Raw genomic sequence first — 72,089 nt, 5'->3', positions numbered from 1 at the left:
ACTGGATATACGCAATGCTTAGTAACCGACATCTGCACTTATCGTTAAGTCAATTAAAAATAAGAAAACTGAGTGTCTGCGTAAAACCGGACCTAGGTGAAATTGTTCATCATCCTTTAGAAAATCATTTGGTATCAATGTTAACCTTCCGGCAGACGAGCTAGTACTCAGAGTGCGCATCACTCAGAAAATCAACCATAAGGCTTTACACAGCATTCGCAAATATTTGGTCTCTTGGTTGCGTGTTTTGTAATGATAAAACATACTTTCGTACATTGGGAAAACAAAAAATCAGAAACAAGAAATTTGTAAGTAAAAATAAGCATTGAAGGAGCTCATCGTAGAAAACATCTCATAACTCAATTACTGTGACAGATATAATATCACGTCTGCAAAATATATAAAAATACTTTCCTCTACAACTTTGTTGAAGAGCGACATGCGCTGTCTCTTTTGATTCACAAGTCAAATTTTTTATAGCTTAGAATGATTTTTATTTAAAATAATATTGACAAAAGATGGCGCTTATTACACACACAAATATTGTAGAGTATATGAAATCAATTTTGACTCCAATAAATTAAGTGTCTCAAAACGCTGTTTTGAGTGACTGTGAATCCCGGGTAATGAGAAAGCTGACCCTTTAGCTAGGGCCGTAGCTATTTTATTTATTTATTTAATTATTAAGGCTTTAACCTTAAGGATCATTCGCATTTTTTGAAAATTACAGTCATTTCAAAAATACTAATTCAATTAACAATTCAAAATAGAAAACAAAATAAATAATCGAATATTATTTCTGTTCACTCTCCTGGGCGCACTGCTTTGTGCTTCTTCTATTAATTTTTCTTTCTTGATGCACCATCAGCAATGGTCAGGTTTACCATGTCATCGCCGCTAGAACTTTGATTTTCGTTATTACATGTTTGGTGCTATTTGTATTTTCGAGTGACTCTGGTACAGTTGTCGTCTTTCTTGTTCATTACTTCGCTCGGTATGTTAACTATTGGCTTGAGGATATCGTGGAATATTGTTTGTCCGGCATTTATTTTTTGGCTGGCTCTTTGTGGTGTATCAAAATATGTCGAAGACTGTTTAGTGGGGTTGGTTGTAGTTGAACCATTTTCTTTAGTTATTTTGAAGTTGATCGTGTCGTTTGTGACGGATTCCACTTTTTCATACTTCGACGTGAATCTTTTAATATAACCCGTACTAGTACGAGGTGCCAAATCATGTAGACGAATTTCAGTTAGATCAAGGTCCTTATACTTGATTTTGATCTTTTCAAATTCGGCGTCGTCTTGTATATTGTTCTTCTCTACGTAAAGTTCTGCCTCGGCAAAAGAGTTGAACGTTATTAGTACTATTTGTCTCGTTTGATGTAGCTGTATGTGTGAAACTTCTGTAAGAACAAGTTCCATTTTTTATATTTTTTTTTAAAACTCAATCGCAATTTTGTTCTACTGTGATGAGCGAATTTTATTTCGTAGTTCTCTCATTTAGCTCGCAGTTGGGGGTAACGGAACTTTGCTGTACAGGTTAAAACTGCACAACCTGGATTTTTTTTAGTATTGCTCATCAGAGGACTCACGAAAGTTGGCAAACTACGTGAAGCAATGGGGAACTAGGGAGGTGGTTCAAGGGAATGGATGTGAGTTATGATTTCATTGGTATGATGTCCCGACTTATGGAAAATCACTACATGCTGGATGCGCATCTCCGACCTATTGGGTTCGTGGATAGTCGTATGGTATGTCGCGATGTCTACTATATGCCCTTTATCTACTTGTTCTTGAAGCCACTTGAGTGCAGGTTTAGATCTCTTTGTTTTCTCTCTATCTATTATTCAAAAGTTGCAAGATGTCCGCCATTGCAAAGCTTACACCAACAGCGAAGAAGGACAGACGGGCGTTCCGGCTCACGGTTTCCAGGAAGTTTTCATGAGGTTTCAAGCTTGTTTTATTCTTTTCTTCTTATCCATCGTTGTTTGTGCTCTCTTCCAGGCCCCTGAATAATTTCGAATTCATCTCGTCAGTAACTAGCACCAACTCGGTGTCTAGTTAGACGATGTATAAAAACTAGTATCCAAATCAGCACTATTTATCTAGTGTTAATTTGGCTACTAGTTATGTAGTGCTATTTTGAGTACAAGTTTAGATACACCGTCTAGTTAGACACTCAGTTAGTGCTAGTTACTGACGAGATGAATTCGAAACACAAAGAACATCAAGCTTAACTTAAGTTAGGCCTTGTGCCCATAATGCGCAAAACCTTCTCTTGGATTCGGCGGAAAATTGAAGTAATATTTGATAACTTTTTGTAGCAAAATGACATACGAACTTTACGAACTTTGCTTTTGATCTTTTATTCATTATTTAAGAACTAGATTCAAACATCAGTTAGGGTGGTTCTTATTCTAACAAGAACAAAAAATAACTTTTTAATCATTCTAGTTAGAGCCGAACGACCTTCAGCGAAGTTGTAGAACGACAAATTTTGGAAAAGTTTGTTAAAGACTTGTAAGCTCTGTTTTCATTTTACAAAAAAAATAATATCGATGGTTAGGGTGTTTCTTACAAAAACTGTTTTATTCAAATAACTTTTGAAGTATTTATGCAAAACTGTAGTAGTTAGTCTTCAGACAACTTAAAGATTGTTTTAAGGCGAATAATTTGTTTCACATATCTTATTATTTTCGCTGAAAAGTTATGAGCACTTTTTCGCTAAAAATGGCGTTCTTTGAAATAACAATATCTCTCATTGAGGCAAACAAAAGATAATTCTTTCTCACCTGTAAACAAGGTCAGGATTAGATTTACAATTGAGGGAACACGATATTTTTTTAAAATTTCATAAAATTGATTTAAAAAAAGCTATTTTTGATATATTAAGTACCTATATATTTTGAATAATAGAAGCTAGAGTTATGAGGTGTTAGAAGAAAATGTTCGTCTTTAAAAACTCTGAAAATCATTTGAAGGATAGGTTGTAAAAAATGAAAACTAAAAATGTTATACTAAAAATTTGGTTTTTCACGAAATGACCCTTTGTAATATACTTTAATTACTTTCACGGTGAACAATATAAATATATAGTTTCGTTTTCATGATAAAATATTGCACAATACCTTTCTCTTATTTAAATAGTGGGTAGGGCGGTTCTAATTTTTTTAAATTCAGGGAATTAACTTTTTAATGGTTGGAGATAGAGTTTCGCTATCTTCCAGAAATTTCGCAGCAAATAAAATTTTATAGAAAATAAAATTTTAAAAACTTTGTCGAAGACACTGGAACTCTATGTCGTATATTTTTCATTTTACTAGAAATTTATCAAAAAGCAGGGTGTTTCTTAAAAATGTTTTTCTTTATATAACTTTTGAAGTTTTGATTTTTCATTATGATCACTAGAGAAATACTTTCAGATATTTTGAAGAACAAATGGTCTCAATATACCGAACCTCTAGCTTCTCTCGTTAGAAAGTTATGTATACTTTTTACTAAAAATAAAATCTTCAGCAAATTTGTCGAAAATGTGTTGTTCTACTTTTTTTTTTATTATTTCGCTAATAGAGGTTTTAACCTTAAGGTCATTCGCCTCATCGGGTTAGAAAAATCTCTTATGAAAAATTTCTAACCTTATGAGCGGGGTCGGGACTTGAACCCAGGTGCGCTGCGTACAAGGCAATCGATTTACCAACTAGGCTACGCCCACCCCTCATTCTACAACTTCATCGAAGACAGTCAAGCTCCATCTCGAACCGTGTAATAGTTCAATTTCAAATTCTTTTTTTCCTTTTTTATTTCGACTATGTTAGTCACATTTATCTTTTTTATATTTTAACGACATTCAATTATCTAGTTTTCCTATCTGTTTACTTCACATCCTTGCTCTCACTTGAGTACTATGGCTCTAAGTTTCATAACTTTCCCTACCCAGTAATCTCTAGCTAATAGAATGTCGTTAAAATATACAATCAAATATTACTAAAATTAGTCCCACCCTGGCTTCTGTTTAAACTAAAAGAAGGGCCCTTGCGAAGTAAAACAACTTTGCCAATCGTATTGTAAGGCCAATTCATTTAATTTAAAAAAGTTTAAATTCCCGCTAAATTTCAATACAATTGGATTTATTTTCATTAAAAATTATCGAAATTAAGAGTGAAAGTTAAGGCCCTGCACTTAACAAAGTAGGACGATGTTTCGCGCGCAGAGGCCGATGAGATCCGTCATTTTGAAGCCGCCATTTTGAATTTTCGAAACAAAAAATCATTTTCTATTTATCGATAAATACCGAATAGTAGATCAAAAGCAGAAGTTCCTCATGTCACATGTCTTCATTTTTCCACGAAAAATTCTCAAATATTGCTTAATTTTCCATTCAATCCAGAAGAAGGTCCCCTTAATCCAATTTTTCCTTTTGGAAATTTATTGCACAATTCAATACAAGACTTATGTGAAAAAGAAGTATCCAAGCTTTCGTTTTGCTTCAGTAATACTGATTTTTATAAAATAATATGTCCAATAAAACCATCGCGTTGAAATCTACCATCTGCCTAAACAGTTCTATACTTTGTTTAATTTGGACGATATGTGGGTTTGAAAGCTTGCTATTGCTATTTTATTTGATATCTCATTAGATCCAATATCTCCAACGACCTACCCCAACATGCGTACAACAAACGGCCGGCCACAGTCAGCGCAGTAGATCTTGACGACGACGACGGAGCGAAATGAAAGCTACAGCTCGGCAAACAACTTGAGCTCCCCGCGAGATCCAGCCAACCTGACACCCCGGGTCGAGTGGAATATGTGCACTGTTGCACTTTGAGGTACACTGTCGAGTGCTTTCATCGGAGTGTATAGGGTTTCACATCCAATCCAACAACCTAGATGGCATCATCGTCTCCGCTGTGGCTGGATAACGTGACACGGTGGTGCTGCCCGGGGGGAAACCGGGGTTGGTCAAATCAAGAGGTTTCGCTATAGTGCCGTTGGTGGTGGGTGGAGTAATGGGGGGGGGGGTAGAACAACTATGTTACCTTTTGTGCCCCTTTTGCCTATTCATAGACTGCGATGGCGGGGGTGTGGGAGCACATTGGATTGAGGGGTATGTATAGAGGAAAACTAAACCCGGTCGACTGTTGCTAGGCAGAAGGCAAGCAGTCGGAAAAAATAATGGAAAACATCTGATGGTATGGAGCGAGCGTGACTTGTTTGGCTAGGCTAATTTCAAGTTACGTGAGGAGAAAACTCGAATCGCATGCGTTGGGTTGGTGGTCACGATTTTAAAACCTAAAGGAGTTCAACATGTCAAATAGGTACGAGAGAAATTCAACGGGTATGGAAGTGATGAATTAGATTGCTTGTTTGGTTGAGTTTCCATTACATAGTTTCAAAACCGTTGCTCATGGGTCCAATATCGAAGATACGTTTGTAATTTTTGAGTACTTTATTATATTGCTTGATATTCTGTTGATGTTTCGAAAGTGTTCACGAAAATTTAAAAGCGTATTTTGAGAAATCCCTTTTAAAAGTATATTACGGACATTTATTATGTTGTTTTAGGAAAATAAAACATCCATTCTGTATATAATTTGAAAATAAGACAAGCAAAATCAAACAACATGAACCTGGCGTGCGTTTGTATAATACTACCCACGCGCTGCTTGAATGAGGCCTCATCACCAGTCCGTCAGCTGATTGCTGCAACACATGACACGTGAGCCATGCCAAACCACTAGACAGCAAGCCGATGCAAGTAGAGGGAGAGAGAGAGAGTCTAAATTATGCACACGCTGGCCCAAGGCAACCCCAAGGCCTGATGAAGGCAGTAAGAGCATGTACCTACCTACATGTACATATGTCAACTGCAGACACGGACAAAGGAAAACCAAACGCAGCGCGCTATCGAACGAGTACTGGACCGGGTCCCCGAGATGATGATAAACGAAGCTCGCCAGCGCAGTGGGACGCCGGTTTCCAATTTCTCGCAGCTCAAAGCCAAAATCGGACACTTCAATCAACCGGCGAAATGGGCATCAACTGGAAGTCAATCTGGGCGAGATATTGATCGTTTCGGTCAGACCTGTACTGCTTTCCCATCCCCCCATTGGGGTCGTGTCGTTTTGGGGCCGGGTTCGGGTCCGGCTTCGGTGTCAATTGCACGCGGATGGCACACATTGTATGCGGTTGCCAGTGGCCTGAACGACGTCAAGCGGGGAAGGCTCTAACGAAGGCGATCATCTGCGCTCGGGCTTAAGTTTATGGGGTCGACGACTTTGTGGCGCACGTGATGCAAAAAAAAATAGAAAAGAAGTAACAAACGAACGGCGAGGTGTTATAGGAGAAAAGATGCCCCGAGGGCTCGTTGTGAACTGCGTTAATGGAAATAGAGAAAAAGAAGCCTTTGAAGGGTGGCAACGATGACAGGGGGTTCACAAATAGATTGCTGAGAACTAGATTTATGCATATTTAGTGCGAAAATTGCAATAAATTCAATCGAAATATTTTTACACTTGGGCCAATGACGTAATGACAGAATTTGCTCATATGATTATAAACAATTTTACAGCTATCCTAAAACTGGGAGGGATGGAGGTCAATTAGAGTATTTTTTTTTGATTAGTAATATAGTTTAGCTGTATGGACATGAGCCAAGACATCACACGAATTAAATCCCGAGCCACATCCATTCCTCTAAACCAAGATTTCGTTGATACCTTCGGGATAATATAAAATATTGCCATCGTCCTAACTCTCCATTGCTTCACGATGTCTGCCCATTTTCTAGCGTCTTCTGACAAGAAATACTGAAAAATCCAGTGAAACAGATTGATCTTTCGAAATTATCACATTCCAATGCGCCCGCCGTAGCTCTCTTCTCGTTAGCGGCGACTGATGCCGAATGCAACCGTTTTTTGTCCAGTATTTTGACAGGCTGCAGCATAAGATCATTGAAATAGACAAACCCCGTGTTTCAGGAGATCTAAGCATTTCAAATCATATTAATAAACTATGCCAGCGAATTGCAAACTACTCCATCGATTTTGACCCTGTTTGCTGGTATGTAGACTCTGTGATCCTTCGTAGAAGCCCCATAGCTAGCAATATCATAAGCCTATTTCAAACTATTTACCACCATCCTAAGCTTATCAGGGTGAATTTTCGATATTTCTGCCACGGCCGAATATCGACGTCAGGACGCTAGAAATGCCCAACAGATTTACTTGCTTTTGTCTTTGGTCCGGAAGCAGATCACAAAGGGCCCGATTGAAAAGCATGGGTTTAGTGTTAGTGGGGCAGTCGATTTTGTTTCGACATCAATCTCACATTGATGCGAATCGTTGTCAGGCGAAGTCATTTTTGTATGAGTCTAGAGTACAGTGCAGGATGCTAAGAGAGATGGAATGAGGAAGCTAATATAAAAGTGGTATTCAACTTTGTTTAGGGTATCTGGGCTGCTCGCAAGGCAAAGAGTCTTTTCTACTGCTAGAAAAACAGTTTGGGACCGTGAAGCAAAAATTCAACGGCTGCATTAATATGAACGACGAATCGTATGCCAAATTTGACGTTGAACAGCTTCAGGTGATCACTGAGATATTTTCAAGAAATATAAATTTGTTTTTGCGGACAAGTTTGCCGCTAAACTGATGATCTGGAAGAGAAATTAGAGATGTGATCAGAAGACTTCGATTTTCATCACAACCAGTAATATGAACGGGTAGCTATAGATCAACAAATGTCTGAAAAAAGTCTTTCTTTCCCCCGTCGGTTTCGACCTTGTTTGCTGGTAAGTAGACTCTGTGCTTCTTCGTGGAAGCCTAGCATGTGCCTACTTCAGACTATTTACAATTACCCTAAGCTTATTAGGGCGAATTTTCGATATTTCTGTCACTGCCGAATAACGAACCGTCAGGACGCTAGAAATTTCCAACCAATTTTTTTTTGTCTTTGGCCCAGAAGAAGATCACAACGGGCCCGATTGAGAAGCCAGAATATAGTTTCAGTCGAGCAGTCGTTTTTATTTCGACATCCATCTCACCTTGTCAAGGGAATTCATTTTTGCACGAGCCTAGAGCCCAGTGCAAGATGATATGCAGGAGAGCCGGAATGAGAAGGCTTATTTAAAAGAAGTATTTAACTTTGTTTCGTAATATCTAGGCTACTCGCAAAGCAAGTAGTCTTTTCTACTACTCGAACAACAGTTTAGGATCATAAAGCAAAACATTTCAGCAAAAGAGCGGGCCTGAAGAAGATTTGACTAAATGCATTAATATGAACGATGAATATGTCAAATCTGACTTTAATCAGCTTCACCGGATCCCGGATATATTTCCAAGAAATATAAATTTGTTTGTGCGCACAAGATTGCTGGTAAGCTGATGATCTGACAGGGAAACTGCAGATATGACTGTAAAACTACGATTTTCGCAGCAGCTATAGATCAACAAATATCTCAAAAAATTGCCGTTCATTTGGTCCTTCCGCAGTTCCGCCAAGTCTGGTCAAATTTGTCGAGTCGCCGCAACAGTAAGAATGCGCAACACTTGTACCTCGATCGATAATGATAAATCATTGAGAGAGCCCGAAATTTATCGGGGCATCATCGAAGTTAAACTGAAGAAGAGTGGAAAAATAGCAAAGTATGCTATTTCAAAGACAGACACTGAAAAAAGTAGCCGGTGAGGTTGACCAGCAGTTTATGCATGATTTAAATTCACAAAGCTCGAATTTTCATTCTAGAAGAATAAAAATCGTAAAAGCTGTATTGTATCTTTAACCTTCCGGCAGTCGCGCTAGTGCACTCATACGCTGCTCTGAAAATCTAGCGAAATCGTGTACGGGCACTAGCGCCAATCGTTCAGTGGGCCATAAGCGCGATTTTCGGAGGGTTAAACTACAATAATTACGTAATATTTTCTTCTAACAACGTTTTATTCTATACAAAGCAGATTGGGAGATATCTCCGATTTTTGTGAAAAAAAAAATTGGATGAACCAATTGGTCATGCGGGCACAAGACCTGACGTAGAAAAGTTGCATTTGAATGTTTCGTGTTTCACTCGTCAGTAACTGACATCAACTTGCTGCCAGTTAGAGGATATATCCAAACTAACACCAAATTTGCGCCAGATAGACACTAAATCCAAACAGTTCACACAACATGTGTGAACGCCCAAAAACAGCAGATGTCTCGGTTAACCAAGCAAAGAAGCTGTGGGACGCTGACGAGTATAGCGAAATGAACTTTCTCTTGGCATGAGAGTTCGTTTTTCTATACTCGGCAGCAACGCAGAGGTTCTGTGCTTGGTTAACCGAGACATTATTCGGTACCAGCCAGTTGCTTTAGGCGTTCACACATGCTGTGTTAACTGTTTGGATATAGTGTCTAATTGACGCAAATTTATTATTAGTTTGAATAAGTAGTCTAACTGGCCGCAAGTTGGTGGCAGCTACTGACGAGTGGGATACGAAACATTCAAATACTACTTTTCCAGTGTCTATGTTTTGGCTTTGGGCTTTAAGCTCGGATAATTTTGTTAGTGATGCTAATATTTTTCTCTTGGGGGTTTCCATGCACAGTTTTCATTAATGTGTAAAATATTCACATAACTGACAGGCTGCAGTTTGCAGGTCATATGTGCGCAGTGTGGTCTGTGCATAGGGAGTGCCGTGTTCTAGGGTCTCCAAGGAAGGTGTAGGGCGTTTTACCATAAGAACACCGTTGAAAATTCTGGAAAGAAATTGCTCCAAGCGTCACTTTTAATGGAAATCACTTCGCTGTACTGCGTTGCGACATGAAACTGAGGATTGCGCTATAGGGATATCACGAGACAAATCAAGTAATTTAACGTCGATTGCATTCTTTATGGCTCAAAGCGTTAGCTGAGCTGAGCCGTGAATCTTTTAATATTTACAGCGAGTAAATAAAAAACAAATAAATAGAGATCCTGCATCGCCAGTTGTTGCTTGGGGATCACTTTATCCGCTTTCTGTCGATTCAACGTTTTCGTCCATGCTGTCCTCGCTATTTACCAATTTTGCGCTAAATCGTATTCAGAGTTGGCAGCACTCTCTCAGATTTTAGTGAAACTTTCTGTACATGAAGATTTTGTCACAGAAAGCTACTTTGCATACTTTGTTTTTCCAAAAATGACCGAGACTGTCTTTTGAAAAGGGTCAAACTTTTTGGACCAATTTTTTCAAATGACTATAGTATAAAAATGACAAATCCTACAAAAAATACTGTAGGAGTGATTTCCACAAAATTAGTCAAATTTTTGAATAAAAATATTGAAAAAATTCTTCATCGACTCCTACACTAAAAAAAAGATTTAAAAAATTTAAAGTCGATTTAAATCGATTTACAAAAAAAAAACAATCTTTGATTTGGATGAAATTTTGTTCCAAGATAGGTAATTATGTTCTCTAGTTACCGTCGAAAATTCATGTTGGGCACTTTTAAAAAAAGAAAAGTTATTTGAATAAAAAACTGATTTTTTTCAGTGTATTTTTATCGAAAACTAAACCAATGAAAGTCACTATCATCTCAGAATACAATAAAGCTCAGCTTATGAAAAGATATTACCTAATTTGGCAACTAAGTATTTTTTTTAATAATCAAGAATACCGTTGAAAAGAATTTGTCATTAAACAAATATTCCATTATTACTTCTTTATTTTCTTGTTTAGATCGTGTAGGAGTCGATGAAGATTTTTTAAAATATTTTTATTCAAACATTTGACTGATTTTGTGAAAATCACTCCTACAACATTTTTTTTGTAGGATTTGTCATTTTAAGACTATAGCCATTTGAAAAAAAAGTTTGATCCTTTTCAAAAGACAGTCTAGGTCATTTTTGGAAAAACAAAGTATGCAAAGTGACTTTTTGTGACAACTTTTTGTTGTGATGCCAACATTTGTTCGAGTTGGTGCGAAATTCGTCATTTTATATTGTGGACTTGCTGATTTTTTATATAAAGTTGTTCTACGCAATACACTGTGATATCCGTGCTTTTGTCATTTATTTATGACTGGTGGTACTGGTTGTTTATTTAGAGGCAGTAAGCGCACCACAGCAATCGGAAACGCTGTGCGTGGGTTCTGTTGTTCCAGCGTTCGTTGGTGCCTGAGCAGTAATTACATTTATTTGGGATTTAGTTGATGGTGATGAGGGCTGTGTGTTGGGTTTGCTTGCAGTTGCTGTTGTTTTGGTAGAGGTTTTTGTGCATGGTTTTTCGTAGTATGTCTTCTTGCTACATAACTGACAAGTAGGGGTCTGTCCTTCATATGTGCACAGCGTGATTTAAGATTTGATAATGTCTTCTATTTCGCATTAAAAGGTTTGAGTAGTAAGAAATAGACTTAGGCTCTCGCTTTCTCACAACACGAACGCCATTGGAAATGCTTGAGAAAAAAAATCTCCGGCCTTTAAACTGTGCTATTCCGGCATGATGGTTGTAGTAAGCTGATTGCTAATACGCGGAGACAGATCGTGCAGACGCTCATCAATCTTATCTTCGTCCATATAAACGGATATGGATGGCCAGGATTTTGAATGTGATTAAGACTGCATTGCGTGTGTGGTGAAATTCAATGACGATAACTCCCGTAAGCTTAAGCTGCATTTGCACCTTTAATTCATGTTCCACTCCGTGACTACAAGGATGGGTTGGCAGGTCCTCTGAAATGTGACAGGATGTATTTTAGATATCCAGATTATTCGATATTGTACCGCCATTTTCCCGTCTCCTTGGATGTCCAGTGTCCACCGTATGCGCATATTCCTCGATTGATTGCAACCAGCGAGAGTGGGGCCTGCCCCGCAGTCGATCACATCGTTCAGGTTCTCTACTGAGCATAATTTTACCTGGTTTCTGATTCGGAATTCGCGCTACACGTTCACCATACTGCAGGCTGTCGTGTTTTATCTGCTTTCCGATGAAAGCATGTTTGTATATTCCATACAGTTCGCGGTTCATGGGCCTGCGCCGTTCTCCTTTTTTACAGAATGGCGTAGTTTTGAACGCAGCATTCACATCGACCACTCGATAGTCTGCTCATTCAAGTGTCATACCTTATGGCAATAAAGAGCAACAGGGAGTGTCGATATGCACAGGTAGAGCAGGTGGATAACACGGCGACTTACAGGGCAAATCCAAATCAACGTAGTGTAACGGTTGCAGGTAAGTATGAGATTTTTTTTATCACGGGTAGTCAACAGGGTTCGGCCAATCGACGAGTTGGCGCAGAAACACGGGTAAGCAGACTCCTTTCTATACTATTTTATTTGCTGAATGTTATTCACCTTAAATCACTCATTAACTTTTACTACTGAATTTAATTTAATTTGCCGTTTAAAATTCACGTACTCGTAATGAACTGCTCATTGGTTAAACTGTTGATCGGGTTGATGTCTTGAAAACTGCTGACGACTGAGAGGAGCGCACACGAACGGCGCCTCTTGTTATAGGTCATTTCCGGAAGTAGGTGCTACTTTTACACACATTTTTTGTTATGCACAAAAAGCGATATGTAAAGTTCTGTGCGAAAATGTAGTTTAGCGGACTAACCAAACCGTAGCAAATTATATTGTCAGCCGCAACTAATTTTTTTACTTAGCGTTCTAAGCTATATGAATTCGTCTATAACCTCGTACCGTCTCTCTATCGATTACGATCTTGGAACCAACACCGTTTGGACTGTCTCGCGCTCCATCAGCTGCTATGTACTATGTCTTGTCAGAGTTTATAGCTAGTCCGACCAGAGGTGGGTAAGAAAACCAACCGGTACATACATACACTGGTATTGTTCTCAAAATCTCAACACGTGTAAACGAGTGATGCACATCGTATTCGGTTTGGATTTCGTGCACACGGTAAACGAAAGAAAAACCTCCACCAACTCTCAGTTTACAAAACCAAACCGAGCCACTCAGCAGCGTTTACATGTGTGTACGAATTTCAACTTGTGTTGATGTATTCTCAGCAGCGGTTTCGGTTTGGCTTTAGAAAACCGGGCCTGGTTTTTTTCTGTACACGGTGCTTCGGTTGAAAGAAGAAGCAGTAAACTCGTCTGCAGTGCTGCCGAATAGACAACTGAATTGAGTTCAATTAGTTGTTGAGAGTCAATGGGGTAATATCGAAATGGCTGGTTCAACAATTGTTTAAATTGAAATTAAAGAAGACAATGAAATCAGCGATGTCAATAAAATAACAAAAACAATAAAATCAATTAAATTAATGAAATCAATAAAATTAATAATTAATCAATAATTAAATCAATTAAAAATGACTTGAATCACTTGAAACTTCACATTAACACTCAATGCATTCAAAGTGGCCTGTATTTATATCGCCAATAGTCGTATCAATGAGATCTAATCCACGTCTGGTTGCGCTGGTTAGGCGATTCTCGAATAATCTCGAGCACACACTCGCATTTTGTATACATATATCCTTATTATTACTGCTACGGCGGATCGTATTGATACATCTATCCTTGCACAGAGGCAATTGCGTGTATGTGTGTGTTATTTACATATGGTAAGCAACTCAGACGCAAGTGGGGGGAAACTCACGATTAGGTTCTTATTTACTGAGTGCTGGTAATACGTACTTCTGTTATTTTTGCTGTTACTGTACATCGTTTTGAAACATATAGAAGGTTTGGTCGCGTACATTCGAGTTTAGAGAAAACTACCACTAAATTATTCAATTACAAAAAAACTTAATTCATTGAGAACAGCAACCAACTAACGAATAGCAAAAACACTTTCATTTTATAGACCGCCATTAAAAACTAAGTTTCTTTAAGGAATAAATATTTCCGGCGATACCAGTCGATGTGTGTATGTAAATCTACTGCAGAACAATTAAATTTTTAAAAAATGTTGCGCAATAATTTGAATAAAAAAATTTTTTCACATTGTGTTCAATCCCGAAGTTGTCTGTCTCATTACAACAAAACATGTAAAACGACCTTCAATCATTAATGTGGATATTGGTCCACAATATAACCATGCTAGTTGTTAAATCATCATGAATAGGCCGCCATTTTGAATTTCTAATTTACTACGCAATTCAAGTTTCGTTTCCTTGGAAATATATGCCTATTTAAATATGCATGCTTTTAAATGCTAAATCTTCGTGAAAATAGCACCATATTGGGATGCAAAATGACGACGGACGACGAATAACAATTTTTAATCTTTACACAACTTTTCGATATCAAAAATACCCTTGTTTCATGATATTTTTTACCATTAAAACGTTATTGAATACCAGTAGTATTGAATAAAGCTCGCCATTTCAGATTTTAAATGACGGCAGACATCAATTTGCGATCTTTTGACATATTTTTTTATTTAAAATGTCCATGTCGCGTGATTCTAGGTGACAGAATATCTTAAATATACCGTCATCTTAAATTTTGATCTGCTATCATAGGTATAAAAATAGCGGAGGCTATTAAATTTCCTTTTATTTTCGATTTTTGGGCAGTTTCCCATACCAAACATACCCATATTGAAAACTTCCTGATGATAAATCATTATGAAAATGTCGCAATATTGAGTTAGGGACGATCCATAAATGACGTAGCATTTTTTTGAGTGATTTTTAACACCTCCCTCCCCCATCGTAGTATTTCGTCACAAACCTCTAAATACCCCCCCCCCCTCTGGTAATTACGTTGCTTGACGGTAATTCTCCCCCCCTTGTCACCGAAAAATTTAAAAAAAATAAAAAACGATGTTAGTTATTCTCCTTTAAAAAAGCTACGTAGCATGACATGATCCCCTGCCCCCCTGTCGTCACACATCATCACAAAATACAAAACTCCCCCCTCCCCCATATAATGCTACGTCATTTATTGATGATCCCTTAAGGAACACCATTCATGACCACGAACATAATTTATTTGAACAGAAATATGTCTGAAGACATTTTTTCAATTACCGAAAAGATACCTTATATTATAAAGAAATTTGTTTAGAATTCTTAATAAAAATACTAGCAGCACTAGCACAGCCGATAAACATCAACCCGAATACATAACCGCAACACAACCGAAGTTTGGTTTCGTTATTCTCGTGTTTCCTTCCCATACTCGTGCACCGGTAAACGAAAATCAAAACCAAACCGCGGTGCTGTGTAAACGAAACTCGGTTTGGTTTTCGTGTCTCGTATAAACACAACCAGCGATAAGACCGCACACAATGTAAAGGAAACATAAACACTTGTGAAAATTTCGTTTACCGTACCGGTACTCAACCGGTATTTTCCCACCTCTGAGTCCGACTCTCATAGTCTCACTTTTAAAAGACACAAATGCCTCTTCCACTATTCTGCGATCAACACCAATTACGTCGATGTCGTCCGCGAAGCCAAGAAGCATGTAAGATATCGCAATGATGGTTCAGTTCATGCGCATCAAGTCTTCGTACCGCACCTTCGAGCGTTTTTCACAGCAATTGGTTAGAGAGTGCATGGTCCTGCTTCAATTCATCTAACGTCACAAACGATTAGAACATCTTTCCGGCTAGTTTGACGCTTCATTTTAACTCATAAAATAAAAATCAGTTGAAGCAATTTCTCCATAAAAATCAGTTGAAGCAATTTTATCGAAAAACCTTATCCGAAATAATAAAACCAAAGAGAACCAAGAAAAACTAGTGACATTCGTGAAATCGTAACTTTTATTCTATGTTGTTAAGAAAATGTATTATTTTTCGGGATGCAATTTTTCTTATAACTTGAAATGAAAAAGATTGAAAAGCGGTTTCAAGCCATGATTTTAGGTTCAGGTAGAAGAAGTTCAAATCTGAAGAGAACGAACCTACAATGCAATGACTTTGTAAAGATTGCAAAGATACCGATTTCTCTCGCACACATGTTTTGCGCTCTGATGCGTTCGACTCTAAATCTTCAAAAATACTTTAAGTTGTACTGACTTTTCGATTTTGGTCATGTTCTTCTTACTAAATGACCATCAATTACGTTCAAAACGATGTCTTTAGTTTATCTTTACGACAACTACAGTCATTATAAAAAATAAAAAGAAGCGACTTGAAAGTTTAAAATGGTCCGTAAAAATAAAAGAAAAAAAAAATTGTAAAAAAACATAAGCGATCTATAGAGATGATTAAATAAACCATTACAAGAGGGAAATGACTAAAAGCTTCTTTATCCGAATCGAGCTGGGTTAAAAATCTGTATTGAGCAAAAATCTACTATTTCCAATACAAAAGAACCCCTCGTTCCATTAGCGGGTCATCAGCTGGCCGGAGGCCAGCAGTAGGTGAAAATGACTAAGCAGACACGAAGAAGAGCCAGCAGCAACGAAGAGTGATATTGCATCACAATATCCGGGACACTTTCTACCGGGGTGAGGTTGTTGCTGACTTCTACCTCCACCCCACCACACCACCATCGTCCACAGTTACCTGGCTCCGAGGCTGTCTATTCGGCACACGCCTGCCGCAATATAAATGTGCGACTGAACCGCGTAATCATCCAACCACCGCACGAGCTGACCGGCCGGCTCTTGGCCGGACCGGGTGGGCAGAAAAGAGCGCGCGCGGAGAATGAACCCAAACTTCGCTCGGAACATGGCAGGGGTAGGGTGGGAACTGAAAGCGGAGGAAAAAAGGCAGTATATGTACAGCTCTTCTCTGTTGGCTCATAAAGCAAGCGAATGGATAACAACAACCGGGTAAACAACGGAATCAATTATTCAACTCTCAGCTGTAATTTAGCGAAAACTGTTCGCGTATAGGGTAATGTTGGATAAGTATCTACACACCATCGCGGACGCGCCCACCTTCCCGATGCCCCGCACTGCAACCGAACGTGTAGGGTACGATCGAGGTGCGGACAACAAAAGCGGAGAAAGAGTTCCCTGCTCGGGAAACGAGGTTATTGAACCACAACCTTAATAGACGTAACTTAAAAAGGTGATGAGTATGTTTTATTCGCTGGCGAAGAACCGCTCTTCGGTGTCTATTGTTTTGCCAACTCGCGGCTAGGAAGTGGCCGCCGCTACCGCGATGCTGATGATGATGATGATGATGATAAAAATCCCAAAAGCCTACGCGATCAATTGTACTTTATGTGTTTCACCCGCCCGGAAAGCTGGCCCCAAGAGGTTTTGATTAAGCCGTGTTTGTTCAGGTAAAGTGGATTTTAGAGTTCCTTTGTACTGTCGAGTAACACCTGAGATGCGCTGAAAGATGCCGACTAGCCCTTGACCTGAACGGGTTTTTTTTCGGGTGTGTTCCGCAGCTCCGAACAGTTTCGCTTTGTCGGTCTCTTTCGTTGTGCAACGTAGGCACGGAAATCGTTGATGATCTTATTAATAGTTTGAAAATTGACGTTAACCCATGAAATATCGACATCAGCCAAAGTTAAGTACCTTTCATCCACGTGGCAAACCCCGTGGGAGAAATATATATATATATATATATATATATATATTTTTTCATTCAACTCACCGAAATATATTACAGTTCTCAAAATGTTGGTTATTACATTCTACCATCTACTCGAGCTTCCATAAATATAACTTGTGTTGATCTTCTACTTTTTATATTAGATTTCGTTTCATTTCGTACCTGCCCCGAAACATCCCACCGCAATATCGTATGCTGCTAACAGCAGAGTCGCGTATACCTTTGACTCCTCAACTCTAACCCAAACGCCGCGCCCGGAGAGATACGGGAATCATTCCGTTACAAATCCTCCGAGATTGATTCGTTTCGATTTTTCGACTCAAGCGAACAAATAATAATAAGAAGCTGTGGTTGAGGGGAAAAACTTCATCAATCGTATCACGGCTCAGACATCAAATTTGAAAGGTTGTGGAAATTGTGTGACAAAACAAACGGAGGGGCGTGGAGATGGTACCAAGGGACCGCTGCCGGTTTCCATCGCCGAAACGACAGGTGAATCTCGTTTGACGCGGTGGTACATGATGGGTATTTCGCCGGTAAACAGTCGTCGTTGTCGGCAGCGGTGGTGACGGCGGAAAAAAAAGTGAAACACAATTTCTATCACAAATTTGATTTTCGAAGAATATTTTCGCTTTGATCAGCATGGCGTATCGGGTGCTGCCTACGGAGAGCGCGCTGCGCCACCATCCAGCGAATTGATATTGGAAAATTTCCACGGCCGAATTGGAATCGTCAATGTTGACAGCTTCGGGATGGGTGAGCCGTTCTGGGAAAGTGGCACATTCTCGGTTTAGCGACAGATTGCTAGGATGATGGAACCCGGTCGAGTGAGACGGATGAGTTTTCATTTTTTTTTGTCGTTCGACCCGCACTGGAAATGAGAGAGGCTTCTAGGAAATCGGTTCCAGTAACTGGTTGGATTGATTGAATATTAAAAATATGTCCCGGACACGTGTCATCCGCGTGATTCGTTGCAAATTCACTTTCGCTGAGTTTTATTGGATCGTGTTACAAATTAGCATGGCAGACGGCAGGCTTATCTGGTAAAGATCTGTAATCTATATTTTCAAAAAAAACTAGATGCAACGAACTAAGGGGCTAGAACACAAATTTTCGAAATGTACATAATTCTTGTTTCTATACTGTAAGTCAGTGTCCTGCGCTCTTACGTTTCACGCTAAACATCGCTTAACTCAAGCAACAAAGGTAATTCTAGGTGCTTTTTTCGCGACATTTTAACACAATACCATTTTCATTGCGACCTAATTTTTGTACGAGGGATGTATTCGCCAAAAAAAACCTTATTTAAACTAAGTGCTTTTTGTAATCGTATAATAAATAATCGTAAAACAGACAATAAAACCGTACAGAAGAACTGAAAACCCGGATAAAAATAATAACTTGTAAGATCAATCAGAGTAAGAACTGATAAAAAATCGGATCTACTACTATGTGGGTTTATTTAACTACACCGCACTCTTGTATTATATTTATTTATTTATTTATTTATTTATTTATTTATTTATTCATTTATTTATTTATTTATTTATTTATTTATTCATTTATTTATTTTTTATTTATTTATTTATTTATTTATTTATTTTTCTATTTTTTTATTTATTTATTTATTTATTTAATTGCAGGCTTTAATCAACTTGGTCATTTGCCTATTGTATTGTAAATTTTACTGCTTAGAAGTAACGTATATAGTAGCAATAAAACAAATTGGCGTGATTAAGATGTTGCTTTCAACGGAATGTCGATTGCTGTTAAATGACAGATTGTTAATCAACCAAACAGCTATCTATACATCTTTGTTTTAGTGTATGTTCGCATGAGTAACTTAATGTTGAAATCAGTAGCAGCGTTTTGGCCGCTCTGTATGATTGCTATATGATGTTTATGGAAATGTACGCACAACGCAATGAAGCAGCAGTATGGATCAATATGGAAGTGCGACTTAAATGTTGCGACTGGTTGCTTCTTTAAGTCAGTAAGCTGTGATCAACGTTTCGATTTCATTGCATCAGTATGTGTTAGTCAGGGGAAATGTTCGAACCGAATCTGTGTTCAAATACGTTGCGGACATTTGGGCTTTAAAATGCCTTTCGGTAAGGACAAGCAAAGCATCTTGTTCGATTATTTGATGTTCGGAACTATACGAAAGAAGCTTTTGCGTAATATACGTCGAACGCGAGGTAAGCTGTTAACTCGTGTCACTATTTTTTTTTTAAACATTTGTTCGGAGCTTCGAAAGGATGTTCGGTGAACACAGAAACAAAGATTACCTCGTCTATTTGAGAATCACGAACACCAAAGCATTCTTATGTCGATTCAGTCTTGCGAGGCCCGCTAAAATAGGTACCATATGCCAACCATTGCACCAAACGTTTAAAAATCATTTTCAATATGGTTCGTTCAACAATAAATTAACTATTTCCTGGTATAATATCGAACATAATCATTATCATTTTTCCATTCGTGATCATACAAACAAATGAGTAAGGTAGTATAATAGTTGAATTATTATGATGGTATATATCAATAGTATTCCCAATATGGTGAATATTATATGAATAGTTTGGAAATGGTTCCGAAGCTTTCTGGAATGGTATTTATTTATTAGGGGCGGGGGGGATTCCGCTAACATGTTCACCTATTTCAGTTTTCTTTGATCAATTACCCACCATCTGATCATCTGTTAAACAATACCTAATCTTAATATTTAGATATATAAAGCTCATGCAGTAAAGGGAGGCTACAGGGGGATACTGGTGACAGTTGGTAGCGTATGTCAGCTGGTTTGGCTGAAACGTGACAATTTTTTACTGAAGAAAATAATTAAATTTAATATTAAAATTGATGTAATTCATGTCAGAGGCGGAGAATAAATTTTAAAGTGAAATTAGGCCGACAAAATGAAGCTAAATGTAGTATGTTCACTGCATTGATCAAATATTAAATTGTAGACAGAGCCGTAGCTTGCGGTTGGCTAAGTTGGCCCCCGAAAAGGGCGCCAACCTTGGGGGCTAAAATCTGGATCTACTTTATAAAATAAGTGAGGTTAAGTCATAAAATAAGTTAGGATTGGAGTATCATTATAAACAAAATTACTGTTTGAAAGTCGAAAAAAAAGAAAGCGAAAGCAGTCAGCAAAGAGGCGCATAACTGAGACTCTACCAAAGGCGCCAGAAGATAACGCTACGGTCTTGTTAGTCCAAAGAAAACAACGAACAAGGCAAAGACTTCAAAGCTCAACAAAAATATTGAAAATTATTGCAAACTTTTTCCGCTCGCTTTTAAAATTTCATAGGAACAAGGGTAACGGAAATGTGTTCATGGGCAATAAAGTAGGCCACCTTTTTAAAACTGTAGCAAAGATCGTAGAGTAAGCTAGATCAATTATTATCGAGAAGATAATAACCCCATGCTGTACCATCAAAATTGAAGCCTCCTCGATGCCGGAAGGAGTTTCGCAATATCACAAAGTTGCCGATTCCCAACCTAGGTCCAACCAATCCTGCACTAAGTTTATTAAGTTGAATTTCTGGTTGACATGACACATCAGATCATTGGTGTTGCTGGAAGCGTTGGAAACTCTTTGTTTCTTCTCAATTGTCTTAGACCAGGTGCTGTTTGTTTCGCTTTTGTGGCAGAGCTTTCTTTTGCTGGTATATTTGACGGCCTTTTAAGAGAAAAAAATATTGGTACAAAGACACATGTCGTGTCGCGGCACAAACAACAGATGATGCAGACGATCCGTGTCGAAGAAGATGCAAAGCAGTCTCGGCCGGTGCGATAGTCACTCGAAATTATTGCTCACTGGAGCAAGGCGTTATTGAAACAGCCAATCCCGTCCTTCAGTAGATCCACACAGACCAAGTTCAAATCGATAACTACACCATCGATCTCAACTTTGTGAACGGGCATATAAACGCGTTAGTTCTTCATGAATGTCTTGTTGCCAGTAACGTCATTTGTTTGCTTTAGACAAAACAGCACAATTCAGAGCTTATCTAGGCAAACTTTGGAGATATCTGGCACAGATGAATATTTCTGCCTCTTATGAAATATTCGAATACTTCACGAACTATCGTTGACCCGAAAGAAGATTGGATATGGTCGAGCCCAGTTCAATGTGTTTGATTTTAAATGGAAGCTCTGAGTCTTTAGCGACGGATCTTGTGCGACCTCCATTTTAGGATCATTTGGGTCAATTCAGGTGGGTGTATTTATGTACCTTGAAAATAAAGTCCACACAAAACATTTGAGAGCAATCGAAAAACAATGTCATGAAGCGTCGAGATCTGGTGAAATGTTGAAAAAAATGCCTTTGTGGTGCAAGGAAAATTCTTGAATTCAGATGGTAATTCGGACAGTTTGCGAATCTGAAGAGAAGTAATTTTATACATGAATAAAAAGTACAATAGTTGAGCATCAGAAAATATAAAAACTTCTAGCGATTTAAAGTAAAGTAAATAAAGTTAATACTACAAAAAGAGATTGGGTGTTATGTGTAGACGCGAACAGCGTCAAGAAATGTTTGGGTATGATCTGTTCAAAAACCCGAACCCGACCCGAATTCAAAAATTCCAAACTCGAAAAACCCGAACTTGATCCGAACCCGAAAGTTTAAAATTTCGTAAACCCGGACCCAACCCGAACACGAGAAATTGAAATTTGAAAACCCGGAACCCGACCCGAAACCCGTCGGGTTTGGGTCCGGTCCGGTTTTTGAGTCCAAAAACCCGAACCCGACCATCTCTAGTTAGAAGGTTTGATGCATGGCACTCTAGAACCCTATGAATAGGGTAGGCTCACTTTTCCATGTTTTTTGACATTTTCCATATAATAATCAACGAAAAAAATTTTTTTCGTAATATTTTGTAATTAATGGTAAAACTCTTTTGTCAGCATTAAATTCATTATGACATGTGTATTTGAGTATATATCAGTTTTGGATCTACAGTGATATTAAAAACTCCATATTTTTCCTTCCATGTTTATAAAATCGGAAATCAATCGATTAAGCTATATATTCTAGTATAATGCTGATATTATGCCAGAAAGGGCGAAATATTGTGCAATTACTGTGCAAATATCCGTTTTTGCGTTACTAATGCTGTTATATAGCATCAGTGTAAAAATGTCAAATTAAGAGCCTTATATTGGCACTACTCATGCTATAAGAAATGTATACAATTGGCTGTCGTTTTCCGCATGGGTTTTGTAACAATTACTTATGTTTCCTTTTCGGTATGAAAAAATAAAAATAATATAAAAAATAAAATACTTTTTTCATTAAAGAGGTCATTGGCATCTTTTTGGGTTAAAGGAATCTCTTTTGGAAAAATCTCTAACCCTATGTGCGGGGTTGGGAATCGAACCCAGGTCGTCACTGTTGTGCTATTTTATGACAAGCGCCATTTATCACATTTCGAGAAAAACGATTTTTATACTTTGATGTTGAATATCTTAAAGCTTATAAATTAGAGTGACAGGAAAAAAATGACCCCTATCGGCCCACCTCTGAGTCGATTCCTAGTCCCACCAGGAGTACTTGTACCAAATTTGAAGCAAATCGGACAAGTCTAACTACCGGACCAACGTGCCTGAAGTTTGTATGGGATTTTTCAACAATTTACATAGAGAAAACCCACCAGCTCGCATTTTCGGCGCTAGGTGGCACTGTATGCATCGTATTATCACTGTAAGTGAAAATAAGAAAGATAATTTAATTGTGCACAACTTTGTCGAAGCCTACTAGTAAATCCGGTTTTGTTAAAAGAAGTTATTAAACTTTTAACAAAGTGATGTCTGAGTCAGTTTTGCATGGGGCCTAACAGTGCATGGTGGTGTATCAGTACTCGATTCACACGAACTAAACATTTTTGTGAATTAATCGTTAGGTTTAGCTCAACGGTACATTCAGAAGAATTATAGTAAATAATACGAGTCATGCTTTGATTAGAAAATTTTAGTTCCACATGTTATCGCATAGAGGACGCCAACACTAACTTTTCAAGGAAGAGAGATAGAAATTTGGTGTCTTCTACAAAGTTATAGAACAGGCATTTTTCAGTATTTCATCCGAACATCTTGATACTCTATCTCTCTTCTATGAAAAGTTAGTGGTGGCGCCCTCTATGCGGTCACAGGTGGAACTAAAATTTTCTAACCAAAACATAACTCGTATTATTTACTACAATTCTTGTAAGCATACTATTCAGCTAAATCTAACCCTTATTTCACAAAAATGTATAGTTCGCGGGACTCGAGTACTGATACACAACCATGCACTGCTAGGCCCCATGCAAAACTGACTCAGACATCACTTCGTTAAAAGTTTAATAACTTCTTTTAACAAAGCCGGATTTACTAGGAGTCTTCGACAAAGTTGTGGACAATTAAATTATGTTTCTTATTTTTACTTACAGTGATAATACGATGCATGTAGTGCCACCTAGCGACGAAAATACGAACTAGTGAGTTTTCTCCATGCAAATTGTTGAAAAATCCCATACAAACTTCAGGCACGTTGGTCCGGTAGTTAGACTTGTCCGATTTGCTTCAAGTTTGGTGCAATTACTCCTAGCGGGACTAGGAATCGACTCAGGGGTGGGCCGATTGAGTTTTCAAAAATTCATCATTTTTCTGGGCAGTCTATTATAAATGGTAGAACAAATTCAAAGAAGACAATTGATGTTTCTATCTATTCTGTATTAATCTCTCAAATATTACGAGGATCGCTTGACTTTGTTGCGAGTTTTTATTATAAAAGTAAACAAAAGTCGCACTCACACGTGTCATAGGTGTGTATTGATGACAAAATTTGTATGGCGTGTCATAATCGTGCATAGAAAATTTTCCATATAAAAAATCATCAATTATTAACTTTTATTTATATCTTTGGCTTCATTTGGTCTAGAAAACAATCGGTGAAATTAATTTTGAAGGAAATGAGGCAGGAAATCTAGTAAAAATAGTTATTTTTGGTTGCAGTATTGCCAAATATGCTATATTTCCAGTTTAAAACTTACTGCATTTTTCTCACAATTCGTGTATTTTTATTTTGAAAATGATTATGCCACTGTATTCTTCAAATAGTTTTACACATAAAACCATCTTATACATGAAGATAACTTGAACCAATCCCCAGACACAGTCATTTGAAGCAAAAAATTGAAATTTTCTCAGAACGTATACAAGGTAACAATCCTATAATTCGGCTGCGTCTGTATGCAAGTATGATGCTAATATAGAGCTTGAATGCATCGTAAATGTCACAATAAAGTTTCAATGCAACATTAGTGAAAATGTATAGCCAATATTGTGCAATGGATTAATGCTTATGGTTAGTTGGGCAGGGCAGATTCATATGTGCAAATTGTGTTAAATGACACTAACAGGTACAGTAAAAGTAAAAAAGTTTATATATGGTTTATAAATATTATACTATAGGCACTTATGTGTCAACTATTATAGATATATATCAACCGGCGAAATTATTCCGGTCGCGAATCGACTTGAATCAAAAGAACATTGAAAAACTGTTTGCATGTGTAGATTTTTCGCAGTTTAATATGAACAATTTTATAACGTAAAGATATGCCACAGATTTGCCATGCAATTTTTTTATTCCCTGCAAGCATGGAATGTTCCATGTATATTATTAGAGCTATCCAGCAAATTTGCAGCCGAATAAAAACTTGAATGTGACAGAATCGAATCTGTCATCTCCAGTACCGTGTAACAGCCTTTTAATGGTTCGTTGGCACACACAATGTCCCATCAGAAGCCCTGTACTTTAATACATTGTTGTAAATTGCATAAGCATTTTGCAGCCAATCGGTTAAAACCGACCACCACCACCGCCGCCGTCGTCAGCAGCAGTTGGTTCCATAGCTTATTTCCGAATGGTGATAGACCACGACGAGAAACCTTTCACACGCAATCGATGGATGGGCTGGCGAGGTGTTAGCATAACACCACCACCACATACGACACGTCTTTGTCTGAACTGGGAACTAGCTGCTATTTGCACGAACCATAAATCAAAATAGTTTTCCAACGCTTAGAATGAAACACGGAAACCTACAACGTCCGAAGCGAAAAAAAACCCTTCTTTGTACCGTTCTCTGCGGCTACGGGAACCAGGTACACATGACCCCCACTCCGAACAAACACAAAACCCACCGGAATAGTAAGTGACTCAACCTGTCGGCTTGCGAGTGCCCTGCCAATGTTACAATGTTTCGTGTCATACGATTCCTGGGGCATGAAAATCGATAAGCACACGTTGATATTTATGGATCATTATTCCACCGTGCAACGATGTGCAGCCATGCAATGGGTAGAGAATGAGATCCTTGCCGTGTAGCGAAAGGAACCCCGAGTATGATTCAACAGTGAACGGGCGGGACAGAGTGGTATTGCATCATTAGTTTGCTTCGGTTGTTTCGGAGTTACCATTGGATTTGCCACATTTGCATGCGAACTGGGAGTTTAAAAAAATCTTTTTATCTGTATTGTTAGCATTAAGCCTGGCAGCAAAGGTTTAGAATAATAAGCGGTAACCATTATTTTTAATGGTGGTCTCTATTTTTTCATTTTTTTTCATAGTCGTAAAACAGCGATCAAATACTTTTAGTTAAAATTAGTTTGAAATTCTCCGAAGATTTTTTATTTCTTTCCAGACCGTTGAGTTCTAGCAAGGAATTGTGTGATTTACGGTTTGAACAATGAATACTCGATATCTATTCTTAGTATTATATTATTTAATCATTTTTCGCGAGATATTTCTCTGAAAAAGCATTATGCCCAGAAAATGCCTGTGACGTACCTAAATCAAGCGTAAAATTGTTAATTTTATCATTAAACTGTTCACAACGGAAATACCGGCCAGAGGACGGCAAAAATAAATGCACACCTAATCTCCGAAGCCACTCACATACATGCTCATCGCCAATTGAAATACCGATCTCAGTTCATCTAGATCAATTTCCTAGATAGCTACTGAAAACATTCGAAACTTCATCCATTATGTCGCTGAAGGTCGTATATATCCGAAAACCGTTTCAACGGGTGTGATCAACTAGCATTGGTCTTCACCAACAGCTTCGTAGGTATGGCAAACAAGCTTCAATCACCAGCCATCGTGCCAGAGGCTATGCCCAGCACAACAACCTCAAACACATAACTGACAGCAAACGAGCACTAGCGCCACGGTAAAGCTCTTGTCATTAGAGTTGAACAGCGTACGTTGTCCCAAATCGACGCGATCTGGCACCGACTACGAATCAACCTAGCACAAGTTGTTGTTGTTGCTGCTGCCACTAATGCTGGTTATTGGCCTGAGTTGTTGGAGGTTACAGTCAGACAGTCAGCCGGCGGAGATTCTATTGCTGTTAAACTTTAATTGATTTGCACAACACTCAGAACGGGCGCATTGGTTGTGGGCTAGGCTCTTCACGACAACGAGATGGTCTGAGACAAGCAGCACCGATTGCTGGAAATCGGCTTGTGCGGAGCCCCGGCATAGGCGAAGGAGTGTTTTACACCCATCAAGTGATCTTTTTCTCTGCCAGTAGGTTCAGTGCCTGCCAGCCTTGTGCCTTTGCCCGGCGTTGGTACCGGTCGATCGATGGAAGTGAGGCGGAAAAATACGTACAGCCATTAATTAATGGCAGTGGTTGAGAAACGAACCGTTTCTCAGATAGATCGCAGTGAAGTCCACGCTGTTGCAATAGACAGAACACAGCACTGCCACCCGGCTTCCACATTCGATCTCCAGTGCGGTGGGTCAGACACCACTCGAGATTATATGCGCGCTCCAAACGAGACTGGCTGTCTAGAGAGATCACACCTTATTCGAGGATACTCGAAGCCCTTCATGGCGACCGTCGATCGACTCGACCAAGTTGCAGCGGGGCAAGAACAACATGTCAGTACACATTTCCATATGGGGAAACTTGTCCGTTCCAAATAAGCCCGCTTCGGCTTCTGCAGTTGGCACGGCAAAACAGATAGAGTCCGGGGGTTGGGGCTGCTAGCTTACTTGCCAAGCTAGACTGGTCGGAGCTGCGGTAGCGATAGGTTTTGAAACCGGCGGAGATGAAAAATGGAAATCGTGACCTATTGCAGATTTATTTTTAGTTCTTGACGCAAGGGAGAGCGGTGGTGATGTCGTTAAGGAGATTTAATCATTTTTTAAGATAGTGATGATGGAAAAAAATTTCCGATGGCGAGAACATAAACATTCTACAAGAAAATAATACATTTTTTTTACTTCAACTAGAGCTGACTTAAATACATCAAGTACACAGCTTAAAGTAGTTTGCTTTTGGTACATATTGGGAGCACGAAAAATCATGAATAATGAAAATTTATCATAAATATTCGCGACCTCGCCGCTTTTTTGTCGCTTTTTGTTATTAAATCATAAGTTTATTAAAAATTCGATTTAATTAGTTTTTGCTGATTTTATTAGCCGTCATGTTCGAATGTTGACTTGACATGACAGTAGGCTCGTTGCCTTAACCCAGAATTCTGTACGCTGTGCATGATCTACAAAATCAAACCCCAACGAATTTGGTTACAACCAATCAAAACTAAAATAGACTTAATCCAAGTGAAGGACGCTTAATACTCATTTCAACCGATAGTAGAAACATAATACTTTGCTGTTCCTCGTGGCAAACTAATGTACCCAGTTCGTCGACCCTTCTCAATCTCGAATAGCAAGACATGATGCTGCATGATGGAACTTGCCTCACTTAAATCCAAATAATGATGATTTAATTACATACAGCGTCTAGCTCTTCAGAGTGCTGTCGAAACCGATAACAATACCGGCCCATGGAATTTCTCGGGGAGGTGGTTAGAACATCGTTAGAAATCCGACCGTGACTGAGGTGGCTCACCTCGCAACAACGGCAAAGAACACCGAATTATGCACTTTTGATTGCTCTCAATGCCCGCAGATGAACCGATTCAATCCTTTTTTCTCTAAAAAGGCTATTGTTCACTTGTGCCTCGTTTCAAAAGCACTATGTTGTCCCGATACACACCCTAGAAAAGGGCAATATAATCAATACGATTCTCAAGTTTCTTTTCGACCATTTCTTTTCCTTCACTTTAAGAGATGCATCATTTAGAGTTCTCTTCTTCGAATCGTCCCAATTATAGTGTTTGATTAGATGTTACTGGCAACGAGAAATCAAGAATGATAGTTGATATTTGATCGAACCAGAATCTGAACACTGGCAAGAACAAATATGTACAAGGCACTTTCTATTAAACTTGAGCGTATATTTTTCTCCATATACCGATTCCGATATTGCATGAGAACAAAGCAATTGTATGCATATACAGTTTGGGAACGTCATTGTCAAAACCAAACTGCAGAGAAAGATAGGATTGGGATCAGGAAATCGACCAAATGCACAATTGCTTTAATTATTTTAAAGGTAATAAAAAAACCCTTCCTTCGGTTTACTCTCTTCCAACAATCAGTTGTAAAACTAGAACTGATCGGAATCAGAGATTCTGTGCTAACAGAACATCATCAGCGAGTAGTTGTTTGCTTGTGAATACAGAAACTGATGAGACGAAGTCGAAACGTAAATTTTTATCTACTAAACCTGCACAATATTGGTTTAATCTTGATTTCTTCCTAAGAAACCATTCATAAATTACCGCAAAATTACCCAAACATGATTCACCCTCCCCCCACGTCGCAAATTATCATTTTTTTTTGGATTCTGAATCGGTTTGACCTCGTATTGCTGCCTGTGCTCAGGAGCGACAACAAGAAAGGTCAGGGGTGGGGGAAAGCGACTGTCCCGGGGCTCGGGTCTATTATAGGGTATCCTTCTCTTTTATATGACTTATTTGACCATATGTCTAATTGACAATGAAATTGAGATACGAAGAGTTTTCGAAAACACTCGTGGAATGTCGCTTTTCGTAAATTTTCATCCATATTGCCCAGTTAAGTCAAACATTTTTCTGAGATACCCAAGGATTTCTTTAATCATAGTGTATACAAATTGAATGAATTGAATTAAATTAAAAGTTGACGAGCTTTTGATTTTTGGCCAAATGCCTCCTCATAGTGCAACGTTTCGAAAACATATCTTTTCATCTTTAGGAGAAAGTAAAATTTGAATACAAATTAGTTATAGTTTTCACAGAACTGTAAATACTGTCTTTGCAAAATAGGAAGTAATACTACATTTGTTTCCGCGATTGGCTCTGCTCTACGCAAAAATGCAAAAAACTTTTTATAGGGAAATAGCAGACAAAAAATAGTTGTTTCTTCCAAAATCTGGGACATTAGCAAATATTTTAGATTAGTAAAAGGTCTTATGGCACAACTTAGAGAAAGAGAAATGGGTATAAGTAGGTATAAGTCGCTGCAAATAACATGTACAGGAAGAGAAAGAGAGAGAGAAAGATAGAGAAAAAAGGAAAAAGGAGAGAGAGACACATGGTTGCGGGACGTATGAGAAATGGTAAATTAAGGTTGGTATTATTTTTATATATTATACGATATTTTGATTCCTTACATCACTATTATAAAAGCTGCAACTAGAAACTTTTGCACCATGACCAGTATAACCTAAATCTTCCAAAAGAAGCCAAATTTTCATTGGAAATTTGGGATTTAAAAATACAGTCGCTCTCGGAGATACCACGAGTATGAAATGAATTTGAATAATATGTGAATTACTTGGTGGTCTCTGTATTCATGTACCACCCCATCTACCTCACGACTGAACGCAATGCTTAATCTAACGGGTGAATACATCAACTGTGGACAAATTTTCACTTTGAAGTGAAGTTACGCATTGTTTTGTCTTTGAAATGAACTTACTTATTAATTTTTGAGAAATGGTTAATCTATTGTTGAGTTTATTCACAAAATGTTTTCGGAATTGAATTCCTTGAATCACGTAGATGTGCTCTAGTACCACGATATTTAAAATTGGTTTAGTTTTGCCCCTAAAACACCAGCAATACTCTTTATCGAAGGATCTTATTTTTAGTTATGAAAAATTGGTAAATGATGAACATAAATATTAAATATTAATATCTCTGCTGTTTGTGAACGGATATATGTATCGCTTTGTTAAAAAGTTACTTGCTTAAAACATGTTGTGTTTTGACAAAATCACCCATATCTCACAAAGTTAACAACATATCCAACAACAAAAATAATAGCGTCAAATTTTAAAGTTTTGCCTTTCCCCTCCCCTAGGTTGAGGGGTTTGACGGTATTGCAAACATCATCAAGCATATTGCCTGCATCGTTGCTAAAGAACAATTGATTTAGGATGGTTATTGAATTACGCCTCGATAGTGGTGCATTGAGCAGACCGAGAGGGCTTATGCGCCTTTTTTATGTTTTGTGCTTTTTTCATACTCTGCAGCTGCGCATACTAACGCTCAACCACTAGCCTGTGCGTGCTGGCGTGGCCAGTTGGTGGGTCGACGTGGACTGACTTTTGCTGTGGGCCGTGTTTGATGATATTATTCCACAGTTTATTGGCAGTGTTGTTGGACGGGGCTCATAGTGGGGGTCATTGTGCGTCCATTTATCGGTCGGCTTCGTCATCGTGCACAAGCCAATTAAATTAATTTATTAATTAAATTAATTTAATGAATACATGCGTAGAAAAATCTATTTGTCGTCATTTTGTAATAATTTTAGTTTTTAGTACTGGTGTGCAGTTATTTTTTTTCATTATAGAGGTTTTAACCTTAGAGTCATTCGCCTCTTTTCGGGTTAAAGGAATCTCTTTTGGAAAAATCTCTAACCCTATGTGCGGGGTTAGGAATCGAACCCAGGTGAGCTGTGTACAAGGCAATCGCTATGCCCGTTCCCTTGTACAATTGTTATGTGCTAGTCGTATGTCTATCTGTGTATGTGTTCGTTTGAGTATTTGTGACAGTAGGGTCAGGGAATGGATGCTGAACTGTCGTATATGCTACAATAATGGCTGATACTTCCGGTGTTCAATTTGTGCATTCGATTCTATTCATTCGGGAAGGTTGGATTGGACAAATTAAGGTACAAATAATTTACCGACGCACGTGAATCGTCCATTTCCGGTCTACATAGCATGATGAAATTCTAAGAGAATGCAATTGTCGTTAATGGTAAATAAACAATATTTGTTGCATTTACACGAGTTAAAGTAGTTTGATTGCATGTTACATGTGTTTTTCTCTTCTACTTCATTGCTCTTTTTTGTACTTCTATTAGTCTGCTTTTTCATTACTGATGTGTACCAAAATAGTATCGGTCAATTTATACACTTCCAATCAATCTCTTTGCATCTTTTTTTCTTTATTGGGAATGTTATAATCCCTTTTATTACTATAACTCTATACTACACTCTATATGTACTCATATACGTACAACCGTACAAACGCTCGTGGCATTTGCGATAACACAAACCTGGTCACAAACGCGACCATGCAATTGCAATCATCTATACATACTTACGCCCGCAATTTCGCCAACATTAAGACACCCGGTAGTTAAGTAAATGTTGTAGCACCTATAAACATATAAACGCGGTCTCGAGAATTAACGCACCACTCGCGCGATCATAAAATAGTCTCGTCCAGAAGTCTAACCACGGCCCTTGCAGCCTAGACTAATGCCTTCAGATAATATGAAGCAAATTTCTATGTTGGAAAGCTACTTAACCCCGTCTTCGTAGCTTACAAAAAAATGGCATGCCAATTACACACGGAATGCCTCGTGAAAGTAAACTTGTGAACACCGTTATCGACGCATATGTTTTATCCGACCTCAAACTCGTGATATTGGTGCTGTCACAGTCAATGTATCTGTTGATAACATAAACAGGAAATACGTCCATTATTCGGCATATTCGCCGCATAATGAATCATCACTTTTTGACGATTTAAAAAGGGTTGTATCATATTGTGGTAGAAATGGGTTTCTACTCATAATCGGCAGTGATGCCAATACCCACCACATAATTTGAGAAGCTCCGAATTGATAGACTATTTAAGAAGCACAAATCTGCATATACTTAATGTAGCAAATCACTCAACATTTGCATGATCTGGCAGAGAAGAGATGTTAGATGTAACTCTCTGCTTCGACTGTATTACGCATTAGTTGGCAAACTTGCTCGTACCCAACGAGATCGAACCGTTATTATATGATCATAAGCACATCGTCTTTAATCATTTGAACGCCTAGATGTAGCAACCTCATGCGGTTCTACTGTGTGCTATTTTAATTTTGAATAAGTGGTCGAAAAAATTGAATTTGATTGAGTGGACTTTGCTAGATTGTAAATTCCAACTCGTTTTGATGAAACCGTTGATGCGTGTAGATTCTTTTTGGACTTCAATAATGCTTCGGCTCATTGTATAGAGTCTTCGAATCTCAATAGTTATCAAGTGCAAGCAAGGTTAAAGAAAGATCACTTTTCGATTGTGCTGAAGATCTTCACGGGTATCGCCTTTCAATCCCTCCTAACTCATTAATCCCCAGTTTCAGTGAGTTTGGCTAGGTATTGTTTGGGTCTCTTCGGATAACTAACAAAGCTGTACCTGGTTGAAATAGGCATTGACAGAAATAAACGAGAAGGCAGGGGACTTCCGTTTTATTGTCGAACCGTATAGCCTTCACTAGAATAAGTTATTTCTTTATATTCCATGGAATCCTAAGGAATGTTTGAAGAGTACTGATGTTTTGATGAGACTAGAGTTTCATAATCCTGGTTTGTGTGCAGTTTGCTGGGAAGTTCTGAGAACCAAGTCGCTTACAGAGAAAATACAGCAGTATTTTTGCAGTATCGACGACCGTTCCCTGGAATTTTTTAGCGAAAAAGGGTTATGAACTGAACTATGACTTTCAAATGTCACGATGATAGTTTATATACCTAAACCGGTTTAAGCCGATTTCGAATGACAATGTCTCTTCGGAGGCGTTGTCGTTCTGTTATATCATTATCCCCTTTGGGAGTGAAGAATACTTCCGTATTGTTTATGTTCTCTGTGTCGTTATTTTCCTTATCTATAACCTTACCACATCCCCAATCCTGCCCATCAGGGAAATGATGAAAAGATAAATCATGGCAAGGCACAAATCTCCGATCAACATAGGGGACGTTCAATTTGAGCCAGTCGCTACCAGAGTTAAAAATAATCGAAGCTTTCTTTTGACGACTGAAAATGAACCTGATGCGACTCGCGGTGAATAGAAAAAATATTCATTCAAATATCGATGTTATTCATTCAGTTGAATATCGTACAATATATTCGTTGAATATCGTACAATATATTCGTTTCACTAATTATCTAGGAAAATGTTTTCGAATGCTGGTAAAGCATATGAAACAACAATCATCATCTCTTACATTGTGCCAGGGCCTACTTTTAAGCGTTTGATTTGTTTATGCACGGTCGCTTCGTGTAATAATCGGAGACGAATGAAAATCTGCATGGATGAATGGGCGGTTTGTTCGTTTGACGTTTTCAGCTGCGTCACTGAATATTGAAAATGAATGCGGCTGAATATGGTCAATTTTCATTCAATGAATTTGAATATTTTTAACTCTGGTCGCTACTGCTTCCTGATTCCTTGTCACAATGTGAATTGTACACCGAAAACTAAACGTCAGAATGACGGTCGACATGACCATACAAGAACGCACGCGAATATGCGAATGGTCTCACGGTTACAAAATCGAATTCATACACGCGAAGTCACATACACGCGAGCACACGTGACAAACACTTCAACATACGAACGCTTAAGCCCTTCGCGATCAACAACGCATATATACGCTCGCGATCGCACAAACTTGATAGCACCTTGGTAAAATCATGAACGTTTTAGCACTTACGAAGTTTCAAACGCGGTCTCAAACGCGAACCCACAAACGTCCGTGTTCGCGCGATCATGAATCGGTCACGTTCGGAAAACGTCCTAGTAACTTAGGCCCATATATTCAGTTGAACCAATAAAAAAATAAAGCTCATATTCACTAAAAACACCTTCCATGGCGACATGACCGGGATCTCCAGTGATATGAAAGATCTCACTTTTTTTACCATCGTACATCAAAAAATTAAGTATTAGATTCACGGTCGACGCGATCATCCAAGAACACACGCGAATATGCGAAAGGCACACGGTTATAAAAAAGAATTCATACTTAGGAAGTTACACACACGTTAGCACACGCAAGATACAAACATGCACACGATTGAACACGCTAATGTACAAATGCTCGAGTCCTTCGCGATGATACATGCGATCACGAGGTCACTACGCCCGCACATATCTGAACCGTATTCACACTCAGAATCACGGCCCGCTGCAATTGGCCTTAAGCAGTGCTTTAGTGGGCGACATTCTCTGTCTCGTCTGCAATAGTAGTGTATGATTCTAACGGAGAGTCCTTCCGAGAACCTAGCTCTACAGCTCCAGTAGGAAAAGTCTTGAAAAAAATTCACGTTGCGCCTTTCATTTGAAACTAATTTCGTCAATATCGGCTCAGCCGTTGCTGAGATAATTACATGACATTAGTGCGCATACATACATATATACACACATACATACATACAGACATTGTCCTAATTTCTCGAGATGAGTCAATTGGTATACGAGACTCGGCCCTCCTGGCCTCGGTGTAGGTTTTCAAAGTTTGAGCGGATTCTATACATTTCTTTTGCAAGAATTGAAAAAAATTCAGAGATGTCTACATGATTATATTGTCGAAGTTCGTTTATTGAAACATTGAAAATTTGAGGCAAAATGAAAATTTTTGTCAAATATCCGTGACCAAAAAGCTATCATTTTTCATAAAAAATATATGTTATCTTCCTTTCAACCAATTATGTTTAATATGGTTCCGATTCTTTCTTATTGTTTTAAACTGGAATAAGTTGGTACAGTATAACAACTATACAGTTCCGATTCGATTTTATCTGCCCCCGATTTTGGTAGTTTTTGTTAGCTGTTTTTGTCATATGCCGCTCTCCAGCAGACGAACTTCGTCAACTTCGAGTAAATCCTTTGTTGATCAAATTGTTCTAATCTTTTAAATGCAAAATATGTAAAAATCAAAAAATAATGTTTGTTTTCAAATTTCGCGTAAATAAAGGTAAATTTATTCAAATTATTGAGTAAAAGTTATGAGTCTATATCTACTCACCACAGAACAATATCGTCACAGCAAATGATGAACTCTGTTTATTACAGGATACAATGTGTGCTTGCGATAGTGTAAAACTAGTTATTATATTGGTCAGTACTGTACAGCCAAATTTTGTCTATACTTAGCAAACGAACGAAATTTCACGAAATCATCCGCTGTAACAACTAATAAAGTTTACTTCTCGGACCCTATCAAAAGCCATCAACAGTAATCAATTGTAAAGCTATCATGTACCACAAAATACTCATCACTGAAAGTACCGTGGGCGATAAAATTGCACAGAGAGAAAAAAAAAACAAAATTTATGAAGGCGCACAAATTGGGGCGATTCGCTTCGATCATGGGAACCAACGCAAAGCCGTTTCCACCACCGATTTGTGCTAGTGGAAGAATGGATAGGTTTTGTGCAGCACCACCAACTTCTCCCGCCCGTCACAAGCAACAGTTTTCCATCCGAGCTGGAACTGGGACCAACTCTCTGTTCTGCGTACGCAATAAAAACCCTTGTTCTCCGGCGGCCCGTTCATCATCCTGTCGCCATAATTGTTGATTAATATTTTAAAACTATCATCAGCGTTGCCCGCTTTCGTCGAGCCTCGTTGGCTCGGTTATTATGTACGAATTTATTTGTCTTCCAGAACGGGGAACCAGTCCCGCAGTGGGGATGGAACCGGCTTCATGGTTGTAAATTTTGCATGGTCGTATAGCGAACAGTAACAACACCAACAATCCATTCTACACTGGGTATAGGATGTACCGAGCGTAGCCGGGAGCTTGTCTGAGAACAACAGCATAACCGGGCACTAGACATTGTTGCACAATTGTTTTTCATTCGCCCAGCCGCGCACTGCACTGACTGACTGGTTGTGTAATACATATAGTTACAGGCTTGTCCATCGGACTGTTTATTAACGAATCATGGAATCTAGAAAACGGAAAGTGGCACTATCCCGATAATACCGTACAAACAATGTCATCGACAACTAGTTTTCTTTTCTTTTAAATAAAATATAACAGTTTGTTGCCAATTATAGCTTTGATAGATAAATGTAAACTTTTGAGAAAGTTTTCTGTGCCGCCCTGGTTGGAAGTTGGTTATTGGAGCCATGATTGGGGCTACACTCCGGGTTTCTTTAGTTATATCACTCAGTGGTCCAGAAGGTAAAACTCAGATATGCGTCAGACAGTTTCAACTGTTTTATTGATACTCTATTCTTTGTTTGTGCGAGTAAGTGCTTGTTATTGATTTTTTTAGGTTACCAAGAAGGTTCTTGATTGCCTACGTGTAAAGTTATAAGCTCTCTGATGGCTGTTTCGATATTTTTAACATCTTATATAGTTGTATTAAAAGAAGAAATAACAAACTCATCTAACCAAATGTTTGAACATTTTACGTAAGAATTGGAAAGACAAACATCACTGAGAATGGTATACTAGAAACAAATATGAAAACAAACACACTAAATACCCAAAAATAAACCCAGCTGTGGGAATAGACAGGATAGATCGCAACATGGTTCCTCTTTCAACACGCTCATTAAAAAGAATAAAACATCAAAAATAAATGTACCAACACTGCTGCTATTGACATGTTACAGGGAGCACCTGTGAATCGAACGAGTCGCTAGGATGTTGTGCCATGTATTCCTCCCTAATTCTCAGTCGTTACGTTCTTATTATTCATCGGACACACATGCCTCCGCGTATAAACGCGAGTATTCTTTCTTTGTTGAGATATTTTTAGGGGGACCCTTTGCTCGCTGTTTATTCTCCCATGTACAACAACAACGGCACTTGCTCGTTAGGTCGGTTCCCGATTGCATGCGCGCCTTTGCAGCCCCGGATCGGCGTCCGCTATATGGGGTTCACTTGGGGAAAAGAATTTTCCCACATGTTCAAACAGACCGCGTGGCGATACAATTTTTTTCTCTCTGCTCGGCTTACGCAATCAGCGTGAAATTATTTGCGCTAATTTTCCGCTTGAGCATCGCATATCGGAAGGGTTTGCTGCTAATGTTTTTCTGGTGACCAACCTGTCGGAAAAGTTGCATCTGTTTGCTCAGCAGCGGTACGAGATTTGGCTTTCGCTTAGCGTCCGTATGTGCGCGATCGGTCAAGCTACTCCGTGGATAGAATGCTCCAACGAAATTATGACGAATTTATTCCCAACAATGAAAGCATTATGCTTATTCGAAATAGGAAATCAGATCTTGAAAATTCCAAATTGAAATAATGGAGAATATAAAAAAGCGAAGCAGCCTACTGATTTTCTCGGTAACGAGTAGAATCGCGAAAATTTTCCACTCTACAATCGGCGAGTGCGCTCATTAGCCGACCGGATGACATCAGACCGAATCCGTTAGAGGAAAAAAACCAGAACCAGAATAGATGTACCCACAGCGTAGTGTATGTATCTGCTTTCAGTTTTCCATCTGTTCGGAAAGCATGTGAGCGGCAGGCGAATGGATCGTCAACTAGTCTCGTGTTGTTGTTAGTACATTATATACACAATACTGAATCTATACGATTTGTTTATTAGCAATCTTGTACTAATTAAATGACTCATTTGCACAATGTCGTAATAGTGCCGATAGCACTAAATGCAGGTGTATAATAGGCCAATCAGCCTCAGTTATGATTTGACAGAAGGTGGGTAACAAACAGCCAACTGCCGAGTCAATCATTTGTGAAGGATTGGGAGGAGAAGTGTGTTACTTTCAATAATTATTTTGATTATTCTTATTATTTTGATTATTCTGGTGTGATGTTTATTGAGAAAAGGTTATGATTTCATGAACCTGTCATTGCAAAAGTTTTTTACACATATACTCGACAGAAAAATCTATCGAAATAGGCGGTTAATCTTCTGCAAAGGTATTGTAGTATCCAGCTTTCCCTTACAAAATTTGTTGAAATATTTACCCTTTGAATGTACAACTTAAACACCAATCACACGGTCTATATCTAATGCAGTTGAAAAATAGTCACTCAAACAAAAAGATTGACAATGAATTAAGGGCCTCCAATTTCGTTTATTTTATAATTTTACATTTATTTTTTTTCTACCCTCGAAGCCCACATTGAGCTGTTTTTGCCTTTCTCCTATAGAAAGGCTATGCAATCACTCTGAAATCTGACCTTTTAATCGAGGCCCGGAGGGCTGATTCTTTTATACCATTCGACTTAGTTCGTCGAGTTAGGCAAATGTCTGTGGGTGCGTGCGTATGTGTGTGTGCGTGTGTATGTATGTATGTGACCAAAAATAAGCACATCGGTTACTCAGGAATGGCTGGACCGATTTTTTCAAACTTAGTCTCAAATGAAAGATACACCGTTCCCATAGGCTGCAATTGAATTTCATTTAATTCCGACTTGCGGTTCCGGAGTTACAGGTTGAAGAGTGGGGTCACGCATGAAATTCCCATATAAATCGGAATCAGCATGGTATGCAAAACTTCATAAAATGTGTTCGAAAATGTTTGAATTTATAGTTTCAGTTCACTGATGCCCAATCAAACCCACGTTAACCACATTGGACAACTTCGGCGGAACCGGAAGTTTCGGGAAAGTGGTTATGTTCCTGAGTTGAATTCACATCTGCTTCTCAGAAATGTCTGACTCAATTTTCACAAAATCAGCCTCAAATGAAAGCTAGAATATTCCTATTGAATACTATTCAATTTCCTTTTAATTGAAGCTCTGATTCCTCTGTTACGAGTTGAAGTATGCGGCCATATGCGAAATTTCCATATACACCGGTAATCAATATATGTTTAAATGATCCAAAAATAATTAAAATGAGTTGAAATTGCTTGACATTGTTAGCCGACACTCTTATACCAATCGACTCAATTCGTTGAGTTCGGAAAACGTGTGTATTCGTATGTGTGTATGTCTGTGTGTGACCAACAATTGCGCATCGGTTACTTGGAGATGACCGAACCGATTTTCTCTAAACAAGTCTCAAATGGAAGGTATAATATGCAATTTGGTGTAGTATCGCCTCCCACTTACCCCAACACCTACACCTTTCATCAACATCCCCCCCATCGCCCCTTGGCCACCCTTGCACCCGCATTAGGGATTTGCAAAAAACACTCATTTTTGAAATCTCAAAGGGTTCCTATTGTGACAAATAGCAAAGTAAACTCAGATGCCAAATTTCATATTTTTTGGACAATTTTAGACCTCCGCCTACTTTGCTTCAAGTTTTCGACATTGGTTCTATGGGACAATACAGTGTGTCCCAAATTTATGTGTTCACCTTAATTTTTCAGAATAACTTTTTTCTATTCAAACAAACTGCACAATTTTTTAGAGTTTGTTTTGAAGCTTAATCAACGATGTTTCTCGAAATTTAGAAGCCCTGGTGCGCTTTGTTCGTTTATTATGGTAATTTAAGTGAAATAATTGATGTCCCAAATTTTCAGTTCACCTTACTTTTTGGTTTTGTCATATAGAAAGGTTATGCAAACAATCTGAACATCGTCAACCTAATCCCGGTTTATCCCCATATCACAGAGCATCCTTCCCTAAACCCACCTTCCCTCATCAATTAACCCAACCCAACGCCCACCCCCCTCCCCCTGAAGAAAATTTCCTAGTTCCTCCTAAATAAACTTACCTAGTAGGTCTGTAAAACCAGTGAAAAATTTGGTTTGAAATGATTTTGAGTTTGAAAACTACTTTAAATTTGAAACTAATTTAAAATTTGTTAACAAGTTGACCACCTCGAATTCATGAAACCATTTGTGCTTTCAAAAAACTAGTTCGCCCTGTATATATCCATGGCGTTACATTAGAATGTTTGGTTAGGGTACTGCTATTGTTCCCTGGACATGTTTTTTGTTGTGATTCTAGTACATGAATGGGGAATATACAGCAAACAGTCAAATGATGATCATGATTTCAGCTTATTCACGATTCTTGTGATTTCTCCTCACGTTATTGTGCTATCTTATTTATGTGTTTACTATAGCATTTTTCTGTCAGACTTGCGGGACTAAAATTCATGATTTCAGGATCTTAGTCGCGATTTTCGATATTTATATCCACGTTATCGTGATATTTTAGTTATGAGTAGAGTGATTCATGTTCATGATTTCAGGATCTAAGTCACGATTTTTGTAACTGTTATGAACTGGATCATAAAAATATGACTGATTCTCAGCGCAGTTTTCGTTTTCTATCCAGACATCACAATTAACCTTATCAAACGAATAACGATGTTCGAGGTCCTAATATTTTTTATTTCTAATACTCGTGTCTATTAATATGGTCGCTAGCAGCTGGACATTGCATAAAACAGTGCATGGAACAAAAATGATTCCACGCATAATTCTCCAAATTTTGGGAAAGAGTTCACGGGAAAATTTCATTATCATGTTGCATGAAACTGGAAATGATTAGCGATATCATCTAAATATCACCAGCACGCAAAATAGATTGTAAATTATGTACTAGGCATCATGAACCAGTTCACGAAAACATGAATAATATTTAATAATTTCGTGAACTACTTCACAAAAATGAAGGTGGGATGTGACTCATACTAGATATCATGAACCAGTTCACGAATACATGAAAAATATTTGATGATTTTGTGAACTAATTCACGAGCACGGATATTGAATCATACCTAATATATTAGAGATCATGAATTAGTTCACGAGAATTAAATGGATTCATGAATTCAATTTTGAATTTCGCGAAAAAGTTCACGAGAACATATCCAGAATATTTTAATTTTGTGAACTAAGGCTCCTCTATCTATGAAAATCATCATGAGTCAACCTTTGGTTTTATGAATAATGTTCATAAAGTTGTGAATTAGTTCGCGTACTGAAGATCGCATTAGAAATGATTTGGCGGAAACCGTAACTGAAGTTCACAAAACAAAAGAAATAGTTCCACTAAAATACGCATTATGCGGGCGTTGCTGAAGCGAAATTGAAAATTATTATAAAACACAATGATTTTTGTTCAAGGTCCTGTTTTCATAACGTAAAAACATGATTGTTCCAAGATTCATGGCACTTTATTCACGATTTTGGGAACAATTTTTTTCCCGTGTAGTATGGATTAATGAGAAAGGCACAATTGCTTCGCTAGGTGGATTAAAACAGGTCTTTTAAGGAATAAAGGGCAAAATATCTACTGAACATGCTTAAATTTTTTAAGCATCATGGTTTGACGATGTTCAGATTGTTTGCATTGGTCTGAGATTAGGGGGGATTAAAGATTCGGGGGTGGGGGTAAAACGAAAGAGGGTGAGGAGTAGATGGGGGGTGCAACAGCCAAGTACATATAATACCTTCAGTTTGAGAGAAGGTTAGTGTAACTAGGGCCAGTTATCACCGAAGTGGCTTCAGTTCTGGAATATGCCCAGAACTCGGGACTTCCGGAATCATCGATAGTGGACAATACATTCCAAGCAGCTTTGATTCGCCATCAGTGATCTAGTCCTGTGAATTGAAGCAATTTTATGTTTACTTTAAAAGATTTTTAACCTATGAGGCATTACGATTGTACCGGTTTGTTTGAGAAATTCCTTTGTGACCACAATAACAAACCTGTAACTCCGGAGCCAGAGGTCTGAACTGAATGAAATTTATTAGCAATCAATGGGAGGATTATATCTTTTAATTCAAATCAATTTTCTAAAATTCGATTAAGAGTTCGCTGGAAAATAGATTTGATATTAGCTTAGGAACTTGACGAGTTCCCCGGGGGCATCGCGATCTTTCATAAGTGGCCAATGTGGTCAAAACTACTACTGATTGGTCATTAGTGATCTAGACCCGCAAATTCAAGTAATGTGGAACCCCTTGTGAGTATGTGTTTCATCATTCGGACACCATAGTGTTACCAGTTTATGGGAGGGTTTGCTGTGTAACCACACTCTTCAACCCGTAACTCCGGAACCGGAAGTCCGATCAACTAAAAAGTTAATAGCAGTTTGTGGTAGTGTTAAATCATTCTTTTGAAACTAAGTTTGTGCAAATCGGTTTAACAAATTCTGAGAAAAAATTTACACACAGATATTTTGCGATCTAAATTAATTGAATTTAACGCTATACGACACTCAGGTCTCCGGGCCTCGATTGGAAAGTCGATTTTAAAAGTTATTGCATAATATTTCTTCACGTGAGAACGGCAAAAATATAGAATTCCCATCGAGATAACATCAAATCTCGATGTTTCGTGCACTTTTAAGATATTTGGCTTCAAAAGACGAATTTGATTTTTGAAATTTCATGTGGTCCATCGGTTTAAAAAAAATGTTCCGGCTTATATGAGAGTTCTATATAAGACCGGACGATGCAGTCTATATTTCCGGAACCTTATAACTAATTCGACCGAAATTTTGTAGTAGTCTATAGATATTAGACCGGCAACAATTTTGACTTTTTTTCGGAACACAGCTAATTCGAATGGTAATCGGTAATGATAATCATATGCAAAATATGAGCTTTTTCTGATAGCTCTAGTTCACCCACAAGAGGTTTCAAGTTTCATATGGAAACTCGGAAATAAAAACTTAAATTTCAATAAAAAAAATTCACAGTAGCTCTGCGTACCCAAAACTTACGATCACGTAGTTTATTTTATAACGAACAGCTTTGTTGACGATCGCATATTTATTGGAGGTTCCCCTAAAATGTTATTTAACTTTGAAGACCAGCCATTTTTTTTTTGAAATTTACTATTCTAAGCATGTGCGAGAAAGAGAGGCAACACACAACTTTATATGAGAATATCTTTTTACTGCACAATCGGATCAATTTGCAGTCTTCGCCAATGTTTTTCTTTACACCTTAAGTAATACATGTGCAGATTTTGGGATGCACAAGATGATACTGACATTTTATACTGAATTTATTGCTTCAATTGCCTATTTTTCATACATTTTCACATAAAAACTTGAAAACTCTTGTGAGTATTGCGAACTCTTCCCACAATAGTCACATCGAGTCATTTACCCCAAAGGCCCATTTGCTTGTAATTAGTGCAATGCTGCAATGCATGACGTAATTAACAGTTATGTGTCCAACAAAAAACACCTTTAACAGGCCAACGAGGGTACCCGGGTACCCACAAATTGAAATGCTCATAACTATGGCTTCCTTTAACCGATTTGGACACTTTTAGATGTTTTGGATTCAGGAACTCGTCCACTTTTTGATTTTGTACAATAGAACCGGAATAGTGGATCTGGTTTTTGGTAATCCGAATTTTCCGGAGTAACGTTCGAGTACTGGGATGTAATTAGTAAATTTTATTCATGTCCTGGCAATATGAGTATCAAAACTACTTAAATTGTCTCGGAAGTCTGTTTTTTATTGTTACGGGACCCTATGGACATTTGAAAAATGGAATTGGAATGGAATGGCCACGGACCCACGGGAACCTGCTCCGGAATGTCCATTCCGGGATCAAATCACCAAATGGTTCCAAAACCAATAGATACAGCCTACCTACAATTCCAAGAATTTTGATACCCATATTGCTAGTATTCCATTGAAGTTCGCAAATAGTACCTCAGAACTGGAGCTTGCTTCCGGAAACCCGGATTCCCGGGAACCGAATGAAGTTACCCGAATCATTTTTACCAAGTCTAAAAGTGGATGAGTTCCTGAATCCAAAACGGCTAAAAGTATCGAAATCGGTTGGATATTACCTTAGTTATAGGCATTTCAGTTTTGTGGGTACCCGGGTACCCACGTCGGCCTGTTACGTAGTAAAAAAAATCAGAAGCCCCTCCTTACTCCCACCCTTACTATATCAACAATATTATTAACACAAAAGCTTGACTTAGTGAAGTTCTAAGATGTCACAAAGTTTCAATTTCCAGCTATGGATAAAACATAGGAATTTAATTAATTGAAACTTAAAAAGGTACCCGGGTACCGCGTCGGACACACAACGGTTAAACGAAACGAAACCCTGTCAAAGTTCACCCGAGTCGAGATTGAAGGGACACGCAATTTTTCACGTTCAATTCGATAGCCATTTAAAATCTTTACCCACTGGAGCAAATGTTCCTTGAAACACCAAACCTCATGCACAAATGACAAATTTGAATCAGTGACTACACCATCGATCTCAACTTTGTGAGCAGGTATGTATGCACGGTGGTTCTTCATAAAAGGTTTGTTGACAGTAGTGTCATTTGCTTGCTTTAGACAAAATATCACATTTCTGAGATTATCAGTTCTTTCAAAATCTTCATAACACTTAACGGACTACCTTTGATTCGAAAGAAGATCGCATATGGTCCGACCGAGTTCTGTCTGTTTGACTTTAACGGGAAGTCGGAGTTTTCAATGAGCCCGGCGCAATGTGAAAACTGAAAAAAATACGAAGGAAGAGGGAGAAATTATAGTAGACATAATTAATTGAAAGGAGGATCTTAAAGCAATAATGTGGTTATCTATCTTCACTTGAGGGATAAACCTGATTTTCTTAACAGCTTAATAAAAATTTAAAACTGACTTCCAAACCTTTAAACTCGAAAATTTTGAAAGTCTCATTAAGGCTGGCTTCAAACAAAATTGTTTTCGAGATGACACTAAATCTCGTCGATTAATGACATTCTAAGACATTTACCACCAAAAATACGTAATCGATTTTTGAATATTCAAAGGGTCCGTACGTTACTAAAAAGTGAAAATGTTTTGCATTTTGACCGTTTTGCGCGGCACTGTAATCACGACAGATTGAGCTCAATTTCGCGATTACTCTTAAGACTTCGGAAGTAAAAGCTGTCCCCGAACAGTGCCCAGCGTTACACCTTTCAAGCTGTCTTGAAACGCCACCAAATTCTCGACATCCATATAACCACAAACTTCTTTCGAAGTTTGATAAGTTCCGAAAAAGAGGAGCCACTCTTCAGGTTTACCTGAGACGATAGGAAACTTATTTGTTAGGCCACTTCTTGCGGCTAGTTGCACCCTACTTGGTCCGATATTTTGCTGCCTCCTTGGAGAAACACTGAAATTATCTATACTGCCCATAAAAGCATAAGAGTCCCATATTGAAAAACAGTAAGCCGAGAAAAATGCTGTTCAAAATTTACATTTTTAATTGAAGCTCATGGATGGGACAACCATGTTTGGTATTTTTTTCTATATTTTCTAAACAAACCTAGTAATGTTACTTGTGTATGGAGTTTCAGCGGTGATACAGAATACAATCCTACAGATAACTCATTTTCGACAAAAAATTATATGGGACTCGTATGCTTTTATGGGCAGTATAGCGTCCTTGTCATTGACGATTGAATCGTGGTCGCTGCTCCGCGAACATTCGTCTACTTTGCTGGTTTCCTCATTATGCTTTACAAGATGTTTCAGGTTTTATTGTTTCAACTTATCAATAACCGATGGCAGATACCAGATACTCTTCTTTTTCTCACAATTCTTGCTGAACTTTTCTACTTTTTGGAGCCGCTCAAAAACTGAAACATTCCAATATTTTCAAAACTGCTAAAGATTTCTAAATTGCACATAACCTACTCACTCTAATAGTTTCCTCATACTTTACGAATCGAATAATTCCTGAACGCTTATTTCTCCTTGATGATATTTTCTTCTTCTACTTCCTCTATTTTCAATCGTCGATATTTTTTGTTCTTTCAGGTACTTACAAATTATAACCTTATAAAACAGTACGATGTAACATCTGCGCCTTTTCTTCTTCTTGTTGTTCTATTTTTTCCGTCGGCCTATTTGCGCTACGATGCAAAACACCGACGCCAGAGAGGTGACTCCTACTATCTGGACTAGATATCGACCCATCATCTCATGGACCGGGGACCAACGGATTTAGTTCTGTTCTGATTGAGCTGATGAGAACTAATGAAATCGAGACTTGGTTTGGTTTAGCAAGGCAATGCTTTGTAAAATTTTCCCTTTTTGTTTTTTTTTAATTTAGAATGATTTTTTACGAAAATATCATTCCGTTATTATTTTTAAATGTTCATCTGATTGAGATAACACTAAATGGCTTTAGAATTTCTAGAATGTGTTTTTTGGCTCGCTGACTAAAATTTTATCTACCAAATCTAACCATCCACGAACGATCCCATCTGCACCCAGCTGACAAGCAGAGAATGAAAAAAAAAACAACTGAAAAAGGTCGCGCGATATTTGACGATACAAACCAGTAAAAGACGTTCCCGAAGGCGACAGCCAGTCTAACATGCCAAATTCCGAAGTATGCTTGCAACGATACAGTTATTTCTATTTCATTGAAGTGACAAATGCATGTGCTCTGCTGAACTCGTTTTACGAACCGACTGGTTTCGGTCCCGTCAAGCCGTCAGTTTGGGTTTACAGACGTATGCGAGTTGTTTATTCTTATTTGTTTTTGGGAATCGGGAACGGTCATCGGAAGGTGCTTGGTGGTAACGAGAAGAGACACGTTTGATGTGGTCATTTTTGCTATACACTGTCAGCAGTGTCCGCTTTGATTCCGTACAGTTTGAAGATGTTAGCAGTAATTGACATTTTGAGAGAAAAATATTTATATAAATGAATGACAGTTTGGCTGTTCCGAGTGGGGAAAGGTCTCTTCTGGTATCCCAGATAGTACGAGATCAGCGAACTTTGTTGGCGTGAAAGTATAAGTAACCACCTTACGCGATCAGAACAGTGCGAGGTTCATCGACACGCTTTGAGAGCGTGAGACTGTTTCATCGATGCGCCCACAAATCACCACAACTGCATATCAAATAAACCTCACCTATCATCATCAAACTGCAATTTACCTAATGACTGCAATTTTTCGAATACACCCTCTGCAACATGCAACTGACAAGTCATCTTGACAGCCACTCCCCAGGTACAGCAGGCAGGCAGACAGGCAGGGGCAGCTATTAGATATGCAACTATCAGGTAGGTGGGTGCCTGACGACCCGCAGCGTATAGCGCATTTAACCCAGAACACAAAACACACAGACACGGGCATAGTCAACAGCCAGTCTGTTTGTCTGTCTGTCTGTCAATCAGTCAGTCAGCGAGATGAGCAGCATTATGCACCGCCCGATGGATTGTTAACTTAATTTATGTGCACTCGATGCAAATTACTTTCAATAGTCAAACAATGAATCGCGTATAAATAGATAATCAGCAGCAGACAAGCAGTTGGATGTACACGACCCAAAAAAACCTAACAAGTAGGTATCTGCTTACTGACATGACTAAATAATTAAGCTGTATCTATTGGTGCGGAGGGAGCAGCAGGAAATGCAGTCTGGTAAAAGGTGGCCTGATGTGTGCCCCGTTACGAAATGGTGTGCTAGATTTGCGGTGTCCAATGTAATTTTTTTTGTTCGAACAGCGCGCACAATTAATGCTATTATGGTCTATTACTTTACTGGCCCTATGCAAAAAAGTGCTAATTTGATACCCACTTTGAAAAGTGACAAGTTCGCACAACATGGGGGGGAGGTGCGACCCAGTTGATTTACGCAGCTATTAGTTGGTTGGTTCTGATTGTTGCATATTTCATTTAGTAAAGGGGTCGAGAGAGTGATGATTATTTTTAAAACAGTGGGATTAAGGTGATCGGCTTGCTGGGATTGAACCTCAATTAAATGGCGGACAGATAAACAGGGAACCCTGCTTCGCATGTGAAGAATACACACCTAGAAAAAATAGTGTAAATTTACGTCTCCTGACCATGACATATACGAGCATCAAAAATGACTTAGTTTTACGTTTGATTTTAATTTTACATGACGTTTAATTTCGTAAATCATGTAATTTTACTCCACATACAGCGTTTGTTCTGAATGGTAGGAAGTGTAATTTTAAGTCATTGCGCATGTAAAGTATATGTTTCATGTAAAATTAAATGGAACACGGTAATGTTCTGTCATTTCGTAAATAACGGTTTGTTGAATTGTGTCATGTTTGCAATTACGTCAACGATAAAATTCAGATTTTTTTGGTGTGTACCTAAAATACTCGGCCTTAAATCTCGCTAATATTGACAGATCGATCGACTTTTAGTTATGACGCTTTTTATGTATACTTCAACCGATGCAGAAATTGATTAAACACTGTCATTGTCACAATATGCACGTCAAATTCAGCTCAAGAGCGAAATTGAAGAATGACTGAGAATCCTTCACAGTCATTATACGATCGCACCGAGTGCCAGAATAATCTGGGACACACCGTGCCGGTCGCTTTGTTTGTGGTAAAAACCGTGTACGTTTTCTTTTCCATATTGTATACATTTTAAAATTTTGCAAACAACAACACCCACTCGACGACGAAGACGAGCGACGACACGACTCGAATCAAGTTTCAGCACATTATTCGAAATGGCTTTCAACGTGCGCGAAAAGTAATCAAAAATGTCATCAATCATAAAGTGGTAGAGATACTCCCTAGCAACTCCGTCCACTGGGGGTGGGCGAGAAAGGCTTCAACTGTGTCCCCGGCAAGTCTGTTCATCCAGTCGGACCGAACAGCGCGTCTCGATACGGCGCGGTGCACAGTAGGACGGTACCGTATGAAAAGGTGGCCAAAATAACCCGAAACACTTTTTTGGTTTGATCTAAATTATTATTTTTTGATTATTTTCCACTCTTTGTTTTAAGTTTTTTAAATATTTTTTATACCCATGAGAAGAGTTAAAATTTGTAGTTTCAAAAATGGTCGATACATACTAGTACATTTTTTATTACTTGTTCAAGAATGTTTCTCAAATAAACTAATAATTTTGGTTGGTTGACATTTTTTTAAATAATTTTGTATTGGTTCACGCTGTTTTGTACCAAAGATAGCTGAAGCAATAATATTTATAGTTTGATAGTATAAAATCAATTCCTAATTTGCTCGCGACTAAAATTCATTAAAAACATGATGACTTATTTTTGTTATATTATACTAGAAATACTATTTTAACCACTTTTTCTATTCATTTTGCCCTGCGTTCCGTGGTGCAGAGAATGCTGCACTGCAATTTGCTTCAATCCATCACATTCGGCGATGACGAAGTCAAAAGTTTCGCCATCAGCAAAGTCACATACATGAAGACACACATACATACACAAAAGCACACAGTCAGGTCGATTCCCGGCTAGTGCGGATAGTTTTGCGAATCGTAATTAAAAACTTATGCGCTGGCTTCGAACCTAAGAGCCGGCACCGGACTTTTGTGTGCAACGGTGGTTGTCGGGATGTTTATTGCATTCCAAGATTGATTATGATATGTTAGAGGGAAGATGATGCTGTAGGTGTCATTAGAGTTGTTGAACAATCAATGTACTCTTTATTCACTGTGACGCGTGCTGCAAGTAAAAGTGAAACCAATTGATTCTTCTTGGAAAGGCTTGCTTACGGAAGTTAACGAATGGATCGGATGAGCCGATCTCGAGTTGCAATAAAACTAGGGTGGCCATTAGAGTGGCTCATCATATTCCATTTTACAGCACAGCACTTTTTGAGTTTCTTCATAGGTCCCAAATAACAGTGTAATTTTAGGGCTATCAGGTGCTGTTCGGATTTGTGCATTGCGTTTAAATATTGTATGCAAATGAGTATGAGAAACACTACTTATGATATCTACACTTTCAAATCGCTATTTTACTCGATTTGAAAAACTAATCCTTTGAAAAGCTTGTCCAGAATGTGGCTAACAACTGACTAGAATTAACTATAAAAATGTTTCAGTCTAATTGTGGAAAAATGTCATGAAAGTTTGAATTTACGTAAAGGCATAAAGAAATGATTTCATTATATCAAACTTATAGTAATTTGGTAGTACATTTTTCAGTGAAGTGAACAAGCATAAGTTTATAAAAATATATTGATAATTGGCGGAGTTATGGCTTTCTCCCCGAAACCCTTTTTAATTGTAGAGGTTTGCGGTGAACACGATTAAAGAGCACTAGATGAACTAAAATCCCAAAACTCAAAAAAATTCTATTAGTATATGAGAATTTCTCGTACTTTAACGACTTGTTGAATAGATAATAATTTTTTCCTGCATTCGGGAGAGTTTTTCCCAAAAAATCGCTGTTTTGAGCTCTAAAAATTGTAATAAAAAATTCTCATCTGCAAAACAAAAATTTATGCATAAAAAAGAAATCGTTAAGGTACGAGAAAAATTCATTACGATCAACTGAAAAAAATTGAAGAAAATCGGTTGAGAGAGTTTTCGGCAATCGTCTTGATGGAAAACCATTTTTGAAAAACGATATTTCGAGAAAATCGTGTTAAAAATTTTAAGTTACCACTGCTGTTGGTAGACGAAGCGCGCTTGGAAGCGCTGTAACTTTCGATCTATTTCTCAAATCTCTAGAAAAAGAATTATCAAGTTGTACTTTCAGATAAAGTTATAAAAAAAAAGATTTTTTGAAAAATAAAAAGGTATGTAACCCCATAATTACTGAAATTTATTGTTTCTATCAACAATGCAAATGCACCATGCACACCTACGTTTCAATCCTAAATATCTCAGGACATGTTCATCGCAGAGACTTGATGTGCTCCAAAGAATTTTGTAGAATGATTTTCTGAATCACGATAACGTAGTTGGAAACCCGATTTGATTCACCTAATAGGGAGATGGAACCATTAAGATAGCATGCGTGCCATGTTTTCATTTGCATTTGCCCAATTAATTGCCATTGGCAGGTGATACAAGACAAGTAAATAAGCCGTCATTGGTTCGAATCCCGAACAGAAAGGATTTTCTGCATCAACAGAAGCATTTGAAAGTTGGAAGGTTATTCAAATCGCTTAAGTTTTTCATTTCGCAGAATGACTGCAATCGCAATTTGGGACATTACAAGGTTATTAGAAAGCTTCCACTGATACTAGGGATGGTTCCTGATCAGATTTCGAACAAATAACGGCTTATTTAAGAGTTGTGTATCCAGACCCCTTTTGTTTTGCCAATTATGTTGATGTAATTAAAAAAAATTGGTTCGGAGATTCCAAGTATCTACGATGAACATGTTCTGAGATATTAGGGATTGAAATGTAGGTGTTGGTGGGGCTTTGGCAGTTTTGACAGAAACAATAATTTATGCAAAATATTTATCAATTTTCCCAAAACCGTAATAACATTTTCACAAAAAGTTACTGTTTTCGGCAAAGTTGTTAACCACTTTCCGGACTACTTTCCCAAATTTTTGTATTGTCATTTGGGATCACAAAAGGAACTCAAAAATATGCTGTGCTCACTGATTAGGACCATTTTGAATTTTTCCGTACAACCACGAACCAGTCTAGTGGCCATATCACGCGAGTAAAAATACAAGACAGTCAAAATTCTCCCTAGATTTGTGGCAGTCATTGTTGGGAGTCTGGAAAATAGAGCTTTACCCGAATGTCGTTCTTGAGACTTCGAGCATCAAGCTAATCATCGGATTTGTATCCACGCTTTTTGTACCACGATCAGCAAAGGTTTCAAGCTATGCTTGAAGGAATATTTAATCCTCGATTGAACGAACGAAAGGGAATGTGTTGATATCATCTACAAAGGACCGGAGAGTAGTCTTCAGCATTAAGTACACGTCATTGAAGTAAAGCAGAACCATCAACGGTCTCAAGTAGTTTCCCTGGGATATTCCTGAAGAAGAAGTAAATGTGAATGCCAGACAGTCTCAACTATTAATCATTATCTCGGGATCTGTGGCGATTTTCCATATTTCTCCTGCTGTATTGCATACTGGTTGTATTTAAAAAATCTGTTTTAATACCCCTAGTGGTGCAATTGTACCTTTCTCATTTCTCAAATCTGTGATTCCATGGCTGATTATGTTCAATATAATTGTGGAAGAGTCTATTACATTCTTAGTACACTTTGCACTCATACACAATGTCTCGCCAGCTACGAACTTGGTGAGCTACGAGTTCGGCAAATGTCCGTGCGTGCCTGTGTGTATGTGACCAACAAATACACCGCGGTTATATGGAGATGACCGAACCGATTTTATTAAAATTAGTTTCAAATGAGAGGTACGTTTCCATAGGCTGCTATTCAATTTCATTTAATTCCAAACTTCGCTTCAGGAGTTATAGATTGAAGAGTGCGGTATCGCTTGAAATTCCCATATAAATCGGAATCAGCATGATATCTAAAAGAACTTTATAAAATGTGTTTTAAATTACTTGGATTTATAGTTTCAGCTCACTGATGCCCATATTGACTACTTTGGATACCTTCGGTGGAACCGGAACCTTCGGGAAGCTGGATTCAATTTACATCTGTTTCTCAGTAATGTCTTACTCGATTTTCTTAAATTTAGTCTCAAATAACAGCTAGAGATGCTCTCTATTGACTGCTATTAATTTTTATAGGAATTGGATTTCTGGTTCCTGTGATATGGGTTGAAGTATGCCTTCACATGCGAAATTCTTATATAAACCGAAATAATCATAATATCTAAATGATATAAAACTAATTGAAATCAGTTCTTAATTGCTTGAAATTGTTGGTCCAGATCATTAATGGTAAATCAAACTATCTTTGACCACTTTGAGAACCGTTAAGGATTCAGGAAGATCCGACGAAATGCTCAAGTTCCGAAGTTAGATTCACACCTGTTTCTTATATTTTGCTGACTCGATTCTCACAATCTTTTATAAAGGGTATAGTATTCACATTGATTGCTACAGAATTTCATTTGAATGAAGAAATAATTTTGGAGTTATGAGTAAATGAATCCAATTACACTTGAATTTCCCATATAATCCCTTTTGCGTTTTTCTTATAGAAATGTTATGCAATCACTCTGAAAATGGACTTTTGAACATAGGCTCGGAGTGTTCAAATTCTTATGCCATTCGACTCACTTCGTTGAGTTCGGAAAATGTGTGTATGTGTGTATGTATGTGACCAACAATCGTACATTGGTTACTCAGATATGACTGAACCGATTTTATCACACTCAAATGAAAGGCATAGATTGCTATTGAATTTAATGCTGATCCGACATCCGGTTGCAGAGTTACTGGTTGAGAAGTGCCGTTATACAGTAAATCCCCATATAAACTGGACGAGCCCTTATTCATCTTATTAGTCAGGATGTCACACTATTTCGATTGTAAATCGGCTTACAGTGATTGGATTGCGCTTAAATTAGATGTCACCATGCTTGCTTCGTTCTTAAGAAGCAGTAACATAAAAAAATTGGTTTGGAAAATGTAAAATACTAACGTTTGAGCGAAGTGAAAAGTCGAGTACAACGCTCCCTTATTCATCCTACCATTTGACCTAATGCGTTGAATAGAGGGAGAGCAGACACTGCTCTAACTAATTTATTCAAGTGGGTGGGATTAATACATGAGCTAAGATGAATTAGGGCACAGTAACCCTACCACAATGACATCTGGCTGACGCAAAGCTTATTAAAATGAGTGTTGAATTACGTAGATTTGCAGGTCCGTAGTGGATTTGATCACATTGGCTACCTAGGACGGTATTGATTCCTCGGAACACTTGCCAATAGTCACAGTTAATTTAACCCCTATTCCTCAGAAAATTCTCGACCGATTTCTAAATTTGAAACGATGCACCCTTATACCACGTTCACACTACGAGTTAAGCGTGTTTTAACGCTATCTTGATGATATTTTTCTTGTTGCTAATTGTTATAACATGTTTTAACTCTGTAGTGTGAACATGGTATTACACACCCACCCCTGCATGCCAAAATGAGATAAAAAGAAGACACCATTGAACTAATGCTGATTGTGCTAATAAAGAATGATATTTTTTTTGTTTCAAGTATTTCAGCGTCAACACGTAGCTCATCAAGTTCATGAATAGCTTAGCCAGGTTTTCTAAGAAGGTAATAGACATTTTTACAATCATATTGAACATAAGCAGTCATAGAAATAGTTTTTTTAAGGTTCAGATGATGAAATAATATTTATTCTGTATAGGTTTTTCAATTTTTTATATTTATTTGCGATTTTAATAATTTTAATTACCCTATTTATTTTAGTATTTTATAATTTTTTTCATTCTTTTTTTCGATTTATAGGTTTTTGCCTTTCTCATTTAGAATGGATATGCAATCACTCTGAACATTGCCAACCTACCTCCTATTTTTTCGATTATGATAGGTTTTCTGAATTTTAACAGGGGTATGCCTAGAGGCAGTCTTCCCATGAACATCGATAAGTTTGCACCTGTGTACAAAATTTCGTGCACGCGTTCAACCTCAAACTTGCTTTGCCTTTGTGTACAGGTTCGCCTCGAACAACGAACCTAAGCGAACGATGTGCAAACTTAGGTTTAAACACCGTGTACGTACACAAGAAAGTCACACACAAAACAGAATGAGTCAACACTAGTGATGATGAGTGATAGAAAGAGAAAACTAGTGTCAAGAACCTGTGTGTACGAACACCGCGTACGTACATGGGGTTCGGTTGTGCAGACGAACATGTGTACGTGTTTTGGTCGCATTAGCGCGTTCGAGTTTGCATACGAAATTTCGGGTTTAAGATGAGCACAGAACTAGAGCGAACACGGTATTCGATGTTATTTTAGGAAGTCTGCCTAGAGGTGTACGGTGATGGGTTTACACACCCCCTCCCCATATATCACACCATTTCCCTAAATCTTCCCCTCAGATCCTCCTGACCACATCCTTCATCATACTCACCCATCTCATTGCCGTCACCTTCACGCGCTGGATATACCAAAATGAGTTGGGGAGTGTTCGGTTGTGGGTTAGTCACCCCCTTCACATACTCAATCCTATTTTATTCATTTAATTTATTTTAGTTGTTTTATTTAACAACATCGAATAAATATTTATCCAGCTGAATTGGTATTGAGTCATTTTGACGTTAAATATCCCAGTGAACCCAAACGTCTGTTTCCTGTGATTATAGAGTTCGAATCATTGCTGCATGGTCCGAGTCGTATGTAACTTTCAATACCGGTAAGCAATGGTACATTGCATTTTTGTGAATGTAGGGGAGCAGCAATTGTCGGTAATTTATTTCTACAATTGTGCTCGCAACATTCAAAGTGAATACAAAATTAATTTTTGTGTTTAGAAATGTTCGATAAATAGTATTAAGTATTCAATCAACGCTTGTATCATATATTTAATTAACCTTCAGGCACTCGCGCTAGTGCACTGAGTACACGCTTCTTTTTGAAAATCTAGCGAAATCTTCATAGGACACCAGCGGGTGCTCGTTCAGCGAGCCATTTGCGTGACTTCCGGAGGGTTAATATAGCTTTGCTACAACAATCAAACTGTTTACAATTTTCGAATCTCCATTATACTTCCCCCAGAAGAAGGATTCGAACCCGCAACCCTTGAGACTTCGGCCTAATGCACAAACCCTTATGCTCTTCCTGGGATATGATGATGTCCCAGGAAGAACGTCATCATGGGACATCGTCATATCCCAGGGATAGGATAAGGGTTTGTGCACTGGGCCGAAGTTTTAAAGTTTGCAGGTTCGAATCCTGCTTCTGGGAGAATTTTTTCACATAAATGCTTTCGCTTCACCCATCAGTTCGATCTGTTTTCCATGTTGGATACCTCTTAAATATGATACTGACATTTACGTCAAAAACCAAATTAATGAATTACACGGTGCTATACAATAAAAAAAATTGAATGTACTTTTAAAGTAGTCTGATTCCAAATTCAACACAAAACCACGTTTGATCGATTTAATATATCCTCAAAATCTTGATTTATAGCCAAAAAACCATTTTTCAGGATTTTCGTCACGAAAAATTTTTCTACGTGGTCATAGATAAACGGATTTTAAATTCTTCTTAAAGTTTTTTGGAAAGAAGAAGAAATGATCTTTCCAACGGTATGCTATATTATGTTCTTTTGTTAAAAGTACTATGCGGTTTTTGGACTACAATATGAAATTAACCATTATTTTGCGATTTTTTAATCATAAATATGAAAATTGCGCTGCATTTTTATTAGGAAGCAAATTAAGGGATGACTTTTAATTCCATATCCAACGACCTATTTATGATTAAGATCAGTTGAAAAATGGCAGAGTTATTATTTTTTTTCCAAATTAGAAATTTGCTCGATTTTGTATGCAATCGAGAGTATGTGTGGGAACTTTGTGCTTGCAATTGGAAAAAATTACGGAGGATATAATTATAGCATCATATAGTGCGAGACAGTACCTCACTAACCCCTTAATAGTTTATGCAAGCAAGTTTCATATTTGGAAAAAATTAAAAACTGTCATTTTTCAACCGATTATGATAATAAATAGGTTGTTGGATACGGAATTGAATGCTCTCTCTCTAAAACTTTATTAAAACAAAGACGCTTCTTTAAAAGAATGTTGAGTAATTTTCATAATTTTCATGGACACAACGCAAAGATATGGTTGTTTTCATATTTTTGATCCAAAATCCTAAAGTATTTTCGACAAAAATACATAACATAGCATACCGCTGGAAAGGTAATTTCTTCTTCTTTCCAGAACACTCAGAAATTTAAAATCGGTTGAAAAACGATGGTGGAGAAATTCTTTTGATACCGAAAATCCCAAAAAATAGGTTGTTTTGCCATAAATAAAGATGTTGGAAGGTATACAACATTTTTCAAACATTGTCTTGAGTTGCATTTGGGGGGATCTAGCCGGACGGGATAACCTATACTAGGTCGCTTGAACAGTACAAAATCACTGCAGCACCGTGTTATTTGTATTTTTAACAGAAGCGCCATTGCTTTTTAAGGTTTATTAACAATATAATGAGCTGTCATCCATGCAATTTAAAGTATCTCACATGAGCATGATGTCCCGGTCTGAAGTTGGTATCACTTTATATCAGCCAACCTGTACTATTTCGACTACGATGTATAGTCGTAATCGGAATATTAGTATATGTTGCTTGGTTGTGAAAACCAACTGCATTTCATTATTATTATAGTGGAATTAAACAGAAGACGTCTGTTTCAAGAGAATTGATTGGGACCTTCCACAAAGTCGCTCGAAAAGTTTCGATTTTTTTTTTAAATTCTTGATGATCCAGCTTTCTATTCACGTTTGCTAATATCATCTCAAACTCACACGTGTTAAATCAGGTTTGAACTCTAGATAACGGGAAACTATATCCTACAAGAGTACCGTAGCTTCATAATTCTTATACTAATCTGTGGACATCCGACTCGCACCCCCTCCCCATGTTTGGTAGGAACCACCGCACAGAAATAGTGCCGAAGGAGGAATGCCGGAAAATGGCACTGACTCACATCACAAGAGGCCCCCGTGGATTCATCAATCTCAATCAGCACCGTCGTCGCTTTCGGCTGGGTGATTATATGGTTTTTTTGCTTCACAGTGGAAAAACACCCGGTTAGCACTCTACTGCTGCTGATGCACGTTTTCCCCCATTCACTATTCAATTAACGGTCGCTATCGATTCGTACCGGCAGTTTTGCAGTGGTGGGAAATATTAAAACAAAAGCCGTACATTTCGTCCAGAACCGGAGCATATTTCGAGTTGAATAGATAGATCTATTTTACCGGCCTGAGTTGGACCCTGTCAGAGACTGCTGCCGCAGTCAGCTTGTCGTCTGAGCAAAAATAATCCAACTCGCCTCGGAACAGGTGCTTAGATATGACATTTTCCTTCCCGCTGCTGCTACTGCTGCTGCTGCATTGCGTCTCGAGTGCCATACGGTGGGCAGGGCGAGGAAAAGTAGAACTAGAAATCAATTATTTCCCACACCGCCCGGTGGAGAACAAATTTAATTATATCTGGCTGGAAATCGGCACACAGTTTCTCTATAGGTCTCGGGTGATGTGTGGGTATTTTAATGGGAGGAAAACAAAGACCTGTTCTGAATGCTTGAACATTGGCACGACCGCAAAAAAAAATTAGATGAAACGGTACAGAAACATGCAGAAACGTGAACTAATTAGTCGATTAGATCATGTTTAATTGCGCAAAGCTGAGATCATTTTGACGATAGCTTTTTTTCTCTGTTCAAGTCTATACAGTACTATTAAACAATGTACATAGTTTGCTTAGCGGTTCATTCGTTGGATTAAATTAGAAAATGATCAAACAAAGTTGTACAAGTGTAAACGAATTTCATAACCAGTTCAGAGTGATTAAAAATCTTCGGAAGAACTGATCAACCATCAAATTTAAAATATACATTAGCTGTTTTTTACGGAAATTTCACGTGCAATCTAGGTGAAATAAAAATATTTCAACGAAATCATTTCTGTTGTTGATTTATATTATTAGGTTTCAACCTGGAGAGTATTTCGATAATTCTGTGGAGTGGTTGCACTGCTATAACAAAAGTAATACTAGTGATAGTTGTTGAAAATTTCCGGTGCACAGTGACTCAAACATGTGGAACATTTTCATAAATTTTGCTGAAGACATATTTTCTGTGTCGCTTTGCTTATAGTTATCGATTTTTGGGACGAACTCCATACATACAAATTTCTATACCTAACATGTTTGTTTCTGGTTTCTCGCTATTACAATGTTCAGAAACAATTTTATTGTGACAAAATACACAACTTTGCTGAAAAGACCGACTCGCTGTGGTTTGCTTGAAAAGAGATATGACAGATTTGATATTTATTCTCCCTGTTTTTGAACCCGAATCATTTCACAATTATATCATACTTTATTCTAACATTGCAGGATTTTTCCTTCAAACCGGTAATAAATTCGTTAGACCTGAATTTATAACATTTCTTATAAATGAAATATATAAAATTTGTTCAAAGTTTCAAGTGAATATTCATAAATAAATCAATAGAGCATCAAAATCAAAATAGAGTTAAACTAAACTATTCTTAACAAAACTCTATAGTTAAACAAAAACACTCCTAAGAAATTAACTTCAAGATCGGCTGAGGTACGCATAGCGTTCAATGCGCGAGAGCGTCTGTATGTGAGTGAGAGAGAAAGATAGCTACAAGGTTAACGCGTAATGATTAGATTTAATAGCAGTCGAAATGCCATCTGTGTTAATTATACATATACATAGACAATTATTGTTAAATCAGGTGTACCATAGTCTGATGCAATCTCAATCTGCCAGGGTTTCCCCTCGAGAAGGCGATTTAATTTATTTGACTTGTGATTTGTGGTGTCGATCGAATTACGGTGGCATTCTAACTAGATAATGAAGATAATGGACTCGCTGATTGCATCATTATCTGGTACAAGCTCGGGAACATTCATGTAAAATTAATGTTATAAAGAAAGTCAATCATACAAATCGGTGAATCGGAACTATCCTTCGATTGCAATTCGAATCGTTGACGGCCAACGTGAAGACTAAAATCTCTAGATGCCTTATTCATGTGCTAGATTCTGAGGAGATAAAGCCGAAACTTAAATTCTTTGACATTAGTTTGGATTCCTGTCTTTCACGCAAAAATAATTTTAACCCTTTTTCTACTAAGGTACGAATATTGCACGCACGGAAAAAAATCCGTTCATAAATTCATTAACAAAAGGTCACGATTTCGTGAACTGATCGATTTACGAAAACTGTGACGAAGTTCCTGAAATTATGAATAATAAACCTCGTATATATACATGGCGTTACATTAGAATGTTTGGTTGGGTCACTGTTGTTCCCTGGACATGTTTAGCTTTTGCTGTGATTCGTGTTCATTATTTGGGAATATACAATCGACAATCAAACGTTGTTCATGATTTCAAGCACTTATTCGCGATTCTTGTTAATTCTCATGACGTTAGCGGGATTAATGTTCATGATTTCAAGATCTTAGTCGCGATGTTAGTAATTTCTATTCACGTTATCGTGATATTTTAGTCATAAGTAGAGTGATTCATGTTCATAATTTCAGGATCTTTGTCACGATTTTAAATATTTTTGTCACTAGTTGTGTGATTTATGCTCATGATTTCAGGATCTTAGTCACGATTTTCGTAATTTCTATTCATGCTATCATGATATTTAATTTTAGAGCTTACTTACAAAGAGTAATGTAATATCAGCAGTTTTGTCACGGTATTCGTAAATTCTCTTCGCCTTATCGTGATCTATTATTTTTGGTTACAGTTTTTTTACTCGGAATAACGTGACAATATGAACTGGATCATTAAAATAAGACTCATTCGCCATATCTTGTTCTGTGAACTATATCACGCGCACTATTTGGGGTTCTCAGTGCAGTTTTCGTTTTCTGTCCGGACATCACAATGGGCCTTATCAAATGAATAACGATGTTCGAGGTCCTAATAGTTTTTTTTTATATCTACTGGGCGTAGCTATTATTATTCGCTAGCAGCTGGGTATTTCATGAAAAATGCTTGAAACAAAAATGATCACCAATAATACTCCAAATTTTGTGAAAGAGTTCTCGTAAAAATTTCATTGTTGCATCATATTTTAAATGATTAAGGATATCTTCTAAAAACCAGAAGCACGTAAATGTGTACTAGATAGATCGTAAATCATGTACTAGAAATCATGAACCAGTTCACGAATACATGAATATTTTTTGATTACGTGAACTTTTTCACGAAAACGAATGGTAAGTTGTGACTATTATACTACGTATCATGAATCAGTTCACGAATACATGAATAATATTTCATAATTTCGTGAACTACTTCACGAGCACAGATCGTGACTAATATATTAGGAATCATGAACCAGTTGAACTATTTCACGAGCACGGATCGTGACCAATATATTAGGAATCATGAACCAGTTCACGAATTCCTGAATAATATTTGATAATTTTGTGAACCGTTTCACGAGTACGGATATTGGATCGTGACTAATATGTTAGGAATCATGAATTAGTTCACGAGGATTGATGGGTTGAATTCCGAATTTCGTGAAATAGTTCACGAAAAAATAGCCAGAATATTTTGATTTTGTAAACTTATGTTCCTATATCTATGAAAAAAATCATGAGTCAAGCTTGGTTTTATGAATAATGTTCATAAAGTTGTGAACTAGTTCGCGTACTGAGAATTAAATTAGAAATAACTTGGCGGAAACCGTAATATGACCGTGCCGAGGAAAATATGACTCTTAAAAATCAAATGCATGTACGGGCTAAACAATTTATTTCGGTCTTGCTGCTACTTTAGATTATATTATTTAATGGTTGGTGCTGCAGCATTTCTGTACGCCGTTAATGGGCTACGAAGCATGTGGGGATAAAGCTTTCGGTTGGCTAAACCCCCTCCAAAATTTTGAAAAATAAATGAAAAGAAGAATATGTTCTTTCGGTAACTGTTAACGTCTCGTTTGGTTTGAATAATTTAACGAGAAGAGGAAGATTACTATGTCAAATCACCAAAGGAAACGGTTACGACACTTAGTGTGCTTTCTGCTTCTGCTCGAGCCAGTGCGAAAAGACAAAGAAAACAGTTCCTCTCATAGTGTGTGACCCGTTGGAAGAAACTGTTACTTTAATTCTTGTCAGGCTGATCTGTCGAGATGAGTGAGTCTCAGAAGCAAGAAGCGATGCTCCAGTCAAATACGGAGGCTGTTGAAAATGAAGGTTAGGCTCACGGAAGTCACCTTCATCGAGTTCTGTCAGTGTTGATAGCGTTCAACAAGCCCAGCGAAACAAGTCATGTTGCGTAGCAACTTGTAAATCGTGGTTGTATGTGACAACGCTATAATTAGGATCCTCACATATATGGACGATGAGAAAATCAATGTTCGGGTACAAGATCTGATACCACTTACTTGCTGGGGGACCGACGCATTTTCTCCTATCTGACCTTTCACGTACAAAACATAATACGTTAGCAGCAATCCCAATAGCTGAACCACAAACAATTGACAATTTTGTGGCAGCTGTTGAACTAATATTGACGGCAAAAGCTGCGCCAAGTACCTCAAATTCAACAGCTAGCACCATAATTTAGGAAGTTTACATTCGTGACCCGTAAAAACAAGAAACGAGGAATAAATAAGATACTCGCGAAGGTAGTAACCACGACGATGACACGGAAGTGTGCAAAATAGAAATGAACGACCACCAAGACGCTGTTGGCGAGGAAATTTTTTTCCCAGTCTAGTAAACAGATCTCCACGTGCAATGGATAGTCGCTCCTACGAAATCTGCCGTACACCCATTAAAACTCGTTTTATGACTTCTATTGTTTACATCATGGAAATATATGAAAGGCTCACGGTGTCGTTTAGCTAACGCATTGAACCAAGCCAAATTAATGAATTATATAAAAAATCTGCTTTAATCCACCTAGTGGTGCGATTGTGCCTTTCTCGTTTCTCCAATCAATGACTCCATGGCTGGTTATGTTCAATATAATTGAAGAAATGACTTTTACATTCTTAGTACACTTTGCACTAATAGCTCGCCTGCCACGAAGTTGATAATCTAAGTTTCGACGGTGAAACACTTGAAACAAAAAAAATATAATCTTTAATTAGCTTGATCAGAATTAGTTCAATGTTGTCTTTCTGCTAACTAATTTTGTCAAGCCGAGGGTGAGTATGTGAGTTGGGTGACTAACCCACATCCGAACCACCACCCCAGCATATTCTGGTATACCTGGTGATATAATGGCAGTATAAAGATGGTGGGGTTAAGAGGAGGGCGAGGTATGAGGGGGTTTAAAGAGAAGGGACCATACACCCCTAGCTATTCCCCGTTTCACATCCCGAAACCCTATCTCAGTCGAAAAAAGATTTGGCAGGAATTAGGTTGATGATTTTCAAAGTGATTGCATAACATTTCTATAGGAGAAAGGCAAAAGCGTTTATGTGGAAAATTCACAAGTGATCGGATTCATTTACTCTGGAATCAATAATTCGTTCAAATAAAATTCGGCAGCAATCAATGTGAGTACTCTTGAGAAAACCGAGGAGAGCTGAAACAGAGGAGTTAAACAATACCCATTTCTAGCGAACCTATGGCGTTAGAGATTTGTTTTATGTTTTACATATTTCGTATACGTTTAACAAAGGCATTATTGCGAATTCCCATACAGTATAGTTTTGCTAACAATTGGCATTGTTTGAAATCTCCTCTGTTTCAACTCTCCTTTGTTTCTCTTACCTTTGATTAGCAATTAGTGATTTGGACTAGCCATTTAAAGCAATTTAGAATTCGTTTCAATTAGTTTTGCATTATTTAGATAAAATGATATTACCGGTTTATAGGGGCCGTACGCTAATTACGTAAGGCTTTTTTAGAATTTTTCAACCTCCTCTTCCTCCCAGATAAGAGTTCCTAAGATTTTGGTGAACTCCCTCTCTTCCTACATAAGATCTTATCATGATTTTCGTAAGTAAAGAATCATAATGTTGATTCGTTAAATAATAAGATAGCGAAAACGATACCTATAAAATTATAACAAGAAAATTCAGGACAAAATTAAACTATCATCATTTGCAGTAATTTCATTTGTATCATTATCTCGCCCAGTAGAAATTTCAGAAAAGCTTTTGGGAGATATTCAGAAACTCCGATTTGGTCCACATAATCTGCTTCGCTATATTCCACTTCCTTTTGTAGCGATCACGTGTATCAGAAGTCAAAATAACTTCCAAATTCAGTAACCCAAGTTCCCTGTTGCAAATATGTGTTTACTTCTTCCATTCCGTAGGAGGAATAATGAACACTAGGCGGCTAAAACGTACTATCCGCTCGCGCACGCACGTTTTTTCTCTTTCCCAATCTGTCTCACGATTGCACAAACTAGAGCAAGTGTCGGTCGCCGAACGGACCTCTTTGTCGTTGTCTTATCAACCGCCCGATCAGAAAAAAACTATTTGAACGCAAGTGAGGGTATTGGCGCGTAATGGTATGATGCAAATGTTTCGAGAGGGAATGAGATAGCGATTCAGAATCAATTGTCCAAGAAGTTCGTTTTCGAAATACGAGTTTTACTTCGGTAAAATTACGTACTTCCGGGTATCTATAACCAAAAATCGTTTATCTGAGGGTTTAGGAATAGCTTCTCATCCATTTCAATCTAGACCGTGAAAGAGGCTAGAGTGCGTGTTTTTTGATTTTGTCCCGCGGTGTGTCGAAAGGTTTGTCCAGTTAAAATATGAGATGTCTTTAAAATTTAGTAATTTTTTTGCTATTAGGTGTTGCGTTAAAGTCTAGAAGTAGGAAGTGCGGATAATTCGTGTGCGTTTGCTGAAAGTACAAAAAAGGTAAATTACAATTGTGCTTATAAAAAGAGAGACAATGCGTTCACGGTATCGGTAGCCGTGCGACGGCTTTTATTCTACCGTTTAGATTGGCACTATTCATCGGCCCGCCACACCGCCCTTCGCCCACCGACGCATCGTCGGGTGTTTTGCTTCTAGCTACTCTCATCGAGTAATGCTTGAGGCGAGAAACAACCCTTTCATCATGACATCGATCCAACTTCCTCCCGAAAAAGTCCACTTTCACCCTAGTATAGTCGTATTCTTCGTAAATTGTATTTGGGGAAGAATATTCGCGTTTCTTTCTGGCATCGTTTCGAAAAAGTTTCCCTAAATGATGAAATCGTCGAACCGCGAAAGACGTTACTTGAGATGCCGAAGATCGACCGAGAGTTCGGGAAACAGGACAGAGATCCATCAGTTGTCATAATCGAGTCCTGTCCAACACGACGACGAAGTGTTCTTGCTTCCGATGGTCGTGAGTTTTGTCGCCTTCGGGGTTCGTTCTCGAACGCGGATAATTCGAAGAGAATCTCGACAACTCCGATAATAGTTAACCGAAACCATATGCTGCGCACAAAAGCTAACTTCTCTACCAAAGAGGGGACCCCTGTGAACAATTTGGAGCAATCGGGCAAAGGAAAGGTTTATGTTTCTGCGTTAGCACTTAAATCCGTGCTGACAAATGCAAAGTGGGTTAAGGGAGCACATTGCTACGACATTGGGGATTTGAGTGGGAAGCGGCCTACGATATTGAACTTTAAATACCGCAGAAAACTCAACTAACCCAATTCGTCCCTATCTCCCACTTAAAAGAATTAAAATTCGAGCTATGTATCTCTCATTTGTTGAGTAGAGACAATTGCACCATGATGCGAAAGCTCTGGTTGCGGAAAATACTGTTCCATCGTTTGTAAGGCTCTGCACTGTTCTTAGCACAGCTGCAGCCCCCACAACAACTTTAATTTACTGGGGGATCCTTGCGAAAGCTCAAGAGGCCTTACAAATCTGGTTGGAAACAGTTAATTTGATTTCGGGAAATAAGCTTCGTTCCCCCTCACTAGTTACTACTGCACGTATAGCTATCCCCTCGACCAGAAGTCAGAGAGAGTTCACGGCGCAAGCCTGAACGATGATCTACCAAACCAGAAACTCCGAGCCAAAGTGGCGTTGAAGAGGAGTACCAGTAATGGGAAACACATCGCGAGTCCAAGACTGGGGATGCTTGGATGATGACCGTGCAAGACTCGGAGGACTTTCCTGTGTAAGGTCGATGACGAGCAAATTCGAGTGAATCGAGCTGGCAGTATTAACTAGGAAGAGGGAAAGTTACGTATTTTCTTAAGGAAATTCAAGAGGGAAAGTATTTGAACAGGTTGGCCTGCCTGTCGAGAGGAGTCGATATCTTCCCCGGGGCCGAGACTAAGACGAATAGGGTGTTGTGCTAATCACAATCACCCACCCTCCCCCGTATTTCTGTAAATAATTCCCGTTCGGATTAAATGATGTTAGTGTTTTTACAACTACATCGAGTCTTATACTCTATGTTAGTACCTAACGCTAACATATATTGAAATTTACCTGCTACTTATATCTATATTGTTAGTATGGATTTATTAAATGTTTTTTTTTTGTAAAATTTCATGTTTATATTTTGTTATTTATATGCATGCAATTTATTTATTTATAATTATTTATTTGTGAATTATTTATTTGTTCAGTTATTTCATGTTATATTTATTTATTTAATGTTTAGTTATTTATTTTGGTGTAGATGATTTATGTTTATTTGGGAAATATTATGGGATGAATTTTTATGGCAAATTCTGCCAGTCACTGGAGTCATCCCTGGGTAAGATGAAAACAAATTTTGGGGTTGTCACTGTCCGGTTGCTCCTAAAAAGTAAACCTACCATTAGATTCTGTTCAAAAAACTTACCTTCAATCGGAATCCAACTTTCCTTCTCGAAGTCCGCTGGTTTCTTCAAAACCAGTTTCCGTATGGTATATTCCTGTGGGGTGGGTTGGCCGTCGACACCCGTCCATCTCCATAGAAGCTACCTAGTAAATAATAATAAAACTAATTGAGTTACCTATTTTTCGTAGTCCACCGTTTGCAGAACAGTTTTCCTCCACAAATTACCTGAAAATTTAACAACAAAAAAACACTTCGCCCAAACGCAACCTAAATCCGATCACTATTTACTTTTTGTTTTGACGTTTCTTATCGTGACCGTATTGGTGGTTCAATGTGTGCATGATATGAGTGAAAATTTTGGAGCTTTCATAGGGTTGCCAACTTTTTACCTACACTTTCGTTAAGTTTTGTGTGGCCGAAATATTTCGGCGTTAGAAACATGATGTAAAGCGGGATTAGGGTAATGTAGGGTATGTTGTTTCAGTGTGTGTGATCATGTGGTCGGAAACATTCCGGCGTTGAAAACGCAGCTGAAATGAGGTGATGAAGTTTCTTGGGGAATTATTTTGGCAGATTTCTCACTGGCCGATGCATTTCGGCGTTAGAGTTGCTGCTAGGGGTACAGATATGAGGTTATTGCGTTTTGTCGTTTCGAGATTTTTTAACCAAGACATATTTTGGGGTTTTCTCGGAAGACAAAACTGTGCGGTAAATTGGATGTAGGGATACCTTTCCATTGAATTGGAGTAGTCCCGAAATCTGATGAGCCTGTTATTGTGTGATATGGAGTTATGCGTTTTGTCCATTTGAGAGCGTTGACCAAGGAATTTATTGGGGTTCTCTCAAAGGCAAAACAGTGCGGTGAGTTTAACGTAGGGATACCTTTCCATTAGATTGGAGTAGTCCCGAGGTTGAATGAACCTGTTATTTAAGGTTTCGTTATGTGTGTCATTGAGGTTTAATGTTTGTATTGTATGGGGTTAAGCTTGATCTTGAATTGAGAAATTTTAGATTCAATGCTATTTTGGGAATTTTGTATGTGCCTGAGTGTTTGATGTTTGAACCGCCAACAAGGAAACGAAAGAGATGTCAGACCCACTCAGTATTTCTGTACGATATATGAACTGATCATTTGTAAATATTTTGTATATAGTAATCTTAAGTTACTATATGGTGATTGCTTGTAATGTGTAAGTCTTCAATGTGTTATTTTGCTTCTTCTTTACGGTTTACCGTTACGAAAATTTGGTTTCACTCCTTCAACCAAATTTTCGTAAAATAAGCTGGGGTGTTATGTAGCGATCACGTGTATCAGAAGTCAAAATAACTTCCAAATTCAGTAACCCAAGTTCCCTGTTGCAAATATGTGTTTACTTCTTCCATTCCGTAGGAGGAATAATGAACACTAGGCGGCTAAAACGTACTATCCGCTCGCGCACGCACGTTTTTTCTCTTTCCCAATCTGTCTCACGATTGCACAAACTAGAGCAAGTGTCGGTCGCCGAACGGACCTCTTTGTCGTTGTCTTATCAACCGCCCGATCAGAAAAAAACTATTTGAACGCAAGTGAGGGTATTGGCGCGTAATGGTATGATGCAAATGTTTCGAGAGGGAATGAGATAGCGATTCAGAATCAATTGTCCAAGAAGTTCGTTTTCGAAATACGAGTTTTACTTCGGTAAAATTACGTACTTCCGGGTATCTATAACCAAAAATCGTTTATCTGAGGGTTTAGGAATAGCTTCTCATCCATTTCAATCTAGACCGTGAAAGAGGCTAGAGTGCGTGTTTTTTGATTTTGTCCCGCGGTGTGTCGAAAGGTTTGTCCAGTTAAAATATGAGATGTCTTTAAAATTTAGTAATTTTTTTGCTATTAGGTGTTGCGTTAAAGTCTAGAAGTAGGAAGTGCGGATAATTCGTGTGCGTTTGCTGAAAGTACAAAAAAGGTAAATTACAATTGTGCTTATAAAAAGAGAGACAATGCGTTCACGGTATCGGTAGCCGTGCGACGGCTTTTATTCTACCGTTTAGATTGGCACTATTCATCGGCCCGCCACACCGCCCTTCGCCCACCGACGCGCTCTAGACCCACGCGCTAGTTTGGGATATTCTGGCGCTGCAACCGAAAAGCCAGAAGTGCGACGATTCATCAAACGTTTGCACAGCAAAGTTTAACGTCGCGACCATCCGGTGTGTACGTATTTTGTTGCTGGCAGCTTGTCCGGCGTTCCGACACTGCCAGCAGTTATCCATCCTGTACGCAGAGGAACATCTGTAATCGTCCGGTACATCCTTAATCGCCGCCTGCGCAGATTCATCACCGCCGTTGTAGATACATCGCCGCCACCGCATCGCCGCATCAGGACAGTCATCGCAGTAGTGCGAATGTGAGTGGGCAAGCAACGAAAAAGACTAAGTACACCTACCACAAAATCCATGCGCATGGTGAAAGTTTAGCCGATACACGCACCCGGCAAACAAAAGTTCGGCAACATTATGGCACGTTAGCCCGGTAGGAAATAGCGATCGCTCCCCCGCACACAGTAGGGAACAAAAATAATATAGGCAACACCGTAGAAAAATCCTAGGTTAAGTTTTTGAAAATGCCAGTTACTTAAATAAATTAGTCATGTTAATTGTTCTTCCGGTAAATAATGTTTTAGTGTTAATGTCGTCATGTTAGCCATGTTCCCATAGAGATTACGAATTTGAAGAGGTATCTCATGTTTCGCGTCGTTGTAGTTTTGTAGTTTTTTTTTGGTGATATTTACTCCAAGTTGGGCTACTTGGGAATCTTAGCCCCACCACTCGAGTCTCTTTTCAGTTTAGTTATTTGGGTTTTGAGGCATTCTTCCAGTGATGAGACAATACGAGTGGTGTTCTTAGGTATTTTGGGATAGGAAGGCGAACTTCTCTGGGTTTATTCGGGTAATTTGATGCATGAAACTGAGTACCTCTCGATTCAGTTGCGTCTGCTAGGTCGTTCCTCTAAACCTTCACTATATCGACCCGCCCTGAGGCTGGGTTTCTGGTCGGGCAACCCTAAAGCACGACAAGTGGTCCTCGAAAGAGGTGGCGCTTAAGCCATTTGTTCGGAAAGGTGGGACGATTGGGCAGATTGAATCCGTAGCAACGTCTTGCGCGCTACACTTTGAATCTACTTCTTTGTGATGTAGAACTCAAAAGAATTTGTTACCTCTTCTGGCGTGAATTTATTCTAAGTTCCAACTATAATGCTTATCGCACGCATAGCTCCGACGTGGCCATTTTAGAATTTTCTTGAAGTAAAATACAGTTCACACTCTGGACATATTCGGCCTTTAGCAACGACATGACAGATAATTTACCGGATACTTTGATACTGCTCCAAAACCACCGACAATTAAACTGCGGCTCACGTTGGCAACAATCAACAAAATCCATAGCTAGTTGAACAATCATATTCTGCGGCTGTAAACACACTGCAATTCGTGGTCCGCCCTTTCTTGACCATGCTGTAAAATATGTGCTGATTTTATTTAATATAAAAAAAAGTTCATGGCACAAATTAGAAATAGTTACTTAAGAATTTAAGATATTAATTCGTAATTCGTGTATGACCCCATATGGGAATTTCGCCTGTGACCACATACGTCATCTGGTAACACAGGAACCAGAACTCTGATTCCAATAGAATTTAATAGCAATCCATAGAGATGTTGTAGCTTTCATTTGAAACTAAATTACTGAAAATCGAGTAACGCAATTCTAAAAAGCAGATGCAAATCCAATTCAGGAACATATCCCCTTTCCCGAAGCTTCCAGTTCCGCCAACTGTGTACAAAGTGGTCAATGTAGATTTGAATGGCCATCAGTGAGCTGAAACTATAAAGCAAGCAAGCAATTTAGGACACATTTTTTTAGGGTTTGCATCTACTAGATAACATGATGATACCGATTTATACGGCAAATTTATGCATGACCGCACTCTTCAATGCGTAACTCCGGAACCGGAAGTCCGAAATAAATGAAATTTAATAGCTGCCTATGCAGATATTTTACTTTCATTTGAGACTAAGTTTGATATAATCAGTTTGGCTATCTCTCAGTAACTGATGCGCATTTGTTGATCAGCCTTCCGCGCACCTGGGTTCGAGTCCCGACCCCGCACATAGGGTTAGAATTTTTTCATAAGAGATTTGTCTAACCCAAAGAGGCGAATGATCTTAAGGTTAACACCTCTAAAATCGAAATAAAAAAAAACCTTATTATAAATAATGCAACTTGTATTTTATTTTGCAATGACCGGTATAACCTAAATCTTGCAAAAGATGACAAGTTGTCCCTAGAATTTAGGGATTCAAAAACCATTAGTTTAGAAATATCTTAAAATTTATCTTCTATAGCCCTAATAAAAATAAATAACAAAAAATTTCCAATTTTTCTACTTTTTGCGATAGTTCACAACTCCCCACCAAACTAAAAAAATCCGGATTCCGTGCTTTTCACGCATACTGCTATATCTTAAACGAGCTAACGATTATTTAAAATTGATTCATCCTGTGGATGAATTAAGGTAGTTATGCCCCGAAAACAAAACTATGTCTATAACTCCCCACCGTCCCCTGTAGTATAAATATGATTTGTATTGGAAATATATTATCTTACTACCTTGCGATTTGTGTATTAATATTAATATCACAGCTGAACGAAATGCTTGATTCAAGGGGTAAATACATCCACTCTGGACAATTTTTCATTTTGTTTTGTCTTTGAAGTGAACTTGAATTTTTGAGAAATAGTTAATTAATTATTGAGTAAATTAACCAAATATTTTCGGAATGAAATTCTTATATTATGAAATTTTCAATTCGATTAATTGATTTTTTTTGCGCCTAATAAAATATTCCTGAAGGAATTGCAGTGTACTTCCCAGGCGATGCAGCTTTCTTGCTTGTTTCACTCTACTTCTCCTGTTGGCTGTGGAAGAGAGCAATCCTTGGTCGGCTTATCCTCCACAGCGAGAGTGGCTGGTGTTTTCGGTTTTTTGTGGTTAGCCGGGGGAGTTAAATTTCCACACCTCTCTAAATCGAAAAAACGGTTCACAATCACAAAAAAATTAGCTCAGAACAATGGCGTGCTTTATGCTTTTCCAAATCAAAGCACTAAACGGTAAATGTGAGTCAATTTTAGTAATCAATGCCTCGAGGAGTAACAAAAATGATGTAAGACTTTATGCTTGTCTCATTTAATCTCAGCAGGTAAGTCTGGTTTCGACGTATACTCGTGTTTCTATGAAAGCCTATCCCAGAACAGGAAAAATCTGCGGGTGAAAGTCTTACCGAAGGTGGCAACCCTGTACAACAATAAAAAAATTGAGATGAAGTAATTCTTC

The sequence above is a fragment of the Topomyia yanbarensis genome, chromosome 3, assembly GCF_030247195.1.
Source record: "Topomyia yanbarensis strain Yona2022 chromosome 3, ASM3024719v1, whole genome shotgun sequence".
Taxonomy (NCBI): Eukaryota; Metazoa; Arthropoda; class Insecta; order Diptera; family Culicidae; genus Topomyia; species Topomyia yanbarensis.
The sequence above is the reverse complement of the archived record's forward strand: the minus strand, read 5'-3'. Positions refer to the sequence as shown.